The sequence below is a fragment of the Rhinichthys klamathensis genome, unplaced genomic scaffold (assembly GCF_029890125.1).
Source record: "Rhinichthys klamathensis goyatoka isolate OS25496 unplaced genomic scaffold, OSU_Roscu_1.1 h1tg000121l_1, whole genome shotgun sequence".
NCBI classification, from domain to species: domain Eukaryota; kingdom Metazoa; phylum Chordata; class Actinopteri; order Cypriniformes; family Leuciscidae; genus Rhinichthys; species Rhinichthys klamathensis.
Genome location: NW_026606658.1, coordinates 5,624,560 through 5,685,507, shown reverse-complemented (window position 1 = coordinate 5,685,507; position 60,948 = coordinate 5,624,560). Strand labels below are relative to the sequence as shown.

Genomic DNA, 60,948 nt, shown 5'->3' with positions numbered 1-60,948 from the left:
TCTCTGGTTTTAACTCAAATTATTAGGACACATTTTTAAATAGGTGACCAAATGATCTTCATGTAATTGTCCTGCATCTACAGACCCTTTCCACACAGTAAATGGCTTGACTTAAGATAGCTGAGTGGCAAAGTCGAGGTCAGATCTAATTACAATGTGCAACAGATCTCTTTTTTTCCCCCCCGTCTTCTCTCACAGCTAAACCATGGCCTTAAATAAAATTAATCCCCATTCCTCCATAAAATCTGCATTATCTCCTTGCTGAAATTGTCATCTAACTCCTTGTTTAAACCTAGAGATGATTTATCCACTCCATATCACGTCTTGGAGTGCCGGTGTTGGGTGGATGAAGAGCGTGTGTTGCTAGCTGGAGTACGTGCCTGAGCGGCTGCCAGTGCAGCTACACTCCTGAGAACCCTGTCCGGAGTCCCATCACTGGACCCAGCACTCAGTTCAGGTTTGTCATGCTTCTGGGACCTCTTGTCTTTCCTGCTCTCCCTGTCTCTCCCTCCATCGCTCTTCCGCCGAATACTTTTGCCTCTCTCTGTATCACTACCAGAGGAGGCTGCTCTGGAACGGGAGCGGGTAGGCTCTGTACTCTGCGAGCTTAGACTGTGGGTGCGCTGACTGCTGTTGCTGCTACTCCGACTTCTACTGCTGCCTGCTCCTCTTTCACTGCTTATACTACTGCAGGCACTATGACCTCTTGAAGACCTGGTCTCTCTATTTTCATATTCACCTTCCTTCTGATCAGATGCCTTTTTCTTTTCTTCTTTTTTAACCCTTTCTGTTTCCAAGGGGGGGACAAGGCTGCCTGGTCGCTGCCGAGTGGATCGAGCAGAAGAGGAGGACTGTGGTGATTCAGTTGTCTGATTGGGGGTTTGCCTACCACTCTCTGCTTTACTGTTATACATCTTAGGAGAGTCCTGTCCTGTTTTCCCCTTGGGTTTACTGCTTCTTTCAGAGGACAGTGCTCTGCTTTGCTGTACAGCATTCTTATTTTTGGGGCTAGGACTGGGTGTGTCTGGTCCTCTTCCCCTCATTGCAAAGAGTTTGGCTGCAGCATTAAGGGCTGAGCAGCGTTTGCCCAGGACCTCAGGTTCAGGGGAAGCTAAAGTATTGGATTGTGGGCCAGCAGATTTCCGGGTCGCTCTTGAACACGTTTCACCACTGGACTCCCCTTCTGTGGTATTGGTGGTTTGACCCTTCTTGTCTGACCTTCCCCTTTGTCTATTACTGCTCTCGTCATTTTTAGCAATAGTGCCATCTTTCTCCAACTTCTTTTGAGCTGATCTTGTCAGACATCTTTTTATACTATAAGAGTCCTCAGAGTCTGAAGATGAGGAAGAAGAGTTGGACTGGTGCTTTCTGTCAGACCCTTCTTCAGTTTTCCCCTTTTCAGACTTTATATCATCCCGTTTCCTTTTTGAAGGCCTCCTACTCTCTCCAACCTTTTTGGACTGAGATGATCTTGTACCACTGGAGGATACAGAAGATGGGGAAGAGGAACGAACTGACTCCTGGCTGCTTTGTCTACTAATGCTTCGTTTTTTGGCAGAAGTTCTGGTCTCTCTGTCCTCCGTTTTCTCCTCTTCTGATGGGTTAACAGGTCCATCACTCTTGGGAGCATCATGAGTCTCAATATCCGAATTTGATGAGGCAATTCCAGAGGCACTGGGTGTCTGTTCCTTTGGCAAACTATCCAATTTCTTTCTTTTTGGCTGAGATAAAACACCATCATTTCCTCCTGCATTATCCTCAGCAACATGGTCTACTTCCATTTTCTCTGTCTCCTCAGTTACAACCTCCTCCTCCTGCTCAGTTACAACCTCATCCTTGGATGAATGTTGGCCTTCATGATTATCAGCCACTGGCATGTTTTGGGGTGGAGAAGAATCTGCATCTTTATAACTGAATGTTGACAGAGAATCTGATTTTGTCTGATTATCTGTAGATGGAGATTGTAAAGATGTTAAAGACATTTTGTGTGATACAGGTGCTGAATCTGTTGCTGCTTCAATGGCTGTAATTTGAAGTTGTGAGGTAGGAACAGAAGTTTGATCAGACTTCGGTGTTGACTGTTGGACTGTTGACAGAGTCAGTGTAACCGAAGCCTCTGGTGCCTCTGATTTAGATGAAGATGATTCTGGCTCAATCCCAGAAGTCAAAGCAGGTGGAAAAGGTTGGGTGAATGTCTGATGAGTGGCAACAGGAGATGCAGCTATATTGCAAATGGGTTCTACAAAGGTTTGTGAAGAGTCGGCAGTTGCACTGCTTCTGTGTAAGGGTTGTGATGTGACATGAGTTGATGTATTTGAGCACTGCAAATTATCTATTTGTTGGTTAGTTGTGAGTGAATTTTCCTCAGCCTCTACAGCAGAAGGTTCTGAAAATGCTGTGATTTCACTGGTCTTAGAAAGTACAGGCATTTGGGTAAGTTCCTCTGCATGGATGAGGGACAAGTGGGTACAAGTGGGAGGCTCTCTTAGGGGACTTGGAAGCTGTAGTGTAAGGGAAGAAGCAGCACAAGTCTGAGAGACCTCTGCAATAGAAATCTTGTGTGGTGAAGTTTTAAGTGTGTTGGTGTCAGAGTCAATGCATGCAATTACAGGGTTTGGACTGGTGTGAGTATCACCTTGTGAGTCTACACCATGTTCTGATGTGGACAAGGACATATTTTGAGAGTCTCTATACATAGAGGACAGTAAAACAGACGTAGTGGATTGATTTGTTTCTGAATCAGGTTTAGAAGACGACAATTCAGCAGCATTTGAGGGTGAAGTGGGGTTGAGTGTTGGAGAGCTTATTGGTGAAGTTTTACTCACAACAGGCAAAGTCACGGGCATAACATTGGACGTTGACAAATTAGGCTCTAGGGAGGAAGGAGCACCTGTAGAAGGAGAAGATGGTGGTGAGCTTGTAGTTGTGGTGGAATCTTTACGTGGACGACCCCTTTTCCGTTTTGGTGAGTGAGGGGTACTCTGCTCAGGACCGGTTTTCTGGGTTACTGGTTTCTTGTCTTCTGGCAGCTCTGGTGCCCTTGGGGGTGTTTTAGGTGGCCTGCCCCTCTTGCGCTTCACTGATATAAGATTGGTGACATTTGAGTCAGTTTGAGCAGCACTGTCCTTGTCTGAATTAGTTTCTGGTTTCTTTGGTGACAAAGCAGATCTCCGATCCACCCCTCTACCTCTACCTAGAAATTGCTCTCCTAACTGTGCAGCCATTCTAGACTCTGTCTCAAGCCTTCGGCGCACTGGTAAGTTCCGTAGGACAGGCATATCTGGTGAATAGTGTGTTGGGGAACAGGGGTGGTGCCCTCTCCCTGGACTATACTGTAACGGAGAGGCCTGTTCCTGCTCTCGTGGTGGTGGTGGTGGTGGTGGTGTTAGTGACGAAGAAGCTAAGGATGTGGGGACTGATATAGGAGGAGAGTCTTTAAGAGTTTGACTTGCTCCATCAGATGCCTGAGTGGCTGGTTCTTGAACTGGTTCTAGCTGTTCAGTGTCCTCTGATGAACCCTCGTTGTGCACTCCTCCACTTCCACTCATTCCCCTCCGTCTCCTTTTGGGCTCCTTCTCTTCCACCACCGTGACTAGACGACCTGGAAGCTTTCGAAGGACTTTGGCTGATGGAGAATCTTCTGGAAGTCCCTTGAGAATTTCACTTTCAGCAGACTGCCGCTTTCGTGGTGAACGAGAGTTAGGAGATGTAAGAGTAGGAGAAAGGGAGAGCTGACCATCCTGTTCAGAATGATGCTCAGGAGAACAGATGGAGTCTGATGATGCAGATGCTCTCCTATCTCTCCTGCTACACTGTACAGTTTCAGACACTGCCTCTCCCCCCTGCTCTTCACTGTCCTCTGTGCATGCAGCAGAAGCGGAGGACTGATGGCCACAATTGTTTCTGTCTATTGCAGGAGATACAGCAGCTGAAGGCACAGAGCTTGATGGGGAGATGGGCTGCAGGTGGGGGGATGGCACATTTCTAATTTTTTGGACTGAGCCCTGCATAGCAGGGGACAAGGTTGTTGAATCTGAGAGCTGCTGGTTGGTTTGGACTGTCTGGTTTTCTAATGACATGAGCGATTCAGATTCTTTGGTTGTCCCTCGCCCGCACGGACCACTGCGAAGCTTCTCAGGCACTTCTCTGTGTTGGGGCGACTTTTGTGTGGACCCAGGCGTTTGGCTTATACTGCGCTCAGAGTTCATCCATGCCCCCCTCCTGCCTCTTTCTGGCGACAGCCGGGTTAGGGGTATATCGTCAGCAGGTGTACCTCTGAGCCTGCCACTGACCCTTGTAGAAGGAGCCCCTTTCTCTTTGTGTTTGCGAGGGCGACGGGTTGGAGTAGGTTCCTCGGTACTGTGAGGTATGGAATCCTCTTCATCACTGTCAGATGACTGATGCAGTTTCAAACCTTCTTCCTTTGCCTGATCCAACCCTTTCCTTGCAGCCTCAACTTGCTCCTGTAAAGTAAAGATAAATCTTGTGGGTATGACTGCTAAAAGTTTATTCAACCAGAAAGTAATCAAAGCTTGGTTATTGTTTTAATTGTTACCTCTGCCTGCTTCAGCTCCTCTTTGCAAATATCTTCAAGGGAAGCCTCAAGGAAATTCATGGCATATCGTTCTATGGGAGTGAGCTGTTAAGAACAGGGACAATTGAAATTTAGTGGAAAAAATTATGATAAAAACAGGTAAATTCACATTCTATAAAGAAAAGCATAAATATCATGACTACCTGTTCAACCAGGGCATTGATTTCCTGCTCAGCTTTGGAAAGCTCCTCCTCTTCCTGGTCTCGGCTGTCACCATCATCCAGCGGGATGTTCTCGTTAAACTCTGCAAGCTCAGCCACCTGCTCAGCCTTGGCTTGAGATGCAGCCACAATATCTTCTTCATCCTCAGCACGACACAGGGCCTAGTATAAAGATAACATAAAATAAAATGTTCAATGGTTTGTAACAAATTGAATACATTTCTTAGAAACAAACAAATACACAAAATACACAAAATGGATATATTTAAAATTACCTGTTCCAAAATGGTGGTGTGTTGTTTATTGATGGATTCTTCATCATATGTCTGAGGCACACTCAGTTCAGCCACTTTCTTCTCTCCCTCTGACACATCAAACAACTCTCTGATAGTTTGCTGTGGGAAAGAGAGTTGGGCAATCAATCCTTCTAAAGTTTATTCCAATCTAGGATTTCACTGTGAAAACTACATTCAAATTAAAGCATACCTCCTTAAAAAAGGCAGTGGTAAAGTTTCCCCCTTCAATAGCCATATCTCCCAACATCCTTTTTTGATTGGCTTTTTTCAGAATATTTTCTTCAACTGTACGTTCACTGATTAGCCTAAACAAATAACATTTTAAAATGTCAAATGTGCTTGTACAATGTTAATCATTTATTTATTTAAAAAGGAACAAAAATTGGTCCTGTATGTAAAAAAATCTATAGGTTGCCTTTACCTATAGATGTGGACATCTCTTGTCTGTCCAATTCTGTGGCACCGGTCCTGAGCTTGGGCATCCATGGTTGGGTTCCAATCACTGTCATAGAACACCACTGTATCTGCCCCAGTAAGGTTAACACCTACACCTCCACTGCGGGTGGACAGGATGAAGCAGAATATGCGACGGTCTGCATTGAAGCGCTCCATCAGAGCCTGAAAGGTAGAAAAACATTCCTATAATGTCACAGCTGAGAGACAAAACACATTCTTTGTTCTGCTTGCCCAAGTCAAGTTATAATAAAATCAAAAAATACACAATTCGAGTACTTCACCTGTCTCTGTTCTACACGTGTACTTCCATCCAACCGCAGGTAGATGTGCCCATGGTAGTTGAGGAACTGCTCAAGTATATCTAGCATACGTGTCATCTGAGTGAAGATGAGGACTCTGTGCCCTCCTGCCTTCAACCTTCTAAGTAGGAGGTGGAGTGTCTGCAGTTTACCTAAACACAGATAAACAGCCACAAAACATTTATTTTCCATTTATTTTTGTATTTTTGGTACAACACACATTTTATATGTTTATTACGTATAAACATGGTAAATTTAAGTACAATGAAACACTAAAATGCACACTCTGGGGTCCCAGTACTTACCACAGTCATACTGAATAAGCCTCAAGTCAGGGAAATGTGTCCTCATGTTACACTGGATGCGATGGAGCGTGTGTGTAAGCGGGGAGAGACGGGAAGATAAAACAGAGGAGAAAAGAGATTGCTGGTGTCTGAGGGAGGGAGGTGGGTGGCAGCTGTGCATGGTGATAGGCTTTGCCTCAACTGGAGGAATGACAAAAGTGAACCTGTGGAACGAGGGCACACATTTAAACGCAGTGTGACACTATTATTTTCAGAGACAGTTTTTATACTTCATTTCTAAATCAAATAAAAGTTTAGTGCTTTATGTATGTTTGTGAGCTATACCTCTCTATGACCTCAGAGAGAAGTTGAAGCTTGTCCTCTGAGTTGTTGATGGCTTCCTTCAGGACTTTGCTCTTTTCCAAAATACTACTTATATCGTGTGACTGAGCCGTGAGGCAGGAGCTATAACCCGAGTAACTCCAGTTGTTTACAACAGGACGTGGCGGAGATGGACAATGGCCTGGGAGGAAGGTTAGAAAGTCCAGCACCTCACGGCCATACACAGGCTTGGCACTGCAGTGCAGCTCATTGATGCGCATGATTTGAGAGATTCTGTCGTCTCGCTGAGCCTTTCGCCTGTCTGCAAGCCATGACTGTCAGAACCAAATAAGTTCAAGTAACAAATAAGTAAGAGCTACAGAAACAGACAAACAACTAATAGGTCACCAAATTTTTATACCAAGAATAAGGGTACAGAAAATTTACCTAAATGCATTATGATGTAGTTACTGATGCTTGCATTTAGAAGCATCTATATTTGCAAAATATTACACACTCAGATGTGGGTTGTCATTAAACAGATTTAAAGTAGAAACAGTGTTATGCTACCTTTTGAGTTAAAGAATTAATCAATGTAAGATTAACACTCCATTTCTTACCACGTAGAAGGGGGAACGTGGTGGTGGCGGCGGCTGAATGCGGGGACGCTGAGATGTTGACCCACTACTCTGAGATGAGGATGTAGGCTTAGGAGTGCTCATGTGCAAAGTTATCACATCATTATTACTGTCCTCACGTACTGATGATGAATTTGCCTTCGTAACTGAAAAGTACAGAGTATTGAATGCATAATTATTCTACTTAATATTCTTTTTTCCTTAAAATACTGCTTAAACTTCAAGTTAATTCTCAAAACCACATATGGGCTCAACTTACCTGGTGGTTCTGGGGCTGGTGCTGGTGCCTGTACTACTCTCAGCACAGGACGAGTGGGTGGAGTCTGGGAGGAAGCAACAGTTCGGGGAGGAGCAGCATAAACCGGAGGCCGGTGTGGAGGCTGTGAAGCAGCCGACGCTCTAAGAACAGGGCTTGGAGTGCCATGTGGGTGAAGGGTGACCGACTGAGGAGGAGCAGGACGAGGAGAAGGAGGCACGGCTAGAGTAGGGATTGACCCTCCTTCTTTACTTGGTGCCTGTCGTACAACAATCTTTACAATTCCGGGTCCACTTACAATGGATGTTGGGACTGGAATTAAAAATAGAGAGCGAAAGAGAGTTTACTAACTACACAAGTATTTTGCATGGAAAGAAAGTTCAGTTAGACTGGGCACCAGACTATTGATTACAGTAGCAGAGCTATCAATACAACATCTTGCATTTATCAAATACACTACTGCTCAAAAATGTAGGGGTCAGTACTATTTTTTAAAGGTTTTTTGGAAAAAAGCCTCCTATGCTTAAAGCTGCATTTATTTAAATAAAAAAAATACAGTAAAACAGTTATATTGTGAAAAATTATTACAACAGACTTCAGTGTCACATTATCCTTCTAATATGCTCAATATGGTGCTCAAGAAATATTTCTTATTAAAAATTTTGAAAATCTGCTTCTTAATATGTCTGGAAACACTGTATTCATCAAAAAATCCTGAAAGAAATGTATCAAAGTAGAAAGAAGATGAACAGAAAATAGAAAAGATATATTTGAAATAAAAATCTTTTGTAACATTATAAATGTCTTTACTGTCACTTTATAATGCATCCTTGCTGAATAAAAGATTAATTTCTCCCAAAAGAAAAAAAACTATTCTGACCACAAACTGAATGGTAGTTCAATTCTTTAGTATTTTAACTCTGTAGAAGAATGGACAATTACAACTTCATAAATTTAACCTGCATACTTTAGACTTAAAGGAACAGAATAAAACAAAAAACAAGAAAAAGAAAAATTGTGAAATGAGAACAATTTAATCCATGAACTACATAAAATTAGAGCCCGACCGATATGGATTTTTAGGTGCCGATGCCGATAAAAAACCCAGATACCGATATATCGGCCGATATTATTTATGTGTATATTATAATACAGTAGCAATATTATGTATGTGTATTATAGTACAGCCCCTGTCAAAAGTTTGGACACACTTTCCTATTGGTGTGTACAAACTTTTGATGGGTACTGTTTATAGAATACACAGTATAAACAGAATAAATATATAAACGTTTTGCAATGATCACTCAAATGTGGTGATCAAACTCTTGTGTGACAAAGATATGTAATGGAGACAGGGTGAATGATAGAATGAGAATGATACATTTGAGCTGTAACCAAACTAGTTTGCATTGCATGTTATATTATATTCTAAATACTGTTGCATAATCTTCACTAACGACTTTGTCTTTTAATTTGGTCACGTTATATAAAACATAGCATATCAATAAATATATCAAAAGTGTCACTGACAAAACCTTATTATTCAATTCAATTCAAATGTATTTGTATAGCGCTTTTCACAATACACATTTCAAAGCAGCTTTACAGAAAGTGCATTTCAGAAATGTACATAGAAAAAATACAGTTAGTTAATCATGTATTAATGTAATGTAAAATATTATCTTTTATTTTTAGTCTTAATTCCTCTAATCTCTACCAGTGGAGGAAGAACTCAGATCTTTTTACTAAAGTAAAATTAATAATATCATAATGAAAACGTTTTTAATTACATATGTACAGTACTTTTATACTATTTTTAAATAAGTAGTAAGCAAAATGTACTAAACGTGAAACATAGTGTTATAATAGGGCTGGGCGATATGGCTGAAAACTGTATCACGATATCAGTGTTTCATATCGGTCGATATCGATAATTATTGATTTTTTTATGACCCATTTAAAATAAGGACCAGGAGAAAAAATATATTACATTTAAACATTTTTATTTTAAACTTACCCTTCCTCTGATTACAATCCCAAGACAGAAATGTCAACACAACCATGGAAAACTCAAATAATTAGAATGTAAACATAAGTCTAAATTCACAATCAGACCGGCAAACTCCTCAGAGTAAAAAAGGTGACAGTGGCGCGGCGGGACGGGGGTGGTGGGGGGTTGTGATCGTACGTGCCCCCTGCTTGATTTCTTTTTTGAGACATCACGGTTCGGTACGATTTCGGTACAATGGAGTAAAAAGCAAAACAGAAATATATTAGGCATTTTTATAAATGTCTTAAGCCTTGTATTTTTTAAATAAGTTTTATTAATAAAGGCATAGAACCAGTTTATTTATAGTGCACTGATAATAGTTTTATATAATTGGTTTATTAATTAAACTAATAAAAAGATAGATATGAGATATGTTTGGTAATTGTACCTGAATGAATTTAAAATTAATTTGCTATATTTCAGATCAATATATTTGTTTTCCATAATTTTAATTAACCCTAACTTTATTCTCATCAGAATTATAAATAATTGATTTCCGTATAAAATAATCTACCAACATATTTCACTTTCTTTTTTAATCAATGTGTAACTTAAAAATAAACAGATTAGTGCTCTGTTTTGAGGACAAGAAATGAAAACCAATGCGATATGATGAATGTCCAAAAGATGGAACACACAGACTGTTTTAAAAAGGGTTGGATAAATATGTTTTGCTTTTAAAACGGTGTGTGACAGTTGTAGGTTACAGTTTGACAAGAAATACAGTGTGACAAAAGCACAATGTTGTGTTTTATTGCGAGTATAGGCCTACACAAATATAAGTAAACACTTTGCAGACTGAATGATGTCCTGTATTAACAAAATGACGGAGTATGTTTTTATGTCTCCACTGTTCGATCGCGCCCGCGTGTCTCTCTCTCTCTCTCGCGCGCGCGCGCGGAGTCGGACACACACACACACACACACTCCAGCATTGAAATCTTGGCAATCGCAGCCTGTTCATTATGCTGTGTTCACATCAAACGCGAATAGAGCGAATTATCCAATAATGTTTCGCAACTCTAGCCTGCATGGCATGCAGATGAAGGGCACTCATTTTCTGCTTATCAATCGCCGGTTACTGAAGAGGAACCCAGCAGCACGAGACAACGATATGGCGCAACAAAACTGACACGTTACATGATTGCCTGAGCGTGTCACTCCCTACGTTGCTAGGTTACCAGACAGCGCGTGCCTTTGATAATGCAACCAAACTTGCTTCGCAACCTGTGGTTTCTTCCGACGAAGAAAAAAAATATCGAACGTTTTATCGAACACATTTTTTATTGATATCGATCACGTGTCTATCGCGATACATATCGTTATCGTTTTATCGCCCAGCCCTATGTTATAATTATATAAAGTATTGCTTGTGTAACGTAGCGTTAGGCAGAATGAGCTTCAACACTGTCTACACCGGACGCGGGCGTTATTGCTCGCGTCGCAACAGCTGTTTACCCGAGACGCGAAAAAGCGCCCGTTACAAAGCAGAATGGGGCATCAGTTTACTGTCGGAGATATGACGCTCGCGCAACGCATTTTAATCAATGTTTCATCAACCAATTGCCTGGATTTAATACATAAGAAGTAAATATAGCAGACAATATAATCAGGATTTCTCAGCTGCGCGCTTTCCCTAGTCATCACAAGCTCACACAATACGTGACAGAGGCTGGTAGCAGAGAAATCAATTCTGTGAATTACACTGCGCAAATCAAAAGTAATAGGCTACTACCCACCGGATGAAGAAGGGTTGGCTCTCAACAGAACATAAAATATTCTTTTTTTTTTGTTTTTTCGTGTTCGCATTTATGAGGAAAAAACAACGGACTGACAAGCTCTGAAAGCGGCACTAAACGACTTTAAAACTTTCACAGAAGCCCTCAAAACAGAAAGCACAAAGCCTTTCATTAAAGTGAATTTCGTTTTGTATTAATTGTATCTTAATTTTAATCAATGTTTCATCAACCAATTGCCTTAATAAATAAGAAGTAAATATAGCAGACAATAGATAATCTCGACAGGTGCCGGCCGGCGCGTGAACGGCAACTCGTCTTATAAACCAAAACTCAGCAGAAATATATCTATATTGAAATGTCTACTTTTAAACAGAACAATTCAAAACGAAAGACAGACTGCTCTCTGCTGTAATCCGTATGAAATGTGCATTTCTCTCTGGCCTGTTCACTGAAGATCGCGAGTCAGCGTCGTCAACTTTGCAGCGACACTGACTGAAAACACTTGTTTATTAATAAAAAATTAAAATGTCTCCTTGCTATATTTGATGTATTCACAATCATTACTTTTGCCAGTTCTTTGTGACAGCTTTTATGTGCTTTATTGGCAGCGCCACCCTTACATGAATCACCGCACCCGCATTTTAAAAAATATTAATTTATCGGCCATTATAAAGGCCGATACCGATAGTTAGGAAAATGCCTAATATCGGCCGGGCTCTACATAAAATAATGAACAAATAAATAAAAATGCAAAACAAACCAAACCATTTCAAACATCATGTACCCTCTACAACATTTGAATTAATAATTGCAGTGTTGTTTGCATTTATCTTTTTTAGATTTAAAATACTTAATTCAACCGGACCTATTAATTAGCCAACAAACCATCCAAATAAGCTGTCACATGCAGTTAGAAAAAAAAGAACCAGTGCCAGAATACCCATGCACATGCTCTGCTGAGTAACAGGTAGTTTGGTACCCAGGATACAGGCTGTACCCAAACAAGAAGGAACTCAAGGACAGCACCAATACCTTGAGTAGCGGTGAAAGGTAATGCTAGTCCAGAGCAGGTTGGGGTTGTGCTGGCTGGGTATGGATTTGCTGAGCTGCTACCTGTCTGACTAACTGTGTGAAGAACTGCCACCTGAGCTGGCTGACTAATAAGGTGGTGCTGCCCACTACTGGAAACCAGATGCATTACATTTCCTAAAGGGCACAACCACAGAAGAAAGTGTTAGGCTACACCATACACTCACAGAAAGACTGAAGGCGTGCAGGAAAAGCGAAACCTATCCAAAGCAGGCAGTGGATTATTTCCACAAGCAGATAGTTTTTTTTCTATTTATGTGGAAGACAGTGGATACCTTGGATGGGTCGTGGCTGTGGAACTGGGACCTGGTGCAGCGGAGTCCCAGAGAGTGTGAGCTTGTTGCCCTGTAGCTGGAAGGTTACTGGTTTACTGCCCTGAGAGGACGACACTGGTCGGCCTGCCAGGGAGGCCAGCTGAGCGATACTTACAACTTCACCGGCTGTACACATGGGAGATAAATTAAAATAATTTAACTATGTGCAACTATTGTTTCATGGCAATAAACAATGAAGTGAAACAAGTGTGATGCAATTAACTTACATGGCAAACGAGCCTGCATATCTGGACTGAGCAGGACCCTTTGAGTCATAATGTTGCTTGGTGGTTGAGGGGGAGTGGACACCGTTGTGATGCTGGAGGGTGCTGAGGGACGCACAGTCACTGGCTGGGGGGCTGGCGGCCTGACTGCAGGTGCAGAAGGGACGCTACTAGGAGCCACTGGAGCTCTTAATGTAGTGACAGGAGTAACAGGACAAACTGAAATAAGAGTAAAATGTTATTCTCTTCCCAATTACACCATTACATGAAAGACACTTGCTGATCAGGATGTGAGGCTTGGACCCTTGAGCTAACCTTGAGGTGCTGGCTGGGAGGGAGCTTGTGAAGGGGTAACCTCTGTGATTAGAGGCTTTGGAGTCTGAACCGTGGTGGTGGTAGGACACGCTGACCGAGGGCTGTTCACTGCTGAACGCCCATCAGACTTAGGAAGAGGCTGGAGCATCCTGCAGAGAAGCAAGCACATGCTGAAACTTTATTAAAAGATATGAACAAAATCACAAAACAAGTCAAAATAATAATAATTTTACCATTTATTTAACTCAAGTGAATATATTATACATCAGAATTGTGTGCTTAACTATTTTAACTCTTGTGCCTCATTTAAAAAAAAGTTACACATAGCTCCATAGAGGACAAAAATGTCCACGTCAAAAAACTGTCATAAAAATTTGAAGCTTGGGAGCACAGACTTAAGTTTGGTATCATTTTAAAGAAGACCCTTGGCAGATTATTGCTGAAGTAAGTCTTAAAGGTGCTATATGTATTTTCTAGCGGCCTCTATCGGTGATGTTTCAGATTGCAACCAATTTTTACAAGAGCACTCGTGGCGTGCTCTTGCGCGTGCTCGAACACAAGAGCGAGCACTCATGGTACCGGCCACACTGAGACTTTCAACACACCGGAGAAAGCATCACACATCATGCTGGAAACTCATGTAAACTCCCACTGCAACGTTACAATAATAGGCTACTTTTATCAGCTTGACGTTGAACTAATGCTCTATGCTCGTACCTAAGGTTACATTGACTGCATTTAGCCGACATGTGGTGTTATCTAGCACAACGCATTTCACTAACTATTTGTGTATCTTTCACAATCAGGCAGCAATGTCAACATAGCCTAGATGAATGTATAATATGGTAACGAAAACGGTTAGTGAACTAGACTGAACAATTTCAGTGTAACAGTAAGATAGTAGGAAGTAACATTACTGTACTGAAGTCCTAAAGTGTTTTCGTCCTAAGTTGATCCGATTCACGTTTGGCCTGACGAGCTTCAGCAGATACATTTTTGTTTTGTTTTTTATATTTATGTGGAGTTTGTGTTGGAGTCTGTGTTGTGCTGGAGGCAGGTCGTTGTTTGGTGTTATCAGACTCCATGTCGTCAGCTGCAGTGCCGTCGCATAGACTGTATATAAAAAGGAGAGAGGCTCGGGAGCGCGCATGCACGTCACATACGATGGATTTCGCAGAAAATCCGACCCGGAGACTTCACATAGAAATAGGAATACTGGCCTTCAGAGGTAATAGCAAAACCAGACAAGTGGATCATTGTAATGTGTGATTACAACCCCTTCACACACAGGCAATAAAAAAAGATTAATTTTAGAAGAAAAGTTACAAAGAGCACCTTTAAGTAAGCCTTACTAAGTCCTGAGGGAAACTTGGTCACCCTGTCTGCAGAACAAAAAGTCGCTGCAATAAAAACACTTCAAATCTGCCGAGTCGTCTTGTGTGACCATCACCCACTGTTGTATAGCGAACGCAAGGCAAGTTAACTTTGACCTCAATACCAAAACTACGTCTGGGAAATAATTGGGCACAAAATGTTGTTTTGAGTTGAAATATTTTACGTCACTCACTTGAAATAAACGTGAAGTGGCTTTGCGCCAAAGAGAAATGAACAACTTCAAACAAGACTATTATTAAGAGTGATATTTTAAGGGATAGTAATGTATAGATTCATTGTACACTTACACCGACTTTTACCACATAATTACGGGGACATATTGAATTGAGATTAATGTTTTAAATCTTACCTGTTTATAAATCTATTTTGTACAGCGTACAAAACAATCACCCAGACAAGATGATCACAACAATATTATCAAACTCTGTAAACAATAAATCAACTCTGATTTCATTTTAAATACATTTTAAATAAAAAATGGAAGACGCAAGACGGCAAGTTGTATTTAAATGAAACGAGAGAGCACGCCCGTTGTGATACATGGATGTGCGCCGTGTAATAATGCGTTGCTATTGACGATGGTCATTATAAAGAAGGAAATGCCACAGAATAGAATCTTGCTTAAAAATCTGCATAGAGCTGCTTGTTTTATTTGTTGTTTGTTGATTTTCAAATATAAAACTTGTTGAAATGTTTTCAGTGTGAGCATCAGTTCTTTTTGAACACTTTCATCTCATTTTAACAAAACCGTGATAATATTGATAATCACGATAATTTTGGACACTATAATCGTGATATGAAATTTTCATACCGTCCCATCCCTAGCACACACATATACACTCACCGGCCACTTTATTAGGTACACCTGTCCAACTGCTCGTTAACACTTAATTTCTAAGCAGCCAATCACATGGCGGCAACTCAGTGCATTTAGGCATGTAGACATGGTCAAGACAATCTCCTGCAGTTCAAACCGAGCATCAGTATGGGGAAGAAAGTTGATTTGAGTGACTTTGAACGTGGCATGATTGTTGGTGCCAGAAGGGCTGGTCTGAGTATTTCAGAAACTGCTAATCTACTGGGATTTTCACGCACACCCATCTCTAGGGTTTACAGAGAATGGTCCGAAAAAGAAAAAGCATCCAGTGAGCGGCAGTTCTGTGGGCGGAAATGCCTTGTTGATGCCAGAGGTCAGAGGAGAATGGCCAGACTGGTTCGAGCTGATAGAAGGGCAACAGTGACTGAAATAACCACTCGTTACAACCGAGGTATGCAGCAAAGCATTTGTGAAGCCACAACACGCACAACCTTGAGGCGGATGGGCTACAACAGCAGAAGACTCCACCGGGTACCACTCATCTCCACTACAAATAGGAAAAAGAGGCTACAATTTGCAAGAGCTCACCAAAATTGAACAGTTGAAGACTGGAAAAATGTTGCCTGGTCTGATGAGTCTCGATTTCTGTTGAGACATTCAGATGTTAGAGTCAGAATTTGGCGTAAACAGAATGAGAACATGGAACCATCATGCCTTGTTACCACTGTGCAGGCTGGTGGTGGTGGTGTAATGGTGTGGGGGATGTTTTCCTGGCACACTTTAGGCCCCTTAGTGCCAATTGGGCATCGTTTAAATGCCACAGCCTACCTGAGCATTGTTTCTGACCATGTCCATCCCTTTATGGCCACCATGTACCCATCCTCTGATGGCTACTTCCACCATGTCACAAAGCTCTAATCATTTCAAATTGGTTTCTTGAACATGACAATGAGTTCACTGTACTAAAATGGCCTCCACAGTCACCAGATCTCAACCCAATAGAGCATCTTTGGGATGTGGTGGAACGGGAGATTCGCATCATGGATGTGCAGCCGACAAATTTGCGGCAACTGTGTGATGCCATCATGTCAATATGGACCAAACTCCCTGAGGAATGCTTCCAGCACCTTGTTGAATCTATGCCACGAAGAATTGAGGCAGTTCTGAAGGCAAAAGGGGGTCCAACCCGTTACTAGCATGGGGTACCTAATAAAGTGGCCGGTGAGTGTATATATTTTTTATAACACACATACCAACCACACTCTGACATCCATACTAACACACCCACACAAATATCGTTGCATAATTTATCCAATTGGCTCTATAATATGCCGAAGCAGAAAACAGGAATAAAGCGAGAATTTGCTTTATAGGCCAAACCTGAAAAAATGGCACCATCTGATAAAAAAAATAGTAAAAATTTTAATTTTGAAGCCTTGCCAACAGAATGAAAGCCTCTTAACAAAGATTGCATCATTTTATAGTTAAATGGCCCTGGGATAAAAAATAAAAAAGCAGTGTTAATGGGTTTCAATGGGGCCATTTTTGTCCAAAAGGCACTGAGAGGGAGTATTTTGTGTACCTAGTGCAAAACAATTTTGTTTAAGGAAATAGCAGTGAAATAGTAAAATTACAATAAAAATACACACCTGTGCCAAATTTTATGCAGTTAGCATTAACACAGGCAAAGTGATAAAAAAAAAACAACTAAAAAGGCCAAAAATGTCCCTAAGGAGGCACAAGGGTTAAACAACATACCTGTTGACCTTCATGCGAACAGGCTTCGGTCTGGGAGGAGGGTCAGGGGACTCCATGATTTCCTGAATAAGCTGATGTGTCACTTTCCTCTGAGGCAGGAAAACATCTGCCTGGTATCGAGACACGCGCTGCTCCAGGCCAACCAGGTCAAATATGGACAAGTCACAGCGCTTTGAAAAGAATATAATTTTTTAATTAACCTTCACTGAGGGTTCGGAAAAGAAAAAAGAAACACACATGACTAAAAAAATTTCTGAACACAGAATTACTATGGCAATTACTACCGATAAAGATTTTATCATTCATACCACCTTAGCTATACATTAATGTGAGCAATGGACAGGGCTACTTCATTGTTATTTACATATGGGAATGATGGAAAAAACATGGAAGAATGTGAAAATACAGAGCTCAAAGAGTCTAAAAAAAAAAAACATGTTTATTTGTATCGTGCTTTTCACAAAACATTGTAATTTTGGGAATACTGCCCACCCCTGTCCAAAGACCGAAGAAAATAATAAAGGGTTCAGAATCAGATCAAAGGTGTCCTGCTCCACCATACTGCGGAGTTTAGCTCTAATCCCAATTAAACACACCTGAACCAGCTAATCAAGGCTATATCCAAAAATGCCCCATATTCCCTCATTCACCATTTCCTACATTATTCTACTTATACAGTCCACTGAATGAGTGAATGAAAGCGACACTGTGTACCAGAAATGCTATGGGTGGCATCTCCTGGCAAGACATGGGAAATTATGCTGCATTCACACCATGTCGTAATTACCGTAGTCTCAAAATGACAACACATGACGTTATATTCGGAGCTGTTCACGTCCTCGGACCGGAAATTAGGCGTAACGCAGAGAGGTGCGATAAATTACATTTATTTTATGTGCCAAGCATTTGTGTGTTGGATGCATAGGTTGTTTATCCAAATTTGATCAGATGGGGCCTTACTATCTTAATCTATCTTACTATCATCTCACCGCAGCATAGGCACGCCTGGAAAAACGAGTGCGCCGCGTGCGCCGCTTCCATTATGAGCGCACAGCAAACATTTGAAATAACGAATTTGCACACGCAAATAATGCGAAATGTGAACATTAGTGATGGTGTCACTAAGTCGTGCTGAAAAATTGTGGCCACGTCAAGAGAAAATACAACTAATCTCCAGTAATCTGGAACGCAACCTCAGGGAGCTATATGAAGACTTCAAAAAGTGTAAGCCAAATCTACAAACAAAATGCCAAGTAACAATAACAGTCTCACAGACAACCATTAATCAAAGTTTTGCAAGTGTAACCCCTTATGAAAAAACTGAGATATTCTTGAAGATCAGAATAATATCTATTACCTGTTTATTTTAGTATTATCATTACATATATAAATGATTATATTTTTAAAAGCTTAATAAAAATAGCATTTCTCTAGGGAAATGTTATATCGCAAGAAATATCGTTATCGCAATACTCAACAACATCGCATATTTTCCCAGTATCGTGCAGCCCTAGCATAGAGTGTGATTTCAAATACAGCCACTGTCTTCAGGATTACTATAAACTTCGATGCAAATGTGTTGGGGCAGGTTGGAGCTAAACTCAGGCAAGACATTGGCCCTCCAGAAGCAGGATTGGACACACCTATTATAGATAAACAAGCAAAATTAGAGGATAGTGAAGGTTTGCTGGTCTTCTACCATTTACCTCAAATGGTGAGGTCTCAAGAGCCCGCTGAACCAGTGAAGCAGTAGAATAGATGATGGCCTTTGTGATGAAGGGAGAATGTATGGGCCTTGGATCAAACAGGTTAGGGTGATTACACACTTTCCGCAGCTGCATCAGGATGTTGATGACAGACATGAAATGACCACTGGCTAAAGTCTCTCGTGTCCTGGGAGTATATGGGCACAAAAAAGACAAACAATAAGAAAAAAAAACATACCATCTGAAGTATGAACAAAATTAGCTAATTAATTATCCTCCAAGGCCTGAGCTTCAAAGTATCTTCCTCAACCCAACCCATGTCAGCTTGCCCTGGTTACTCACGAGGCCTGGGCCATGAAGTCATCATAGAGAAAACGCTGTCTTTTCGAGAGTCGACAGCGCACAACATGCTCATATTTTTTGGGCATTTGTTTCTCCACATCTGCTTTTATTCTTCGCAGCAGAAATGGTCGTAGCACCTAGAAAGAGAGGGAGACGAAGGAAGCTTATATAAAGCCAAATGCATAAATGCTTCCCTATAATATTACAAATAAACAGTTCCCATGTTTCTCTTATGAACTTTGCCTGTGTTTGTGCTACATCCATAAATGGAATAGATCAAATAAAATGTCCAACACAATTCATAAACTAGTACTACCTTGTGAAGTCGTTTGATCAAGCCCTCGTTGTACTCCTGGCTCCCTTCAATCATGCCAGTGAGCGGGTTTGAGAACCACTCCTTGAACTCACGGTGGGACTGGAAAACGTGAGGCATGAGGAAGTGCATAAGAGACCAAAGCTCCATTAGACTGTTCTGGAGAGGGGTACCTGTGAGCAACAATCGCCTTTGACTGCAGGGAAGACAGAGAATTGAGAGGAAAAATAGTAAATAAACTCATTACATTCTCATAATTAAATGGGCTTTACACATAAAATGTAAAGAAATTAACATTAGAATGGGACCTGTGGCGATAAATTATCAAGCGCATCATAGAAACGACTGTATACAAGTCATACCTGTCAACACTCCCGTTTTTCCCGGGTTTCTCCCGTTTTTTAGCCCTATCTCCCGGACCCCTCCCGGTTTGTTATTTTTCCCGGGAAACTCCCGTAATTTGCATGGCCCAAACTCCTTTATGAATAATCGGACCAATATGTTTGTCTAATGTTGACCAGTTGCCAGATTGTATTAAATGCATTATATTCACACAATCCACAGACCATTTACAATTTCAACCCGTTTGTCACCTCAACCTGGCAACCTATAACCCAGTTGCGCAGTCGCGGAAAGTTTAACCCGAAAGCGAGCCGATAGACATGATGGCAGGTGAAGGTGGTGTCCCCGCAATGAAACTGAAGTACAGATTGTAACGCGTTGCTTCAGGAAGATTAGGGATAGCTCACAACTGAAGATATTGCATGCAGAGGCCAGACAGACTCACGGAGGCGATTGGCATCTCACAACTCGCACTTTATTCCCAAATCGAACTCGTCTAGCCTAACTGTCTTTCACACGTTCTACCGTCCACATCGTTAGCCTACTTAATAAACAAAATAAGATAAAAATTAGCATCAAACAGAAATTACCCGCATACATGGGGTGTTTGCATAGACAGTAAAAGGGGTGTTCGAGGCCCAAGGCACATACAATACAATACTGCCGACAGTTCAACAGGGAGCGCACAGCTCTTAAAGGGGCCACACCTTATTTCCAGTCGTTACAAGTTGTACATTTACCCCCCCCCCTCGCCGGAAAGAAATCTCCCGGATTTTGAAAACCAAATGTTGACAGGTATGATACAAGTACCTGTTAAAGTTGAGCAAGCTTTGCCAGCGCTGAGACTTAAAGTTCTTGATGTTCTGGGCTTCATCCAGAATGAGGTACCTCCAAGACTTGCGTCTAAAAGCCTGATGATCTTGCAATACTAGCTTATACGAGGTGATGCAAACATGGAAAGCATTGGGTTTGGTCCAGCCCTGAGAAATTATAAAAAGAGAAAAAACAATTCTAAAATCACAAGGATTGAAAGGCTAAATGAACAATAATTGCTTTAGAGTGTTTTGTAAGGTGTTTTTAAAAGGTATTCTTTGTGTTTTTAAAATATCTTAATTTGTAATAAATATGCTCATTATTGTATTCATTACTTGTCGCTTGAGTTTGCGCTCCTTCTGGCTGCCATAGTAGGTGAGGATTTTGAACCCTGGGCACCAACGCTTCAACTCCATCTCCCAGTTGAGCATTACACTGGTGGGCACAATGATCAAATGTGGACCCCAGTTACCTGTAAGAGAAATAGAGAAAATGTTTGTCAAACTGCATATATCGACTATATTTTCAAAACACATCATAGGGAAATATGTATTTATGTGGACTTTTTACCCTTTACACAAGCTAGATGAGCTAACAGAGCGATGGTTTGGATGGTTTTGCCAAGCCCCATTTCATCTGCAAGTATGCCATTGAGTTTCTTCTCATTCATGGTGACCAACCAGTCCAGTCCAATGTGCTGGTACTCACGCAAAGTACCATGAAGCAGAAATGGAATCGGTGTTTTGACCTTATATTAAAAAGAAAACAAACAACTGCAGTTAATGATAAACAGAAACTGTGTTCTTCAGTCATTGTTTCTGAGGGTTTGTGTTGCTACCTTTGTTGTTGCCAGTGTATATCCCTTAGGTTGAAGGCTCTCAGCAGTAGCAGCAATGTGGCTGATTTCTTTCTTAGGTCGGGGAGAGGTCGTGACAGTGGGACTATGGTCTCCCTCTCTCAGCAGAACCTCCATTCCCTCACCTCCATCATCCTCATCATCATCACTCTCTTGCACTTCCTCATCCACCTCTTCTTCGTCACTGTCTACAGCTGCTTGGGAACCTGAATATTGAGTGGATCACAGTAGGAAAATCTGATGATGTGCTTTATTTGGACACTTCATACAATAATTCATAAGATTCAGTGGTTCTATCACCATAAATGTCAGCTCACCTGAGGAGGAGCCACTATCATCAGCACTGTCCTCTCCTTCCGTCTCTTCCTCCGCTTCCTCCTCAGTTCCCTCTGATTCTTCTGAGGAATCTGGTGATGCTGAGGGCTCCTCAAAATCAGAGGCATACGCTCCTCTGTACTTCTCTAAGAGCTCTTCCATGCTCATCTCCCCTGTGAAATAAAGAAACCACAAGTAACAATATGACCTCAAGAAATTACTGCTTAAGTCATAATTAAACACTCTTTGAAATATTATTCAAAGGTTTTGAGTTCAGTATGATTTTTTAAAAAGAAATACTGTTAATGAAACTGATAAAAAATAACAGTAAAAACTTTTGTGATGTTTCAAAAGCTTTCTAATAAATGTCAAATTTCAAAATAAATGTGATTGAACTTTCTATTCAAAGAATCCTAAAAAAAACAACAACAAAAAAAAAACATTGTACCACGGTTTCCACAAAAAGATTAAGTAGCACAACTGTTTTAAACACTGCTAATCAAATCAGCACATTAGAATGATTTCTGAAGGATCATGTGACACTGAATTTTCAGCAGCCATAACTCCAGTCTTCAGTTTTACCATCACAGGAATAAATAACATTTAAAAATGTATCAAAAGACAAAACAGTTTTAAATTGTTTCACAATATTACTGTATTTTTGATCAAATAAATGCAGCATTGGTGAGCAAGAGACTTTAAAATAAATAAAAAATAAAAAATGTAAATAAAATTGGTACAGACCCCAAACCTTTGACCATTAGCGTGTTGTGTGTATTTAAATTATAGAGCTACACTTGAATATATTTCAGTATTTCATTTACCCTCTTTAGCAAGATCATCCAGTTCCTCTACATGGTCTCCCTCTCCTTCAATAACTTCCTGGGCTGCAATAGTGTCTTCTTCATCTTTCGCTGAAGCAAAGCATAGAATAATTTAAGTTATATCTTTCTGTCCAAATCAATAGGACACCCAAGTTAAGTGTCTGTCTATCTAAATAAAACTCTACTAACCATCTTCTTCATTGGCACTGAATTCTTTGTCTTCATCTTCAACTGTAGAAGATGAAGCATCCGAGGCCTCTTCTTCTGTTTCAACAACCTTTGCAAGGAAAAATAAGTCTATTTAAATATGTGAGAACTGAAAAAAAAAAAAATATATATATATATGATGCCATACTGAAACATCTGATGTGAACAGTGATGGACCACATTAATCAGAGAATTCTGACTAGGAGTCAATGGCTACGTAAACACTAAGGTTTTGGAGGTGACAACTGCATTTAGGGTGTGTTCAGACTTATAGTTTGGTTCGCTTAATCCAGACCAAAAAATAAATAAATCTTTTCAGCGATCTCAATCCTCTTGTTTGGTGCGCACCAGGGTTCGGATGGCAGTGTTAATTCTTATTCAAATGAACCGCACTAACAGAGCAATCACACCAGGGTTTGTTTTAATCGAACCAAACAAGTGTGAACACGCCCTTAAACAGTATTTAAAGGGTTAGTTCACCCCAAAATGAAAATTATCCACTGATTTATATAGAGAACTGGATTGCTCATGACATCATAAAAAGCGATTGTGGTGTTCTGTTCTTGGGTGTAATAACGAACACAGGAGTCATTTTAATGTTCCTAAATCCGAACTGCTGAAGACGCAGTGGCTGAGTTTGTTTTCGAAGGGAATATTCCCCACGAGCAACGTCAATGCTTTCATGTTTGCGCGAATCATTTCTCACCAGACTGCTTTATAAACGAGGGTCAGTATGAGCTGGTTTTGCTAAGAAGCTGCTCCTGAAAAAAGGATTGGTACCAGCTATTCGTGGTCCTGCTGAACCTCTAGAACAACTGAAGTGAGTGTAACGTTTTATTAAACTTTATATTAATATTTATATTAATCTTTGCAAATCGCTAGCTGCACGCTTCACAATGAATGCGTCTAAGGTTTACACTCAGGGTACATTACGGCATGTTTTCTATGTATGACGTTCTCAATATAATTCATAATCCCACGTTTATACTGAACAACGCGTTATGGTTATAGTGTTATAAACGGTGTACACACAGAACAGAGAGGCGGGGTGAGCAAAGCTCATTATCATTTAAAGTCATATGCACTGAAACGGCGTGCTGAAAACAGAGCTGTTTTTGACCAAGTAAAATAAGTGTTTTCTTACAATACTAATGAGAATTTTTAATTAAAGTATGTTCCAAACTTTTAATTTAGACCCTAAAGAATCATACTAGCTTGTACAAAAATGGCATCATATGACCCCTTTAAATATTAATTTTACCTCACATTATGCTATTGAATGACTTTAGAAGTCTTGGAATAAACTTGATTGTGCTTTACAATGTTTTTATGCCTTAACATAATAGTATGCACATTTTATGCCTTAACATAATAGTATGCACAATATCGGACCTCACGGAGAAGCTGCAGCCGTGGCGGGATGATTTTAGGTGTGGCGGCCCGCCACGGCAGAATGAATGTAGCGGAAACACTGATATAACATCTGAAGTAACAATTAATTTACATGCATATATCGTAAAACTAATCCTATGAGACTGAAGGCCTGTTCACATCGGGACGAATTTCGCGCGCGATATTCGCCGATGTTTAACGCCTCGTGACTAAACAAAGGGCGCCAATGTGAGAGTGCACACCGACGCGAAAAACGGTACGTGTAAAAGCGTCATTAAAAAAAAAAACGCCTCAGGTTCGTAGAGCTGCTGGTCTCGTTGGTGTCGGAACAAAGAACTATATGACAAACGCGACAGCAACTACAAAATAGGACTATTTCTGTTTTACATTAAGCGCCATCTAATGTCAGGGAATGAATTGGCATGTTCACTCGGCTCATCGTCAGCGAAAATCGCTTGGGTGTGAACACAGAAAACACGTTGAAAAACGCTGGCGAATAACGCGCGCCGATATTCGTCCCGGTGTGTACGGCCCTTAAGACACCAAAAATTGGGTGATTTCAGGTCAATGCTTTGGCTGTAAATCAATGTTGGTAGGGAATAGTAAGATGGCTGCTGGAACACTTCCGGTGGCTTCACCACCTGATGGCAGTTTAGAACGCAATGAGCAATCCAGTCATTTATATAGATCAGTGAAATTATCCCATAATTTACTCACCCTCAAGCCATCCTAGGTGTATATGACTTTCTTCTTTAAGCCAAACCCAATCTGAGTTATATTAAAAAATATCCAGGCTCTTCCAAGTTTTATAATGGGAGTGAATGGTACCTTAGATTTTGAAGAAAAAACCACATCCATCCATCCATCATTAAAGGGATACTCCACCGTTTTTGCATATATAAACTATGTTTAACACCTCCACATTTTCTCTATTTAAATACAGTTACACGAGTAGTGTAACTCGACCAAGAATGGTGACACAAAATAAAATGTTAAAACGGAATACCATAGCAAGTGCTTGGGAGCACTTCGACTCGGCGCAGTAATATCATCACTCGTGAAAAATCCTCTCCCCCTCTCCCTCTCCGGAGTGATGATATTACTGCGCCGAGTCGAAATGCTCCCGAGTCGAAGTGCTCCCAAGCACTTGCTATGGTATTCCGCCATACTTATAGTTATCCATTTTACACGCTTAGAAAAGCGCAACGTTTTATTTTGTCACCATTTTTGGTCGAGTTATACTACTCGTGTAACTGTATTTAAATAGAGAAAACGTGGAGGTGTTTGGTCGCTTCTCTGCTTGGATCCTAATGAATGAAATGGGCTAAGCTAAGGGCTATCAAAGTTTCGCCGCAAGACAGAGCGATTTAGTGCACGCACTGAGACGAGAGAGGTATGCATCAACTCGTCTTAGTTAAGGGAATAACAGTTTAATATGAAAAAACGGTGGAGTATCCCTTTAAAGTAATCAATACGCCTCCAAAGGGTTAATAAAGGCCTTCTGAAGCTAAGCAATGATTTTTATAAAAAAAGTATCCATATTTATAACTTTATAATTTATAATCAATGGCTTTCGGTAACGGCTGTATGTTAGTCAAGTTCCGGTGGAAGAGTGACTTCTGACCCGACTTATGATGTAGGAGTAGAAAATAATTGTCGTTTTAGGCTTCTAATTCATGACCGGTGTTTTGTTTTGCTCTATCCTGTGCTTCTGCATTCGTCAATGCGCCGGGTTATATTTCACTCTTCCGCCAGAACAATACTCACTTACGGCCATTACCGAAGCCATAGATTATAGTTTATAAAGTTATAAATATGGATATTTTTTTTAAATACAAAAACCGCTTCAGAAGGCCTTTATTAACCCCCTGGAGCCGTATGGATTACTTTAATGATGGATGGATGTGCTTTTTTGGGCATCAAAATCTAAGGAACCATTCACTCCCATAATAAAGCTTGGAAGAGCCAGGATATTTTTAATATAACTCAGATTGTGTTTGGCTGAAAGAATGAAGTCATATACAGCTAGGATGGCTTGAGGGTGAGTAAATTATGGGATAATTTTCATTTTTGGGTTAACTAACCCTTTAACTAGATTGCATGTGACCAATGAGTGTTGGAGTTGATCCTGGGAGATTGCTGTACCTGGGGGAGAGTTAAAGTACTGAGTAGCTGGTCCAGAGGCAGAGTGCCCTCCTCCCTCAGTAACTCTATCTCTCGCCTTTGTGTCTCTGCATCATTCCCCTCTTGCTGCTCCTCTACCTCTATGGTCTCTTCATCATCATCCTCCTCACAAGGTGGCTCAAAGTCTCTATCTGCAGCAGAAAATTGACAATTTATGAACTAACTTTCCTTAATTGTGGTCAAAACATTTCAAACCATAACAAAAACAAACAAAAGTCAGTCCTCACCATCATCATCAACAGCATTCAGCTGTGGTTCTTTTGAGACAGCTGCAGTGTCTGAACTTTGTTCAGGAGCGGCATGCAGGGACTGACTTAACAAGTCAGAGTAACGCTCTGTCTGACCCACAATGAAATCCAGCTGGAGATCTAGGGCCTTCTTCCGCTTCTCCTCCAGTCTGGACTGTTGTTTATACTGGACCACCTGTGTACAGCAATGGGCGGGAAACAGTTAAAGCGTGAATCATTTACAGTCTTTAGTAGGGGTGTAACGATACACAAACCTGACGGTTCGGTTCGTCCCACGGTTTTGAGGTCTCGGTTCGGTTCGGTTCATTTCGGTGGGGTGGGGGGGGGGTTTAGAAAGCTAAAATTGCTTTTATTTTTTATTAAACAGTGCTTTAATGAACAAATTGTGTCCTTGTCTTTAAATTAATTCAATTACAAGTAAACATTTCTCAAGGATAACAAAATTATCTGCTAATGCTGTAAACTACAGCCCTTACTTGCACATTACTATAACATTAAAGCTTAACAACAAAGCCTAGACTTTTAACCTAAATGATATAATAATAATCAACACTCAAATAACAAATTGTATGAAAACATGTAAACTGCATAAGGCAATTTTGCATTAACATGTTTTTACTCTAATTTGTTATTGTCATATAATAATTTACACAGTTGCTGTTATTTTCATGACTATTTTAAACATACATTAAATAATCAAGATATCATAAACAGGTTAAGTAAAATATAATATATAGGCTAATATATAGCATTTATTTAGTGAAAGAGTTAGCAAACCAGCAAGCTGTGGACACTGAATGACTTGCCTGAGGTAACAATATAAAGCTATGTGAAAAACTAAGCGTTTTATTGACGTATTTCCGCTGTTGAAACACTGATTGAGTGTTTACACGAGTTATGATGCCTTTCAGTAAGTATACTGTATCTTTCAACATACCTTCGGGTGTCCATTCATGTTTATTCTGTAACTGAGGAAGAGATGATCGCGCTCCGCACTGCCGCATGCATACAGTGATATCTGTCACGCCACATCTAAGAGCGCCAAAACGGCATTTATTGTTTGCATTTCATGATCAAATAGACGTAATTTGAAAGATTACACCTTGCTTATTATCAAAAGTAACAAAACACTGAGCTTATTGCGATTATATGTGGTTAATGGTGGTTAGGCAACAGCCCTGTGCAATGAGCCGGGGCTGGGCGGGGCAGCAGGGGGCGGGGCGTGCTCGGTTCGCCATGAGAGTATCGCGATACGTATCGTGGGTGGTGTATCGCGGTTTTTCGGTTCGGTTCAAATATCGTTACACCCCTAGTCTTTAGTACAATAGATTTTGTCCAAAAACAAAAAAACAGTGAAAGTCACCTTCTCAACGCTGCTCCAGAAGGCACGGACCTCCTTGGCAATAGAAGAAGCAACTCTCCTCAGTTTGGCCTGCTCCTCACGTTTCGCTCTCTCTTCCTTCTGCCTCAGCTCCTCATGGTGGCGCATCACCATCCGTACTACCTGAAAATGAGTTCAGACCGGTAAGATTTTCTAAATACAAACAGCATATTTCAAATAGAATAGCCTGAATGTAACATTTACCTTTCGGGCCACTCCTCTTTTCCATCGCCTCTCTTGTGCAAAGTCTGCAGAGAGCCACTGCATTTCCTCACAGAGGTAATCCCAATGAACTTTTGGCCGTACTGGTTCGGTTATACGAGACAGGCGTTTTAGGGACCAGAAACCTTCACGTTTCAGTGCAAGGGTTCGATGTTCTATTTCTGCTTCCTGTTAAAAGTAAAAATAAAAAAATAAAAAACAAGAATAACGTCCACTTATGAATGTCAATCACTGTTTCAGAGAGTAAATTATGTAATTTGTCCTTCACTCACATGCTTTGCCAGTTCTGCCATGTCTGTGTGCTTCGGGGTGGATTTCAGGGTGGTTGTTTGCTCTGACTGAGAACAGCATCCAGAACCCTGGGAGGAAGTGGAGGGCATGTTTTTGCCATGAGAGTTGAGTACAGGTGAGCCTCTGCCTGTGTGAGAACGCATCCAGTCACCGGATGAGGGAGATGGAGATGGACATGGAACGGGGGAGGAGGAAGGAGTAGAGACTGCTGTAACCTTGCCTGCAATCCACTGGCAAACCTTGGGACAGACAAATAAAACAGTGTATCTGACTGTGACAGCGCAGTATTATTCAGCGTAGAGTACAAAGGAGAGATAGAGTGACCCAGAAGAGATAAAAAGAGCTTCATAAAAACCGGAAAGTCTACAAGGACATCTTGGTGAGCAAACATCTTACAAGATTTCTCCTTATTTCTAAATAATACATGCTACTCTAGGTGATCAAAACAGTTTCATACACTCAGCTCTATTTTCCTTCCAGATTGTACTTGAATTTATTTTTATAAATGTAAGAAAGTGAGTTGAAGCAGTGACAGACCGATATATATTCCAGGTCAATTACCTGGCCATTTTGAGATTTTTGGCATCAGTCAGAAACCATGCCAGCTTGGCTGATTGAACACACCTTTACTTTCCCCCTTTTTATGAATTTAAATATTTGGTCAAATAAATGTTCACTTTGTCAGCATATTTGTTAAGAATAAATTGTATTAGCCTACATAGTATATTCTGAAACCTATATCGGTCAACCACTAGTTGGAAGAAGCAGGATCATCGCATCAATTTGCAACGATCAGATTTGAAGGATGCCTGACACCTCTTACCTTCAATAACAAGCCTTGTCTGTCTGTCCTGCTCTGCCCATGCTGGAAAACACACATGGCTTAATATACAGCCAAGAAGTGTACTAGCATCAGACTATGGCTTTGAAACTGTTATGGACTGTGTACACAGGCTATCTGAATTATAAAAACACTTTTGCTGACTAACTCTGATGCCTCAATGTGACTAAACATGAACAATGATGTAGCAGTGATCTCAAGTCTAATTTGTTGTATTCGATGTACAACTCATAACAGTTAGGTTGCTTTTACCTTGTTCGCTGCTGGACTGGACATAGCATTGCTATCCTCATTCTGGACCTCCATAGAGCTGTCAACCTCTCCGTCGCTGCTCTCTTCTACAGAAGCATCAAGTGGCTCCAGGATGGTGTGTTGAACATTTTGCATTGTTGACAAAAGTTTGTCTGGTAACTGATGCTGCTCCAACTCCAGTTCACCTCCCAAAGACATTGAATCTTGGCATGGTGTAGCGGCCGATGACGGTTTACACTTATTCCCCTCGGGGACAACACTGGATACGGTACCACACACATCACCAGTAGATAGAGTAAGGTGGCTTTGTGTGTTATGGAGTTGTACTGAAGCTGATGAAGTGTTAGCAGGGGATTCATTTTGAAGCATCTTGCCAGAACTATTTGATTTATTTACGTTTTCTTTCACAGATCTGTTCTGTGAAAGTACATTAGAAGTGGAAACAGTCTGAGAAGACAAAGAGAAAGTGTTTGAGACAGGGCGGTCAGCAGGTAACGTGGCATCCTCCTTTACTGTGGGAGATGCAGCTGTATCAGTTTTAGCAAGGCACTCTGAAGCTTTATTTAATCCATCACTGGGGGATCCAGCCTGGACAAGGGAGTTCTGATTGGTTGAGATCCTTGCTGACAGAGAAGAAGGTTGCTTAAGGGCAGGGTTGTCACCCTTCTTTAAGATCAATAGCATTGGGTCAATCGTGCCACAAGATAATGAAATTAATGACACACCTTGTGTGTTTTCCACTACATCAGATTGTTGCTGCTCTTGCACAGAGTTAAGCGTGACATCCAACACTGTGGACGTTAACCCTGTTAATGTGTTCGCAAGATCAGTGGGACTTGAATCATCATGTTGCTTGACAATTATAGATCCTTCTTTTTGCATAGAAGGTATGGTCCTTAAACCTCCTGTGGGTTTGAGTATATCAGAATGAGTCCCTAGATTACTCTGGGCTTGTGAATCTTGCGTCAGTGTTTCCATTGGTTCCTCCTCTTCTTTGTCAGTTAACAGGAGCTTAACTTCACTGTGAATGGCAGCGGATGTAAAGCAGGGCACAGTGCATTCATATACAGCAACAGTTGACTGGGATTCGGGGCACTGCACCAGAGACTCCTCGCTGACCTCCATCTCTGCATGCTCGGACTGCCCGTCTATCTCACTTACAACCAGCCAAGTATCCTCCAAATCTGGCTGCATTAAAATACCTGCATCAATCAAATCTTTCACCTTGACAGCATTGAGAGCCTCTGCACTCACTTCCTGCCTTTCTTCCACAGTCACGATATCTGGGTTGTCATTCAGGCATATCTGAATTTGTGAGAGTTTATGATCTGCTGGAATGGACTCTTGTACTTGTTGGACCATAAAGTCAGAAAGATTTGGCTGATCTGATTCTTGACCCTCTAAAGTCACACAATTCTCCATGTGAGCGAGCAGCATGCTCCTATCCTGTTGGTGATTTGAGGACATAGATATTTCTATTGGATTGGCACTGTCATTCTGCTTCAAAATCGCATCAGAAGAGCCGCAAACCATGACTTGTGACCTTTCACTCACAATGGAGACCTGTACATTGTCAGTGCATGTCACATGCCCAGACAGCTTTGGTTCATCAACAGAAATGTTGTGAAATACTTCTTTAGCAGCCACGTTACAACACAGATCTCCATCAACAGGGACTTTCTTATTGCCTTGTCCCTCCCTTGCACTAGTCTCTTTACCCAACAGAAAATTTTTTGGGGTTTCACTTACATGTACATACTGAGAGCTTAGCTCTTGCACACACTTTGTATTCTCAGGCGGGGTGGGCACGCCAGGTGTTTTATGAAGGGGGCTTGTCTTTTGTGTAGCCCTTTGTGTTTTACTGCAGTCCTCTGAGGGATAACAGCTGCCCTTATCTGAGTCATTTTGCATGCTATTTCCACTCTCAGGGGTAATGTGCTGCCCCCCTTGATTTGATGATGAATATCCTGAGCAAAGATAATTTCCGCGAATACCTTGTTTTGTTCCCTCAGCTGACAAGTTTTGTCTACCTGGACTAACGGCACCTTCTTTGTTTGTTTTAGGCAGATCTTGTGTGAAAACTTCCATAGCCTCCTTAGAGTCAAGTTTACTAGCCTGCTTCGCTGAATTTGTCGTATTTTGTTCTTGTAGGACCTCAAATGCAGATGAGGCGGCAGTCTGATTTGTCTGAAAAAGGGGAGTTGTTTGAAGCTGCTCCATGTCTCTGTCTGTAGTCTTAACTGCACTCGAGACTGGTGGCATGACTTCTGTTCTTGGATCACAGGGGCTTTCTCCAAGTGTGTGCTTTCCACACATGTTCTTGTAGTCCAATTTGATTGTGTCTGGAGGCAAGGGTCCCTTTTCTGCCTCAATAGGGGCAGTAACACCCCCTGCATCTCCAGGGTGTTGGCTCCAATCTTGGCAGTGGCCTGTGCTGGATCCTTCCGCCATATCGACCTCCCTGTATGCAAGGCTCGATTGCTTTGTGTTACACCCGTAAAGCAAATCCTGTTTTTGCCCAATACTATCAGTCCCGCTTTCAAAAAGTTTGTCTGAGGGAGTCTGACCCTCCAATGCGTCTGTAAGCTTTTTTGAGTTTTTATCAGTAGCTGACACCAGTCCTCTTTGGACCGCCAGTATCTCCTCGGGTTCCTTGATGTCGCAGCTTCGTTGAACGCGAGCGATGGTCTGTTCTTTACATGCAGCCTTTGAGTCTCCTTTCTGCTGCTGAGATCCAGTGCCGATGTTAACCGATGACGGTGGTAGAGTGGCAGCTGCGACTGGCTGCAGGGCATGCTGGGGTGGCCCAGCCACATTCTGCGCAGCCACGGAGGTGCCACCCAGCACAGCCACTGCCGGACAGGTGTGCTGCTGCACCGCCTCTTCCCCAGACTGCCCTGCTTCAGAACCAGCAGTGCTACACACTGAACCTGAAAGAACAGTCAGATGTTGAAATGAACATCTAAACCAATAAAATACCTATGTGAAATCTGCTGACATTTTTTGTCTAATATTCATTTTTGTTTCAAGATTATTTTTTCAAGCAGTATTTAAACATGGTGAGCAAAAGCAAGGGGTGGAAGATTTTAAAAAATGTATGGGTGACAGACATTAGTTTTGAGGAAAGTGTGTAATTCTACTACAGCTTCACATTCCATGTGGGCCTGCATATAACTAAAAAGGAATAAAATGGCTAAATACCTCTATGTGATGAAGCACCAGTCTCTTCCGTGATTTCCACTTCCAGGATGCTGAGATCAAGGGTACCGCTGCATCTGAGGGTCTAAAGATAAACATTTAGAGTGAATTTCATGAATGTAACATCAAATATATTATCCTGAAGATACAGCAAGTGCATAATGCCACATGAGATAAAAACGTGTTTTTTAGAATGCAAATTATAGATGAATTAGCTGCAGAAGGACTATGTAATCTCCTTAAAACCCTATCTATTCTATGTGGTCGATGGTTAAAACGCAAGTGCAGCGAAATAATTTAGAGCAAACTCGGGTAAATGGTGTTTATTGGCAGTACTCTTTTTTAGAACGATAGGAAATGCATAAGTATCGCTAATATTAATTCTTTAAAACTGCCGGCTTCTATCGAGCATATACTAAACGAAATACAATATTGTGGTTTGAACAGGAACAATGACTCCCCACACCTTTTAAAACACATCTAATCACTTGAAAGTTAAAAAGAAAAACTGTTGTATAGCCGGACAAACAGTCTCATTCGGTACAATAGTGCGGGTGCTTCACGTTCAGCTAGCCTTTAGCGACGAGTTACAGCTTGTTCGGACGTTATTCTCCCACGATTGTTCATAAACTTCAGAAGATAGTATGGCGGTTAACGTGTAATATCGAATACAGATAACGAATACAGCCGGCAGTTATGTATACATGAGGCGGGCGCACACACATGGGCCTTTAGCAGGCTAGCAAGCAATGCTAATAGCTTATAGACATTGCAATGGAGCCGACAGACACGATAACGTTTAATTTGTTATAGGCGATTACATGACAGGGAGCTACATTCTTTGACTGTTTTGTGTAATAGTGTGTCAGAGGGTGTCTGTTATTATCTAATTTTCTGACTCAGACAAACACATTTATATTTATATATATGTATATTATATATAAATAACGTTACACACACCGTCTCAAGCTCTCACGCACGCGCTGAAAACACTGCTCGAGCAAAGAGCGCGCGTGTATACATCGGCTTCCATGAGAAGTTATGCAATGATCAAGAATAAACTATATCTCATCATTATCCATATCGATGGTTTTTAAAGACTTGTCAAAAACAAACATATTATTGTATATGTATTATAACACCCATTACAGGAACGACGTCTTGACGTCACTGCGCGGGGTCACGCTACACAAAAATGCCAGTCAACTTGCGATGCCCGATTCGCGAACAAGTCGTTCTTTTGAGTCGGATCTTTTCGAAATGAAAGTTAGTTTTCTACCCGATTGTTAATACAAAAAATTACGTTATGTAATCGTATGAGAGTTTTATAAACAAGTATACGGTCACGTAATTGTTTGACAGTTCGATCAACACGCAAACGAAACAGTTACAGTTTTTATTTTAAATAAATAACATTTTAGCATTTGATTAAAACCTTTGTAACCTATTTGACAAGATATGAGTGCATTTCAGTACTATTTAATGTATCCAATATTATATTTAGGGTCCAAATAACTTGCAATTACAAAGGTAATACACAGCTAAATGTACCTACATGTAGCTTTATTAGGGAAGTTATTTAGGGACAACTGGATGACAAAGAATCACTGAGTCGGTTCCTGAGTCGTTTTTTTTGCTCAAAAGAACTGATGCGCAGAAATGAGTTGGACTTTCCATCCCTACAGTCAATAATTCTACATTCTGTCATGCTAACTATATACTGGATTAACTTTATCTTCATGACTCATAGCAGTGCATTGGTTGATATGACATTTTATATGAATAACTGCTTTAACTAAGGACACTTAAAACGTACTGGAGGATAAAGTAAAATGCACAAAATAACAACTTGGTTGTTGTTGCACTAGCAGTGACAGATGACAGTTTCGTTTCCAGCTTGCCCTCTCAAAAGTGTGCGGTACAAAAGGAAACCGGAACCTATCTGACTTGCTACGGATTTGGGTACAATTCTGTATTTTGCAATTAAATTAGACCATACGGAGGTAGGTGCAATGATACAAATGTGCAGTTGATCCAAATCGAATCAGTTCAATAAAGGCCGTACTTTACTCTTAATCTTACACAACCCATACTTTAAGCACCCGACCGCTTGAAAGTCAACTTGTCCCGCCATGTCAAAATCCCCCCCAGTGACCCCCTTACCCTCCTCCCCCGCCCTCTTCTATCACTTCCTCCCCAGCATTCCCCCCTCCTCTCACCACCGCCATCTTAAGTTCCCACCTACCTGAAATTTCCGAGCACTTTTCTTTTACTAAATTCTCGCTGAAGGAGTCGCCATCCGCTTCAAATCGTACTCAATCCGTGTTGAGACTATTCCGAACTGTCTCTCGGTACCCAGTGAGGTACTGGCAGGTTCGTAGGATCAAGTTAAAGAACGGTCCGAGAGAGACTGGGTCCGGAATCGCTGAATCTAGCGGTTGCGGGGAGGAGACTTTCGACGCAGCGAAATGGAGGAACGAGCGACTGCTGACCAAGTTGCGGAGCGAATAGACATCTCGCGAGACGTGCTTCAGCGCACACTTCACTCACTGCAGGCTTCTGAGACTGCAGATACCTCAGCCGCTACTGAAAGTTCAATTTGTTTTTCTATTTCTAACAAATCCAAGACTTGTTTGCACGGAACTTTATAACACATATTTGGTTTTTCAAACTAGTTTTTAAAATATTATCTCACTGCCTGACTGGCAGCAGTTTGACAAGGTAAACATTATTGATGATTCTATTCACTACTTTTAGATTCATTTTAAGAAAGTTTTTATCCACAGACAATAACATATTATGCTAACAATTATGACTCGATATACACTTTCAGATCTCTTGAATTTTACTTATGGTGACAATTAATGTTTACTGCACATAGGCCACATTAATTAAAAGAACATATGCAAAGTTTAGTCAGATAAGTCACAATTTGGCTCTGAAATAAATTGAGAAAGGACAGTAATTCACCATGCATCATTTATACTTGCGCAATGAATCAATACACTAACACATGTAAATAACCAACCATTTGTTTAATAATTAATCTTTGTTTCCCTTTTCAAGGGGGAAAGGGACATATTTAAAATGTATAAAATTGTTTTGCTCAAATAATTAATCCAGAATGTCCTGTATCTCAAGAGTATTTCTAATCGTATAGTTTAGCTGCAAGTACAAGACGTGCACTCCTTTTGTCCAGTCAACAGATGCCTCTGTGCCACTCGGTGTGTTTGGATGATGGTTGTTGGAGACTTCCAAAGGCTTCAACTGTGGAAAACATAGACATAACACACACACACTTCTCTCCCAAAGTATGAAGATATACAATTCTCTGAACTGTATAGGCTGGCTTTGATACATCCGCAGCACATTGACTTGAACATAACCAGCAGTATATTGGAGCAAAATATATCACTGGAGTGCTTTGCTGGACAATAATCATATCTCTGACTTATTTCAACAAGTGAGTGCATTTGGTAAGACCTGAAACATGACATAACATAAACAGTGAATATATTTATTATGGAAAGTAATTAATGTTAACAATAATTATTACAAAAGCAATATCACTATTCTACTATATTCTGACCCAGCTCTTGTACCGAGTCAGACTAATGAATGGGAGACAGTTCTTTCCCTTTAAATTTTAAAATATTATCCAACAAGATGTACATACAGTTCATAATAACTTTTTTTTTTAAAGAATAAAATAAATCTTAAGTTCATTCTGATGTTAATGGAAGTTGTCTGATGGATGACTTGAATATTTAAAGCAGAATGTGGACCAAGTGTTTCTTTTAATTCATACATTTGTCAACAGTGCTGATTCAGACAATGAGAAGTAATTGATTACTTCAGCCAGGGTCTGATTTCTCTTTCTTCAAATGCGAAGCGGAGGACAATAACTCTACAAGGGTTTCTTTGAGTTCACAAAGACAAACAGGTTTGCAATTTTTTTATCCACCACTTTTCAACATAACTTGTCTTCATATTATTAGTAGCAATGAATTGTCTTTGAGCATCCACAGGCCTCTTTTTAAAGAAAACCCTACATAAAAATCAGGCCACAGCAAGAGAGTACCTAAATTGCACCAACATAACCACAGTGGATAAATGTATCAAACAGCCCCGGGTAGTGTCTCCGTTCCCTCCCCAGGTTGTTTCAATACTTGTGTATGGTCATTGAAGCTTAACTCTTTTTGAATGTCCTGCAGAACCTTGCCATGTGAGGAGCAGTTTCTTCACCAAAGTAGTTCTGGAAGCTCCTCAAGCTTTACCTAGTACTATCTCGACTCGCCATCTTTATGTGTGGTAAAAAGGGCCATGTCTCCAGCCCCACCAAGTCTGGAGCCACGGGGTGGAGTAGAAGATCTGTTAACAGATGGAATGAGAGGTGGTGGAGCCCCAACTGACAATGCCCCAACTAGACCTGGATTCTTGGTTAGAATGCCATTAGGTACATGAGAGTGTGAATGCAGAGGTCCAAGTCTAGAGTAGAGGCCAGGGTGATGTGATGCTTGTGCTCCAGCTGGATGGAGATGAGAGTGAGAAAGTAGCCCGGCATGAAGCTGTTCAAGGTGGGCAGCATGAGATGGGCTAGGAAGGTGAGGGGCAGACAGATGCGGATGTGAATGCATCCCAAAGTACCGTGCTCTCTCAAAGTCTTCGCGCAGTATCTGAGCACGTTGTTCCTCTTCAAACGGGTGGGGCATCAAACCAAACTCTGACCTGCCTGCTGAAGCAGAAGACGTAGAGGTAGGTACTTGTGAATGGTGCGGGCTGTTAGCCACAGCGGCCGCAACTGCAGCTCTCTCAGCCTCCAAAAATCGCTGTACCTGCTGATGCTGGAGAAGTCTAGACAAGTGTGGATCAGAGCGAAGTGCAAGGTGGTGATCTGACCTCAGAGTCAATACTTCCCTGCGTTGCTGCTGATGTTGGGCAGCCAGATCCCTCCAAGGGTCCCAGGGAAAGCTGTGAGTGGCTTGGGCATGACCTTGCGGAGGACCATGTGGATGGGGTGGAAAACGTTCAGCTGCAGCACCTAATACCAGTCCGGCTGAGCCTCCAGCACCACCGAGATAGGCATCAATGGCCCGTGAACGATCTAAAAGGGACAGATGATGATGATGATGATGATGATGGGGAGGGTGTGGAGTTGCAGGAGGAAGAGACATGCCAGGTGTAGGTGTCAATGAGAGGGTTGAGGAAGGGGTGGATGGATGGTGTGTGTGTCGACTACTGGGCCGTTCAAAGTTGTGTTGAGGTATGGCTTGATGCGGTATGGAGATGGGCACTGGCTCAGGCTCCTCTTTACGCTCTTCTTTGACCTTGACTTGGGGGAGAAGCAGCCCAGAGGTTAGACCAAGTACAGGCTTGGATACGGGAGTTGTGGTCCGATCAGGTTTCTTTACTGGAAGCGAACTAGAAGAGGAAGAGGCTAGACCATTGTTCTCTCTTTGCAAAGAGTGACTTGATTCAGTGCTGAGTGTGTGTGGTGGCTGTCGGTGAAATAGATCCAGAGGAGAAGAAGCTAAGCGGACATTAGAAGGAGAGTTTGTGAGAATAGAAGATGTTGAAGATCGAGGTCTGTCCGGTGCTGTGGAGGAAGCCGACGCTGGTGTCCTGGATGCAGAATGTTGTCTCTTGTCTGACTCTCTTTCTCGTTCACGCTCTCTGCTTTGGCCATCTGAAGGGACCCCACCTACGCTCAGTGGACCCAAGCCATTCAAATGTGAACTGGGGGTGTTGCTGCGGTGCCTGAGGGATGGTACACCAGGTGACATTCGCACTGGTGGGCGTCCATACATGAGACTGTCTCTGTGTGAAACAGTGTTAAACCATTTAGGTATGTGTCAAATTGAGAGACACAATACATAATTCACATTTGATCTTAAAAGCCCCTAATGACAACAAACCATTTAAAGTCAACGTGAACAGAAATGTATTTTGTTTTAATGTCATACCTGTCCTTTTCGTCTTTTATATGAGTCAGCTCTCTTTTCTCCACTTCCTTTCCTCGATCATCTTTTTTCTCTGGTCCTTTGGCCCAAGACGATCCAGAGGGGAAAGAGGCAGGGGTAACATGCAGACGATTCCATGGATCATGGGGGTTACCTAATCCTCCAACCGCATTTGCAGAGGGCTCGGTCTTATGTCCAAAAACACTGGCCGCTAAAAGGAAATGTGTCAAATTTGATGACTGATAAAGCAGTACTTAATTAACATTTGAGAAACCTTTTAATTAAAATGCTTAAGAAATGTTATAAAAACAGATTCTAGTTAAAGCAGTGGTTCTCAACCAGGGGGCCTCAGCAAACTGCCAGGGGGGCCTTAAGATGACTTAAAATGGTTTAAAATGAGACAAAACTAGCTTTACAATGACACAAAAACTAAAAACACTAAAAATAAAGATATGTCAGATTTTGATTCACCCCGCAACAACTGTTTTTTTCTTTTTCTTTAGAGAACCAGGATTTCCTTGATGTATGAGGAAGCCTAATTTTAAAACTAATTTCTCAACCTGGAAATGTCATGTAAACTGGTGAAACTCTATGGGCATTTTATAATGAATATCCATACATATCCATTTTCTAGTGATGCCAAGCTCTGTAATATTTTGTTGAGTACCAATTGTGAGTAAGTAAAACTTATTTTTTTACAAATCTTTATCCAATAAATCACAAAAAAGTGATTCTCAATCTTTTTGACTCCAGGGCTAAGTAAGAGAAATCCTACTGATTAATACATCTCCATAAAAATAAAAATAAAACAGCATGACAAACCTATTGTGGGGCTGCCTAGGCCTCCAAAGGCACCAGAACCCAGGGCTCCCAAAGAGGAGAAGGGAGGTGAACGAACATATGGTTCTGCAACAAGAAACATGGCTGTTAGTGATGATGAAATCAGACATCATTGTTCTACTAAAAGAGAAAATTATGCTCTACAAAGCTAGCGAGTGAAGCAAGCCTGAAGAACAGAGCAAAAAGAGCAGCATGGGTAACATTGGCTTTTGATGCCCCTACTTTCTCAGAGACAGTCTCTTACCCAGATGTGCTGCTGGGAGGAAAGAGTGGGGCGTTGATGGAGACATGAATGGTGTGGAGGACGGATTGACTCCACCTGAGAAGACATAGGTCAACTCAGACAAAAGCTTAAACACCCATAAATGGACTACCATTGAGTGTTGACATTTAGCCAAGTATGTGCCTTAAATACTCCTTAAGTCTAATGTAAAAGCTTTGTATGACAGCACAGTAGTGCTCTAAAAATCCTTCAGTAGTGTTGTCAAAGTGTCTTGTATCTAAAAACTATTAGGCCATCTTTAATAATATTTTGTTTAGCATTAACAGCAAAAAAAAAAAAAAGGGTAGGTAGGTCTATATATATATTTTTTTTTTTTCAAGAAATTTTGGTCATGGTGATTACGTAGGTATGAATTTAAACAAATTTGCATATTGTGACATCACTGACTGGGTCTTCAACCTGTGCCTTCGGGTGCACCATTGCAAACCTCATTCTTATGCAGGTTATATATAGACCACAAACAATTTGAAATCAAAAAACATGTTTATTGCATTAATTCCAGTTGCATTCATTTGAGAAAAAAAAAATGAGGCAGAATCAAGAAGTCACTAGATTTCAATGAAAGTGGATTTTCAGAGGGAAACAAATAAATTAAAATGACTTTAATGTGTTACATTTGGGATGTTTACATCCATAAAACATAATTTCAAAGGTGTTACTGGTTACTAGGTTATACTGTTTTACTTGCATCCACCGCTAGGTGTCAATGGCTGGGCTGTCACTTTTGTGAAAAAAATCCTGTTTGATTTTTGAGACAAGTGTTCATTGAATCGATTGTAAAATCGATTTTTCATGTCTAAAGACGTTTCCATTTTCAACGCCAAATATAGGCAATTCCATGGACAACTAACAAGCATTAGGACGAACGTAAAGAGGGCGCTTGAGACGCGCACAAGTCAGCAATATTTCTGATGATTTATTGGCGTGAAGTTTCGTGCACAATGACAAACAGGAGTGCAACATTCTCGGGGGAAAAAGCCGCAGCTATCATTACCAAGCTCGAACCATTGACAGTGAATGAAACAAAGCGAACGTACAGGCCATAGTGTGACATGCGTAAACCAATGGTGTAAACATAATCATAGATGACACCACGGGTTTTTATGGCAATTTGTATTCACAATACTTACTACAATATAATTAATATTATTTAACTGCATTTGTATTAGTTGTCTTAACGCAAGTTTACGACCGGCAAGTCCTAAACTGACATGGTCGGTCGGGTTATGGCAAACAAGAATATTTTTAAGGATGGCCTTATTTAGGTGGAAACAACTCATTTCAACAGGTTAAGAATAATCACAGGCTTATGTCACCTGCAAAATTCCTAAATTGGTTGCAGCAAGTGTAAGGAGTATCACCCACCAGCGGCTGCAAACAGGCTTCCTGGCCTTGTAAGATCATGATTTGGGGTAAGGGGACCACCAAGTGGTCCTAGACCTCCTAGTCCACCAATACCAGGGCCAGGGAGTCGAGGCAATGGGTCATTACGGAAGTCAAGCTTTTGTGGATCAGCGTGCATAAGCTGAGGAAGATGGTGACAAAGAGAAGGTCAACAGGAGTGACACCACTGTCTAAAAAACATTTATAAAATCGAATTGCTTCATGGTCAAAAATTTGATTGTACATTAATATACATTTTTATAAAATACTATTAAATATTTCAACCAGTCGATAACCCATTTTTTGAAATGAAAACACAGATGAACGCAAAAACCTTGACTTTTTCTTGATGCCTTAGAATCATCCAAGCCACACGGACATGCATAGCGCACCATTTTCCAGGTTTCTGTAAAGAGACCGTCTATGTACAGTTAGAAAGGAATTCCCCGCTACTCATTTAGAGGTCAACAACTAAAATAAATCAAGTACAAAACAAGAGTAAAACTTACATTACTGACTTTTGGTGGTGGTGCAAATGGGTCTGTTATCTGTGGACAGAAACACAAACACCATATATTATTCGAACTAAAGTTTCTTGATAATGATGTATGATACAAATGTATATGATACATGATACAACATCTTTACCCTTGCTTTAGGTTGCAGATGGGGCGGTACAACTCCCAAACCAGAAGTCATCTCTGGAGCAGCTCCCTGAAGGGCAACAAGCTGTCAATAACAACACACTATTCAAACCCACTTCATGGACTCAAAATAAAAACAGGGCAAAAAGTGGTGCCGTTGCTGAAGCGGCTGAGAAGGGTCCGCTGTCATCATACAGTACGAGAGCGGCCTCTAAAGGCAGAATCACTGATGCCTCGTGTTGCTTGTTTTGACAGGCGAGGCTGCGCGCTGCACGGACAGCACACTGCGCAGAGAGCACTGACACTTCAGATGCGCATTTAAAAGACAGACAGCGAAACGGTATGAATACAGAACACTAAAGTACATGTTGCCATATCTTTATAAAGTAATTCATTTGCTGACTAGATGCTGCATTAGCAGAGAAAGAACAGCAGTATGTTTGTTTGCCGTCAAGGCTGAGAGGACGCTAACATTAGTAGTACTAGTACCTCAAGCGGTTAAAACAATGTGTTTATAAAACAATAAATCTAATCCGACCCAAATGTTTAATGTCGCAATTGTTACCACCTATTTGGATTAGTTTATATCCGGCTGGTCACTTTTATGCATTTATTAGCCGGTGAAATTGCATATTTAAAGCTATTGACGTGAGAAAGCAAATTGATATGTTCATGCAGCCAACAGAAACATTCAAAACATCAGAAACGGATTTGATTTCAGTTCATTTTTATCATCACTGCAATACATAGTTTGTTATTTTGATTAGATAATCATCAAGTGTTCTAAAATAGAAGCAGATTAAGTGCGAGACTATAGATATAATATTCATTTATGTCATTTCAATGCTATGGCCTTTGTGTAAATATTTAAAGATGGCCATCTTTAAGCATGACTGTTTGGATTTATATGAAATGGCAATAATTTACAATAAGATTCTATTTGTAACATTAACTAAGGCTACTAAATGCTGTATAAGTATTGTTCATTGTTAGTTTGTTAATTTCAACATTTACTAACACATTTTTAAATTAAGTTAATTTTTATTTGATCTGTTAACCTTAGTTAATGCACTATGAACTAACATGAATGATCAAGGTACCATTGTATAGCTCAAATAGTAATACATGCTGTAAAACATTATTTTGGATAATGCATATAGTTCATGTAAGCTAGCGAATATACATCCTTGTTAACAAATGGGACTTGCAAAGTGTTACCGATGACATTTACATATATGTTTCTAGGTTATAAGCTAAAGAAACACACATTTGACCTGTAATATTTTAATGTTTAAATTATTTTCTGTAGAACTTCTCATTTTAATATATTCATATTTATATATTTATTTCATTTAGCACATTTTCATGGTTCAGAACTGTTTTTCTGAAAAACAAAGCACTGTTTATTTCATTTGTATCTTTGCTCTATAGTATTTTTTTTTATGCAGATGCACTCCCCTACAAAAATCACCCCAATCATTCTAGAATGATTACTTATTTTTTTATTATAATTATATCAGCCAAAATTGTTTGAATCTCGCCATATATTGCAGAAAAACAAAATATCGTTGTTTTTTTCCAATATCGTAGCCCTACTTCACAGGTGGGTCATTCATAAAGTCCTTTCAAAGACAGTTTCAAAATGGCCAATTAAAGAAAGAGTAGAAAATGGTATTTTAAAAACTACATTTTGACTGTTTATGCCTTTGTTATAAATCACAAGACTAGTTTAAATAATGATGAACCTCATTTTAAGATAATTATAAATGCATTAAATACCACTGAACTTGTGACAGAAATACTATATTTGAACTATGGTACAAAGCCATTTATGATGTTAAGCGTTCATTTGTGTAATAACATTCATGCTAAATATATGTAGCAACAGTGAAGGAACACACTCAAACTGAAATAACCATGCATGCACATTACTGTTCAAACGTTTGGGGTCAGTAAGATTATTGTATGTTTTTGAAAGATGTCTCTTGTTATGCTCAAGGCTGCATTTATTTGATTAAAAGTACAGTAAAAACAATAATTTTATTAAATATTATTGCAATTTAAAACGGAATTCTATTTTAATATATTTTTAAAATGTAATTTACTTCTTTGCTGGGCAAGCTGAATTTTCAACAGTCATTACTCCAGTCTTCAGTGTCTCATGATCCTTCAGAAATCATTCTAATATTTGGTGCTCAAGAAACTTGAGGACCAAAGAGCACAAACATTTTCATTATCAATGTTTAAAACAGCACTTCTTAATATAATACATTTGTTCGGGATTCTTTGATGAATAAAAAGTTTTTAAAAAATGTGACAAATATCTTTAATGTATGTCACTTTTGACCAATGTAATGCATCCTTGCTGAACTAACATATTAATTTAGTCTTTTGAACAGTAGTGTACATTAATAGCAAAATATGCTACTTTTTTTGCAGTGGGCAGATAGCACATTGTTGGCTTTCCATGAACACTGGATATGCTGGTAATACACAATCATTCTTCACCTGTTTTAAATATTTATACACAGAGCTTTTAGATATCAATATTCAAAACACGGACCAAATGACATGCAACTCTTACCTTAGGCTGAAATGCTCCATGCAATGAACTGAAAGGTCCTGTGGGCGGAAGAACGGGCTGTATTCCAGGCACAGATGGTGGGTACTGAGGAAAAAACTTTGCAGGAGAGGAAAGAAATTAATAATAATCACAAACTAGAAAAACTAGTGTTTATAGTGGCCTTAAACCCTGCTATATTCACTGAAAGTTTGAAAATTGCCCCAGATACAACACTTACTGGGTGTCGAAAGAGACTGTCTATTTTGCCTGGATACTTCTCAAACTGAAAGACAACAACCACAAGAGAAATGTCAAAGCATGATTTGTCATAATCAGCCACTTTCTGAAATGAGCCATCCATGGGCTATAGTTGACTCCTCACCAATGGTGGTGGTGCAGCTGTGGGATGTAAGAAGTGTTGGTGAGTATGAGTGTGCTGGTGCTGGTGATTGTGCTGATGGAACTGGTAGGCCATTGGTGGGATAGACGTCTGGGCCTGCGAAGATCTGCTACCCGTCCCAGAGCTCGAACTTGAAACAGACGGTCCTCCAGCTACAGAGGCAACATTTGATTGTGTTAAATCCTGATCTGTTAATTAAATAGAAAAGAAAGAACTTCATCTTTCTTAACAAGAACATACACGCTTCGTTTCTATGAAGATTTTACCGACACACGTGAAATAACAGCTGTTAGCATTTCATAACTTTCTGTAGTGTATCGGTCAGTAAACTTTACCTGATGAAGGGTGGGGTGACACCTGCATTAGTGGAGGAGGTGGGGGAAGGCTGGGGGACGGTGTGAAGACGGCACCAGGACTTGGTCGAGAGGAGGGTCTTACTGTCCCCACACCCCCTGGGCCTCGAACAAGGGACACACTTGTAGCAGGAGTAGGGGGTCTGATTGATGAAGAAGAGGCTGATGAAGATGGAGGCTTGCCTGAGGTACTGCTCCTGATGGAAAACCAATGTCACATCACATATTTAGGGAATACAATCTGTCTATTATATTAATAGACACTCTTTTGAAAAATAACTTAAGTCAGATTGCAGCTAAATAAGAGCTGCGCAATATGATAGGGACCATCTGATGCATCATGTAAATAATAAAATATTCGGTGATAGATTGATGTCTGAAACATCAATATGTCTCAGTATCAATCATTCTGCATCAGTATCAATTATTTATTATATATACACTACCGTTTGGGGCCGGTTAGATTTTCTGATGTTTTTGAAAGAAGTCTCTTATGCTCACCACGGCTGCATTTATTTGATCAAAAATAGAATAAAACAGTAATTTGTGAAATATTATTACAATTTAAAATGCCGGTGTTTTATTTTAATATATTTTAAAACGGAATTTATTCCTGTGATGGCAAAGCTGAATTTTCAGCAGTCATTACTCCAGTCTTCAGTGTCACATGATCCTTCAGGAAATATGTTGATTTGCTGCTCAAGAAACATTTCTATTATCAATGCTGAAAACAGTTGTGCTGCTTAATATTTTATTTTTCCTGAAGGATCATGTGACACTGAGGTACTGAAAATATTTAAAAAGTACTTATCCATGCCAAACGCATTAAGTACAAATTATTTAAAAGATGTAGGCCTACACTACCTTCCAAATGTTTGGGGATGGTAAAGAAAATGTATGTTTTTCAAAGAAATCTCTTATGCTCACCAAGGCTGCATTGATCAAAATATTTGATAAAATATTATTACAATTTAAAATGACTGTTTTCTATTTTAATATGTTATTTACTCCTCTGATGCCAAAGCTGAATTTTTATAATTCTTTGTACGGTAGTGTAACTTGAAAAACTAAGTGCAGTATCAACCTAGTATCTTGTTAACATTACTTTGTTTCCAGGTAGACTGGAAAAAAACACCCGTGTACCCTTTACGGAAGCTGTGTCGAGCCAGGCAAACACATTGAAATATTTTATGTACAATATGGATTAGAAGATATGTGAACAGACTGTAGGTTTGCCGAGATTATTCTATTAGCTTCAACAGCATGATTTGTTTTTAGAAGGCTGAGAGCATTATTTAAGTTAAAATACACAGAAATGCTGTTTCACTACACTGACCTGTTGTTGCTGCCCATTGAATAGATCGATTGTGACTTTCCATGGAAAGGGAGGAAAGGCTTGTGTTTGTGCTGTGATGGGCTAGGATCATGGCGGTGATGGGGACCACCATTTCCATTACGCTGATCAGGAAGTGAGTTGGAGACAGAAGCAGTGGAATGGGCTGCAAGGCTAGGCAGAGAGGATGAAGTAGAGATGGGCTCAGGGTAAGGCTGCTCCATACTCATCTCCTGACTCCTCTCCAGGCCAGAGACCCGGGGTGTGACTGACAGAAGGGGTATTGAGCTATTTGAGGGCAAGAGAGGGCAACCGTTGCCCACAGCAGCGCTTGCAGAGTTGGAGTTAACTGCTTTAGAAAAAGAGAGAGATACAATGTAATCCATGTAATACTGTTTTCCATGCATGACAACAAAATAATCCAACAATTTTATGCAAGAATGCACAAAAGCATTGTTCTTCATGAAAAAATATCTGTGTGGCATTTAAATTGCATATGCATTTTAATTCATGATGAACACCATTGCCTAATTCAAATCCTTAAAACATACAGTAGGGGTGGGAATCTCTAGGCACCTCACGATTCAATGCAATAAGATGATTAATGCTAAAATACTGGCGGACGAGACCGCACATTGTAAGTGTAACATCAAGCAAAGTGCATATCCTGTGCAATGAAGCCCGCGATTGCACTTGTAATTCGCTTCAACCTTTTCAAACTTTATAGAGGATTATTTTATGGAAGGTTAGAGGGTTTTTGTGTGTGTGTGTGTGTGTGTGTGTGTGTGTGTGTGTGTGTGTGTGTGTGTGTGTGTGTGTGAGCTGTTTCTAGAGCACACACAGTGCCATCATCACGCATGTGCGGTTAAAACGAAACTCAGAATCAATTCAAATCGTCAGAGAGAATCGATTTTTTTTCTCCCACTTCTAGTATATAAACCTGCCACTGGCAGCAGATATTTACCTTCTCTTGTGCAGACGATGAATGCTGGCTCCAGATTGTCAGAAGCCTAAATAATAGCAAGAGAAATGTCACTAATAAAAAACACATCACAATACATGCATAAATGCAAAATCAGGTAAACAAAGAAAGGTTTTTACCTTATCTCCCGATTCACTCTCTGTATCGCACTGTGGGTTAAAAAGAAAAGTGATAGCAGTACAATGACAATTTTCCATTTATAATATAATTTATGACATGCAAACAAACCAAAACATACACTACAGTTCAAAAGTTTGCTTTTAGTTGGCTAAGAAATCAAATACACAGCTGAACAATAACCACTAATTTGTATTCTATACTATTTTTTTCCTATATTTTCCTTTTGACAATTATTTGATTTATGTACTACAAACACTTGTGCAGTAAGTCATCATGGATTTAATAAAATACAAATATATTTTATAGTTTCTATACAGTAGTAAAGGCTTTGTCAATCAGCACTGCATTATTCATATTCTTTACTTTATTAAAAAAATACTCCGAGATGGCTTGAAAAACACACATAAACCATGTATAGTCGCAATCGTTTATTGTCTTAATGTTTCATCAGTCTAAATGTTTCTGCTTTTTATTCAGCTACAGCAAAATTTTAAGAAAAATAAAATTTAATTAGAGAAGTCACGGACAATTAGGCAACAGGAATGATTCAGTTTACGGCAATTCTCATTCATTTCTATGGTATCCGCAAACAATGCATTGACTGTCGCACAGCTATGACGTCAAGGCTGTAATGTGATTGGTTATCAACAGTGTTGAGCATGTTACTTAAAAAAAGTAATTAGTTATAGTTACTAGTTACTTCTCCCAAATAGTAACTGAGTTAGTAACTGAGTTACATCATTATAAAAGTAACTAATTACCAGAGAAAGTAACTATTGTGTTACTTTAAAAAAAAAAAAAAAAAAATAGGCCTATCAAATAATTTGGATGCCCCCAGTATTACATATGTTAAATTAATGAAATGGACACTTAATAGTGTAGATTAGTGTTCAATGTTTTATAATAATAATTTATTCTATTGCTGTGGGACAATGTGAGAGACGCCTATTAAATTCAATATATTATTCTAAATATTAGCATTACTATAGTAGAACAATAAAACATTATAGATGGTTTATACTTAATATCGCAGAATCGCACAGACCCGAACTGGCCAACAAATAAGTTTAAAAATAAATTATGCTTCTTAAGAAATGTACCAAAAATGAATAAATAATAATAAAAAATATACATACTCTTTGTGCATATTAAAATGATAAAACTGTTACACAACTTCACAACTAGACATACTGTAGCCTAAGTATTTTCTTCCTAACAAAAGTAAACAGTTTAACAAGTGCTCTCTCAATATAATACTGAACAATTTACCAAAAAAAATTATAATACTAAAATATAATATTTTGGGGGTTTATTTTTATAACCTATAGCGAACGTCATCATCAGAGATTATTTAAGCCAAATTATAGACATTTTGCCGCACGTGTTTACAACCGGTCAAACAAAGATGTTTTCTGTGAATGTTCCCTGCAGGTTATTTTCGGGTTTATTTTATGACCTAAACAGAACGTTCCCTGAAGGTAATTTTTTAGATTTTATTTGTATAACCATGTAAATTAATTAACGTTGCAGATATGTGTCATTTTTTTATAAACAAACTATATAATGCTCGGACACCCTCGGTCTCTCTTGCGCAACTGTTGAGCGCGCTCTCGGACACATTCGGTCTCTCTCGCGCATTGAGCGCGCTCGCGCCGTTCGCTTCGCTTTTGTCCACTCCGGCACCTCATAAACACACACACACACACACACACACACCAGAGAAAAAAACTTTGCAGGTCATATGGCGGAGAGAGAGCCTACTCGGATGAAAACCGCTTCAGTGAGTTCAATTATAGTAACGCCACATTTTTTTTGTCAGTAACGGTAACTGCGTTGTAACGGGGGAAACAGTAATTCGTTTGATTACTCGTTACTGAAAAAGATAACGCCGTTAGTAACGCCGTTTATTTATAACGCCGTTATTGCCATCACTGGTTATCAAGGCACACGTGATCCAAGTTAGCCGTTAAGCTTTCTCCAATGGTAGAGCCACGGACCCTCGCATCTCCCAATAATAAGATCATCTCTGTTATTACTTCTACAAGTCTGTTTTGGAGTTTCTGCGAGAGAGCACTCTCCGGCTTATAGTATGAATAATAAATACTATAAGGGGACGAATTTACATGGTAGTGCATGTGCAAAATATATGTATTTTGAAATTCTGAAAACATTTCAGTCACATTTATGGGCAGCAAGAAAAAGACAACACACGGGGAAAAAACAACTTACAATGTATCCTGTCTCCATGTGATTCCCAGATATCTGAAACCGACATTTGGAAAAGTCAAACCATGGTGAAAAGAATACAGTGTAGCAAATAAATATATTTATTTTTATCTTGCATTAAAAGGGTCGGCTGCCAGTAGTTAGTTACAGGCTGATACATAGGTCAGACTAACTAATCAGCCGATATTTGGCCAATATGAGATTACTGCAATGGCTGATAACCATGTACACTTTGATTAACAGAAGTGGCAGTTCCCCCTGGCATCATTTCTGAAATCGACACATTGCCAATTTTTGCTGCCTTTGAATTGCATAACTCCATACATGTACACACATGGGCCAGTGGTTACCCTACTCTCCAGATATCTATACAGAGTCTGTACAGCAGTCTTCTAACTGCTAGGACAGCGAGAAGCATATGCACATGTGATGCAAATTTTGTTTAGACCAGTCACTCACCATTACGCCTCAATATTAAAAACTTATTTTTAAATATACCCAACTGGTTTATCAGGTCAGAAGCGCATCTACACAGGACTATTCTAGAAATATTTGCTGCACCATAAATATTACAGTGATATTTTTAATGGGCGTTTTCAGATACTGGATTTTCTTTTTCTTTTTTTGTCAACTAAGGTGTGATGAAACTGCAGTACTAACCTTAGCATCTCTATTTCTCTTCAGTTTTGATTTGATCTTCCTGCGCTGCTCCCAACTGTTGGTGTATGTAGCAGGAGGTCCTTCCTCCGGCTCTGACAGAGGCCCTCCGTTTTCATCTAGACCTCGCTTTCTTTTGCTTCCTCTACCCATTAACAAGCCAGATCGCTCTGGAGGCTTTAGGGAACAGTCCATCTATCAAAGTAACACAGTAAAACATGTTAGAGCAGCAAATTTTCAAGCTCTGTACTTAGACTGCAGTAATTCAACTCACTGTGCTTTTATTTGTTTGTTTAACACAATTTACACTATCGGGTATTATTATCTTAAATATATAATTACAGGCATATTTTGTCCAAAACTTAATATGCAAAATTTCACAACTTCTAATCTCCATACAGTAATGCAACATTTAATACAGAGTAGTGAAAGATGGATAAGCACACAAACCTCCAAGGCCTCCAGGCTTATGAAGCTGGCTATGGCGAATCCATCGATGATGTCCTCCTCGCAAGACACCGATTCTCGCTTCCTCCGACGCGGAGGCCGGTGTCTGGCCCCAGGGAAGCCGGGTCTGCATTCTCCTCCATTGGCACGAAGCAGGGAGTCTCCTCTGCAGAGTTCTTGGTCCGAGGCCGAGGAGGGCGACGAGGCCCTGTGCTCCGCGAGATCCGCTCTCCTCCGCCGCCGCTCTCGGTCACGCTGCGAGCGGGAGCGGCGGCTCTGCCTGAAGCCTCCGCTTCGACTGGGACCATCCATGTCAATGTCCGTACAAAGGCACTTGTTAAAAACACACCCTGTTCCGGCCTGGGAGACTTTACAACTATTACTGAATAAAAACCAACGCCTCCAGGACCAGTGCTCTTGATTTCAGAGCTCTTAATTGTGGTTTAAGGTTTCTGTCTTATAATTTAATGGAGTCCAGTGGAAGCTGTATGGTGCGAGCACACTGCAGTCTGAGTTCAGTCATGTCTGGGCATCACCGGGCCTGTTTTATCCAATAACACAGCGATTATGAAAGCTTCTAGATAATCCACTTACTGTCTTTCTGTCAAGACATTGTCACTTTCATCTGGGGAAGGAAAAAAGGAGAAACTACCCATGAGTGGCGCAGTCGGGCTTTTAAAGATTCAATATGGCTGTTTAACTAAGAAAATATGCATTGGTTATGTTGGAAACAACTGGTTTTCTTCATATAGAATATTCACTAAAAGACTAAAAAAAATGTTTTTACTAAAATTGCAAACAATAACTATCATATTTTAATGACATATGAGAATATCTGCCTAAAATATGCTACTTTATAAGTTAGGGCTGAGTTTTCGTTAGTAAACTTTATTAAAAGGTAGATTATCTGTACAAACAAAGGCCAACCGTGGCGCAAAAAGATCCTTATAGACTAAAATATTTTAGCCAAAGTCTTTCTTTTCTCAATCTGAACCAGATAAATCGGTTAATGAAGCGACGAGTTAAATCGCTCGATGTTAGCTTGCTAACTTAGTTAGCTATCTAACCAGGTTAGGATCGCGGATTAAACACTCGCTTTTAAACGAGCAAATTCGTAACATTTTAGTTTATTGTACTATACATGACAGTATTAGAATTATGCAATTGTGATGTTGCCAATTATTCAACGATTATTATATATCCGGTGTAAACAACCAACCAGGCGAGCAAACACCAGCCAACGTTACGTGAACCACCTTACCACATATCAAATGTCATTTTAAAAGATCAATCACTCGTTTTACAATTGTCTAGCTCGTTAGATCTCTTCTAAAACATCTGTCGAGGGGGTCCAAAGCTATTTAATATGACTCTAATAAAACAAGCTAACCATGTAACGTTAGCCTGTGCTTCGTTGACACCCCACCTTGCACTTCACATTTAAGAAGGAAATTAAACTAATCACTCAGTTCAGTACATTAATGCATCCGATGAATGTAACACGAATCTTACCCACTTGTCTATTTGCGGATTTAAAAAACAAAACCCGTCAGCTGAAACAACATACTAGCCCTTCAGCTTTCTTTAACGAGCAGAGGAGAAAAGAGGACACTGCGATGGGCTTAAATCTCAACTGAACTATAAAACCTTTTCCCTTCTTTTTGCTCGAAACTAACCCACTCCGCCTTGCTTTACTATCGATACTCAAAGGCACAGACACGAACAAAACAACGACAATATTCCCAATCACACCCACCACTCGCGCTGTACAGAGGGCCATTTTCCTCTGGCTTCTGCTTTCGTCCGAGCCTCCATTTAAAACGATAATAATATACAACAGGCCCCGAGGCCTCGGTCTGGAGTTGCTCCGTCAGGGATGTTGAGCGCAGCCCCGTCAGCGCAGGCTGGGCTCCTCCTTCCGCGGCCCGCTCTGTGATCCACTGTGTGCGGTCAAGCTGGAGATTTCGCCGGTGTCCGCAGCAGGAGCTGTTTTCTTTCTCAAGTGTATCGTGAAAATGGACGTATGAAAGCTTGCTTTTCGTTGCGATCGTCAAAATGGAATAAATAGATTTCTTCAGTTTATTTGGGAAGCTAAAGCATATGAAGCCTGGGTGGATAACCCGTAGCAGTCAAACTGCATTGTGTGCTTCTGTCGGGTTTTCTTCCTCTGTTGGTTCACTGAAGACAGGCTACACTGAATGCGACGACAGTACTGCCATCTGCTGTCATTGAAGGGCACGAACGATAGTAAGTGCCTTGTATTTAGTATTTACAAATATAGCTTATGGTTTTTTTTACCGTCTATGGTTCAGAGAAGGTCCTGGCAGTAATACACATTTGTTCTCATCATCCAAACCAAGTGTTTTAAGTTTTGATATTTAGATATTTATTTAATTTAAACTGTATTACCATTTGCCATCATATCTGATATATGTATAAATAACCTAAACGTGCCTATTTTATGTTTTTCCTGGATATTTACTTTAAAATTTGTTTGGAGATTTTCTTTAATCCAATTATCCATGATGTTTTTTATTACTGTATATGAATTTGTTTGTGTTTTATAAGTAACATATGCATACTAGAACAGTGCAGAATATATTAAATTTGCATTGTAGAATACCAAAATAAAGAGATGGTATGTGCAGTGTAAGAGGTTAAAGCATATCAAAGTGCATATACCTTACAAATGTTTTATTATTTTTACATTTTAAAAATTGATTATTTGATTTTACATAAAAAACTAAGGAAACTCGTTGCCTTAAAAATATTACCGGTAAGTAACACTTATTTACTTTAATAAAAATAATTGTCTTAAAAATATTAAATAAATACACTTCATGTGTAATTGAAAAAATGTAACTTATTTTTTTAATTACACATGAAGTTTATTTACTTAATAATTTTAAGGCAATGTGTTTCAACTGATTACTTTTTACAGTGTATTAAATACGAATTATTAATATGAAATGTATCTAACAAATGAAAGATTTTACCAATATTTTCAGGAAATGTATCTTTGATTTCATACGATAAAATAATATATTTCCGTGTAAGAAGAACATAACCAGTATAATCTTGAATTTGATTAATACAATAACAATACAATTTTATAATAAGAAATAAACTTTTTTTATTATGAATGCTTGAACAGAAATTGCATAACAAAAATATGTACATATAAAATATCTCAAATAAATACAATCTATTTAAATAGCCTAAAACTACCAAAAATAAAAATAAATATAGTAAATAATAAATAAAATAATCAAACCATTGTTATTTCACAAAATCTTAAATGTATTAAATAAAGAGACAGTTTTGACAGCATTTATGTTTGTGCTCGCCATAGTATATAATTTTCTAATTGTTTCAGGACCACATAAAAAAGAGGTTTCTGATTGCTGAATATAGCCTACACAGCTGAATATGAAACTTAACAAGTATAATCACAAGATTAATAACGTATAATTACAAAAAAACGAATATAACGGTCATATAGCAAGAGAATTTTGCAGAACAATTTGTAATTTATAAGTTTAGTCAGTCATAAATGTAGGCTACCTGTTGTTTGTTGAAAGTATTGTATGACGCATTTCCTGTGACGTAGATCTTTACAAAGGAAGTATTGACAATCATATGCGGAAGAAGCAAGAAGCTAGACTGGGGAAAACATTCGGGTGGATCGACGAACTGTAACTTTGAATAAGGAATAAAAGAAACAGACGACGGCGTGATATTTGGCCTGCTCAACTACTTTTGTCTCTGGTGGACGGTTTCCACATAAAGAAAGGGCAAGGTAACGTAAAAAAGAGAGAGATGAAGGCCTCCAGCTTTTCTTTCTTTTGTTGAGCTAATTTTAGCAACTAAGCTCATTATTATTTATGTTATTTAGGAAAAGTCTGGGTGATTTGATTTTATAAAAGGATAATCATTTGAATATGTTATTTTTTTAAGTTTGAGTCTGGGTTATCGGTGTCCTTTCGAGTCAGTCACAGAGTGTAATGCTATATGGCGATGTTCATTGTCATTAACAGTATCATGTATAAGCTAAAAATAGTATGGAGTGTTCTTTTTTCTCTCTCTGTCTTAAATTGAGAAGAGAACAAAATTGTAAAATATTTTAATTTGAGACTAGCTATAGAAACCACTTGTTCACCTTATGATATTCCTGAAAAGAATGATATCATTGCATCACGTGCCCGAGGCGAGAGTCACTGTCGTTAAGTCTCAAATGGAAATATGAATTCCTATCTGTGACATAATCATCTTAATGTATTATTGTCTGGATAATTTATCAGATTGTGGAAACCCTTAAAGGGATAGTTCAACCAAAAGTGTAAATTATTTCATTACTCACCCTCATGTCGTTCCGACTTTCGTTCATCTTCTGAACACAATTGAAGATCTTTTTGATAAAATCTGAGAGCTTTCTGGTTCTCCATTGACAGCAACGCAACTACCAATTTGACGCGTCACAAAGTCCATAAAGAGATCATAAAACTATTCCATATGAATCGAGCGGTTTTACTCAACATTTTCTGAAGAAACTCAATCGCTTTCTTTGATGAACAGATTGAATTTAGGCTTCTATTCACATATAAACATTCATCAACTCACACATTAGTTGTGGTAAACAAGCTCAAGCATGTTCGCCTGATGTGCGATTTTTCCTTCAAATGCCTAACAATCTGGTCTTTTTTTTTTCTCTCTTTTTTGTATTTGGTCATGTCAGATGGAGTTCCTGTTTGGAAAAAGAAAGACTCCGGAGGAGATGCTCAGACAGAATCAGAGAGCGCTAAACAGAGCCATGCGAGATCTAGACAGAGAACGCCAGAGGCTGGAGCAACAGGAGAAGAAAATAATTGCTGACATTAAGAAAATGGCCAAACAAGGACAGATGGTTAGGAGAGGTTTAATTTGATATGTCTCTGTTACTGACATGTCCATGAAGTCTCGCTTGAGTGCAAGTAATATTCTTTTACCGACAGGATGCTGTGAAGATCATGGCTAAGGACTTGGTCCGCACAAGACGATACGTTAAGAAATTCATAATGATGAGAGCCAATATTCAAGCAGTCAGCCTTAAAATCCAAACCCTCAAATCAAATAACAGCATGGCGCAGGCCATGAAGGGAGTCACTAAAGCTATGGCCACCATGAACAGACAGGTATATCTGCAATAGCATTCTCAGTTTGTATTTGTCTTGTCAACAGACAGCTTGTTGATGTGCATTTATTTGATGTGAATTCTTTTTCTCTCAATGCAGTTGAAGTTGCCACAGATTCAGAAGATCATGATGGAGTTTGAGCGCCAAAGTGAAATCATGGACATGAAGGAGGAGATGATGAATGATGCAATTGATGATGCAATGGGAGATGAAGACGATGAAGAGGAGAGGTGAGAATTCCACCAAATCAGCAAATTAGGATGAATTCTGAAGGATCATGTGACAAAAAAAAAAAAAAAAAAAACCGAGTAATGGTGCTGAAAATTCAGCTTTGTCATCATAGGAATAAATATGTATAATATATTTGCATAGAAAACAGCTATTTTACACTGATCAAATAAATGCAGCATTGGTGAGCAAAGGAGACTTTTCTTTCAAAAACAGAACAAAAATCAGTAGTGTAGCTCCAGAACAGAGATGTCTCTATACCAGACTTCGCGCTCTCCTGACATGCACTCTTTTTGCTTCAAATGCAGTGATGCTGTGGTTTCTCAAGTTCTGGATGAGCTGGGTCTGAATCTGTCTGACGAACTTTCAAGTAAGCCAAAAAGACACCAGAGTTTCTGTCGTTCTCATATTAACCCAAAGTCGTTCTCATATTAACTTTATTTCTTTCAAACAGGCCTGCCTTCTACTGGAGGGAGCCTTTCGGTTGCAGCTGGGAAGAAAGCTGAACCGCAGCCTACACTGGCCGATGCTGATGCTGACTTAGAGGAGAGGCTGAACAACCTCAGGAGAGACTGAGAAAGACTTTCAGTGAAGGTTTTGATTCAGTTTGCGCAAAGCTCGCTTCACTAAAATGTAGACTGATGCAAAGAGAGAGGATGTGAATGCTCTTTTATTCTGACATTTGACGCTTTAATGCGTCCCTTTTGTTTTTCTGTCCTCTTTTTATGACATGTGCTATATAAATGTTACCAAACACGTAACCCAAATGAAGATGCAATGCATCAGACTGCTCCTTCTGTTTAGACAAAACCATTTAACGGTGATAAAATCAACAAAGAATCTGCTTACCCTGCAATTCCAACTTGATCTTTTGAGGAAGCTTTAACACTATTTCATTGCTATAAAGTTTGGTTTATCACACATCATCTCTTAATTCTAATAAACAGATGGTGATACTAATCTTTTATATATATGCAAAAAAAATATATATATATGTGCAAAATGGAATCACTCCAAGGGTATATCAGAGAAATCTCTTTGAAATACCTGTGCTATTATACTATCATTATCTTCTAATAATATTTTTATTGTGATCTTTTAGTGGTAAATACTTTCATATAATAAATGTGGTGGTACAGTATATTTGTTTCTCAAAGTGATTGATCTCTAGTCCCAGGCCTGTTCAGTGAACTATAAACCTTCATGAACTAAAGTTTGTGCAAGGCAACGTCTCACAATAACTTTTCATTCAATTTAAAAAAATCTTGGAGGCAGTTTTCCAAAGCTTGTTTTGTCACAGAATAATCTAAAGAAATATTAGAAATGTTATCAATGTATTTATCTCATGGTGAATCAAAAGAGGTGGTATATTTTGAAAAAAAAAAAATCTTATTTTGCATTTTTTTTTGGTCAATAAACATTTTTCACACTTGAGTTTTGTGACATTTGGTGTTACTTGCATAACAATGGCCTCACATCAGATATAATGTTGCACGCATGGGTAATTCTCACAAAGACATCTCTAGGTTCTGTGGATTTCAAAAAATTAACAGATGACTTAATTTTATGATGAAATTAAAAATTTATTGAATTTACCCCAAACTGAATTTTGCATATAACACAAGATTAAAGTGTTTTTATAATACATACACAAAACTGTTAAAATACTTAAATCATAAAGTCTTTGAATAAATGTGATCTATTTTCATTATCTTGCCATTGTGGCAAATCACATCTTTGTAATGGTAAGCTGCCAAATCAAGTTATTTGGGAAGAAATACTACAGTAAAACCAAATATGGACACAAGACGTTAAAAACTGTGCATCAATTATGAAATCACAAGAGTGAGTTTTGTGTACTTTTTATTTTTTTGAAAAACAAAAATTCTTGTTTTGTAAATAATGCTATCAATATATCTATGCTGGACATACAACATTTCTGACATTAAATAAAAAAATAACAGCAACATTTTCCTTATTTACAGCCAATATGTGTCAGCAAGGCTATTTACATCGGTCCAGTTGTACACATTCACGAAAGAAAGAAAAAAAAAACCTTGATGTGTATGGTGTTCACAAAATCAACACATTTACACACACAAAAAAAACATTTTCAGGAAAATTATCAATTTTCAGTTAGAACAGATCTTTAGGAAATGCATTACAAAGGCCCTGAAATGAATCCCACGAGGCACAGAATTAATGCAAAATTCAAAAGACAAGCAACACTTTTGGACATGGATGAGGTTTAATGAAAATGGTGGTGTAAAATAAATGTATTTTCAATAAGAATGTTGATCAAAAAACAACCAGCAACAGACCAACTAATCGATCCAAAAATAACGTTAAGGGCATTGTCCTTAAACCTGCATGGGATGCTGAACAGCTTCAGAGAACCCTAAAATGCCGTACAAACAAACTCTTGCTACTCTTTTACAAAGGGTCATTCATCTAAACAATTTAGCATCCTCACTCTAATCCTGCCAATATTTTTTCTCTCTAAACGACTAAGCTATGCTTACAAAAATATGTACATTTTGAGGCAGAGGATTTATCAAGACATTCATGCACAATTACATTTTCAAAAACAAAACAAGCTCTTTAAAGTCATTCGGAACACAACTACATGCAAATGTGCAGCAATACTCCATAACCACAGTTTAGTGCACATTAAAACAGTATTTGCAGTGGAGCCTGCAATAATCAATATCACTAGCCTCAGTGAAAGTACACAGAACAGGACTACAAGTAAAGAATTAAATCAAGGCCACACACTGATTGTGAGGGAACTAAAATAGCAGTTAACCGGGCAGTTGTTGCTTTAGTATCACGGCACAATACAATGAAAACTCAGCTGTAATGCTGCCATTTCCTTCTCGCCCAAACAGTGCTTTGCCTCCTTTAACCCCTGTTTTGCCACTGGACATGAAGTAGCACTCCTCTGTGTGGCATTCAACTCGAACACGTGCCCAGAAACGGTGCGGCTTATTTCCGACAGGTCCTGTGGGGAGTTTGTTTCTTCTGATTTTCAATGCGACATCGACTTCTTTCATCAAGCCAGGGCAACTCAAAATTCCTAGCAGACAACAAAAGTGGACCGACATGTTCACTATGCCTTATGATTGTTATGACACGTAATCAGTAGTTAAAAGCAGTTACATGTTACACATGAGATATTTCCAACAGAAAAAAGGCTCTTACTGTGCAGGTAAATTGGGCAAAGGCCGACCAAACGCCACTACTGGCAGAAAGGGTGTGACCAAGATGGCCTCCACTGTACAAGGGAAAATCGGTGAAATTATAGTATATAATATGATAACAGCTGGTTTGTTCATAAATACAATACAAAATTAATATTTTATCAAATTAATCTTTCTTAGGCTCATACCATTCTCCAAATCAGGATGAAACGAGGACACTTCTGGCTCGCTCTCCTGAACATTAGTTTTTTTCTTCTCCATGCGCTGCTGCAGTCTTTGAAGCATACGCTGTTCACGTATTCTCTGAATGTCCCATCTAACGGAAAAAACAGCAAGAATATTAAGAGCATTAAAATGGTTAAGTGTTGTTTTAAGCAGTCTGTAACCATACATACACCTTTTTGACAGTTATTCATTTAAAGTATATTATTATATTTTGTTGTGAAGAAAACCTACCACAAAATGAATCAGTTAAGGGAACTCGTGTAACCATAAAGATTGATTTCTTTATATTATATATGCATATGTAGGCAGGTATTATTCCAGCATGTGTGGATAGGTTTAAGCTAGAATGCTCTTGTCCGAAATGTAAGCAAGAGGCTTAAATAACACAACATAACTCATAATTCTCTTTTTAATTGAACAATATGTGCTTGTTTAGTTTATACACCGTGTTGTAGACATACACTAGCATTCAAAAGTTTGGGGTCAGTCATTTCTTTCAGCAAGGATGCATCAAATTGATCAAAAGTACAGTAAAGACTTTTACATTGTTACAAAATACTTCCGATTTCAAATAAATGCTGTTCTTTTGAACTTTCTATTTAATAAAGAATACAAAAAAAAACAGCACATCGGTTTTCAACACTGATAATAAAAATAAATGTTTCTTGAGAACCAAATCAGCATTTTTGAACGATTTCTGAAGGATCATGTGACACTGAAGACTGAGGATTGGCTGAGAAAATTCAGCTCTGCCATCACAGAAACGAACATATTTTAAATAGAAAACAGTTAGTTTAAATCAACAATATTTCTCAATACTACTGTTTTTACTGTATTTTTGATCAAATAAACCAAGCCACGGTCAGCATAAGAGATTTCTTTCAAAGGCACTATAAAATCTTAGAGACCCTTAACACTTGAATGGTAGTGTACAAATTTATCATGCACATGAAAAAAATTAAAGGGGTTAAAAATGTGTTGATGCCACAAACACAGATTAGGAAAACACTCTTCTAGAAATAAATCTCACCGTTTTCGTCTCTTCTCATCCAGTTCTAACTTTGCGTGCCGTTTCAGAAAAACACTGTCATCAAGACTCTACAGAAACAAATGATGGATACATGACAATGGACCTCATACTTAAGATTCTTGTGACGTATGTATAATACATATATGATGCAAATGATGACTCTTACTTCG

At 39.5% G+C, this 60,948-nt stretch overlaps 4 protein-coding genes across 13 annotated transcripts in view; 1 reads left to right on the top strand and 3 right to left on the bottom strand.

Annotated features, from left to right (window-relative positions):
- Positions 1 to 317: 317 nt before the first annotated feature.
- Positions 318 to 35,247, bottom strand: srcap (Snf2-related CREBBP activator protein). Its single transcript, XM_056255372.1, has 35 exons — positions 34,979 to 35,247; positions 32,737 to 32,818; positions 29,536 to 32,465; positions 29,266 to 29,307; positions 28,424 to 28,681; positions 28,134 to 28,319; positions 27,912 to 28,052; positions 26,528 to 26,723; positions 26,262 to 26,431; positions 22,707 to 22,794; positions 22,518 to 22,607; positions 21,696 to 21,866; positions 21,361 to 21,584; positions 21,093 to 21,270; positions 20,858 to 20,994; positions 20,520 to 20,689; positions 19,371 to 19,563; positions 19,055 to 19,191; positions 18,713 to 18,899; positions 17,007 to 17,176; positions 13,037 to 13,185; positions 12,725 to 12,940; positions 12,459 to 12,623; positions 12,127 to 12,300; positions 7,309 to 7,617; positions 7,032 to 7,195; positions 6,436 to 6,746; positions 6,112 to 6,314; positions 5,789 to 5,958; positions 5,473 to 5,669; positions 5,242 to 5,356; positions 5,031 to 5,150; positions 4,738 to 4,917; positions 4,556 to 4,639; positions 318 to 4,463 (listed from the first exon to the last, which is right to left on the bottom strand). The coding sequence occupies exons 3-35, from the start codon at positions 31,984 to 31,986 to the stop codon at positions 318 to 320; spliced, it is 11,892 nt and encodes a 3,963-aa protein (XP_056111347.1). The 5' UTR covers positions 31,987 to 32,465; positions 32,737 to 32,818; positions 34,979 to 35,247.
- Positions 35,248 to 35,749: 502 nt separating this feature from the next.
- Positions 35,750 to 53,098, bottom strand: fbrs (fibrosin). Of its 10 annotated transcripts, none has more exons than XM_056255679.1 (19): positions 52,681 to 53,098; positions 50,928 to 51,549; positions 50,481 to 50,672; positions 49,824 to 49,856; positions 47,594 to 47,623; positions 47,457 to 47,502; positions 46,496 to 46,844; positions 45,142 to 45,356; positions 44,789 to 44,994; positions 44,645 to 44,689; positions 44,428 to 44,523; positions 41,848 to 41,928; positions 41,709 to 41,747; positions 41,534 to 41,620; positions 41,182 to 41,341; positions 39,778 to 39,852; positions 39,516 to 39,599; positions 38,697 to 38,904; positions 35,750 to 38,550 (listed from the first exon to the last, which is right to left on the bottom strand). In XM_056255679.1, exons 2-19 carry the CDS (start codon positions 51,234 to 51,236, stop codon positions 37,017 to 37,019), a joined length of 3,789 nt encoding a protein of 1,262 aa, XP_056111654.1. In that variant the 5' UTR covers positions 51,237 to 51,549; positions 52,681 to 53,098; the 3' UTR covers positions 35,750 to 37,016. The 10 variants fall into 10 exon arrangements, with proteins under 10 accessions (XP_056111654.1, XP_056111656.1, XP_056111657.1 ...); XM_056255681.1 differs by having other exon boundaries at positions 41,534 to 41,605; XM_056255682.1 differs by having other exon boundaries at positions 41,848 to 41,913.
- Positions 53,099 to 54,560: 1,462 nt separating this feature from the next.
- chmp2a (charged multivesicular body protein 2A) lies at positions 54,561 to 56,928 on the top strand. Its single transcript, XM_056255678.1, has 6 exons — positions 54,561 to 54,723; positions 55,660 to 55,827; positions 55,916 to 56,095; positions 56,195 to 56,325; positions 56,632 to 56,693; positions 56,778 to 56,928. Exons 2-6 carry the CDS (start codon positions 55,660 to 55,662, stop codon positions 56,897 to 56,899), a joined length of 663 nt encoding a protein of 220 aa, XP_056111653.1. The 5' UTR covers positions 54,561 to 54,723; the 3' UTR covers positions 56,900 to 56,928.
- A 2,373-nt stretch (positions 56,929 to 59,301) lies between these two features.
- The window catches only part of msl1b (MSL complex subunit 1b), a 5,036-nt gene continuing 3,389 nt past the window's right edge, over positions 59,302 to 60,948 (bottom strand). The window contains exons 5-9 of the mRNA XM_056255677.1: positions 60,945 to 60,948; positions 60,779 to 60,846; positions 59,712 to 59,839; positions 59,525 to 59,597; positions 59,302 to 59,399 (exon numbers count right to left, since the gene is read on the bottom strand). The exon at positions 60,945 to 60,948 is cut by the window's right edge and continues 61 nt beyond it. Coding sequence (XP_056111652.1) covers positions 59,309 to 59,399; positions 59,525 to 59,597; positions 59,712 to 59,839; positions 60,779 to 60,846; positions 60,945 to 60,948 — 364 coding nt within the window. The 3' untranslated portion in view covers positions 59,302 to 59,308. The remainder of the gene's footprint in view (positions 59,400 to 59,524; positions 59,598 to 59,711; positions 59,840 to 60,778; positions 60,847 to 60,944) is intronic.

Coding starts and splice junctions, on each gene's coding strand:
- srcap (XM_056255372.1), bottom strand. CDS start 31,986: ATGGCGGAAGGATCCAGCACAGGCCACTGCCAAGATTGGAGCCAACAC. Junction 26,432..26,527: donor GAATGCTGTTGATGATGATG/GTGAGGACTGAC, acceptor TTTCTGCTGCAG/ATAGAGACTTTGAGCCACCT. Junction 22,608..22,706: donor CAGTGCCAATGAAGAAGATG/GTTAGTAGAGTT, acceptor GCTTTGCTTCAG/CGAAAGATGAAGAAGACACT.
- fbrs (XM_056255679.1), bottom strand. CDS start 51,236: ATGGATGGTCCCAGTCGAAGCGGAGGCTTCAGGCAGAGCCGCCGCTCC. Junction 47,624..49,823: donor ACATGGAGACAGGATACATT/GTAAGTTGTTTT, acceptor TTTAACCCACAG/TGCGATACAGAGAGTGAATC. Junction 41,929..44,427: donor ATGGAGCATTTCAGCCTAAG/GTAAGAGTTGCA, acceptor TGTTATTGACAG/CTTGTTGCCCTTCAGGGAGC.
- chmp2a (XM_056255678.1), top strand. CDS start 55,660: ATGGAGTTCCTGTTTGGAAAAAGAAAGACTCCGGAGGAGATGCTCAGA. Junction 55,828..55,915: donor TGGCCAAACAAGGACAGATG/GTTAGGAGAGGT, acceptor TTTTACCGACAG/GATGCTGTGAAGATCATGGC. Junction 56,694..56,777: donor TCTGTCTGACGAACTTTCAA/GTAAGCCAAAAA, acceptor TCTTTCAAACAG/GCCTGCCTTCTACTGGAGGG.